Source organism: Eschscholzia californica, unplaced genomic scaffold (assembly GCF_041429995.1).
Source record: "Eschscholzia californica isolate CP2 unplaced genomic scaffold, dmEscCali1.0.p SCAF_2, whole genome shotgun sequence".
Lineage (NCBI taxonomy): Eukaryota > Viridiplantae > Streptophyta > Magnoliopsida > Ranunculales > Papaveraceae > Eschscholzia > Eschscholzia californica.
In genome coordinates, this window is record NW_028238309.1 from 43,641,971 (window position 1) to 43,693,759 (window position 51,789).

General features: G+C 37.3%; 3 protein-coding genes and 1 long non-coding RNA gene across 4 annotated transcripts; 2 read left to right on the plus strand and 2 right to left on the minus strand.

Annotated features, from left to right (window-relative positions):
* Nucleotides 1-14,425: 14,425 nt before the first annotated feature.
* Nucleotides 14,426-18,105, plus strand: LOC147558159 (subtilisin-like protease SBT4.4). Its single transcript, XM_086664541.1, has 10 exons — nucleotides 14,426-14,982; nucleotides 15,065-15,159; nucleotides 15,314-15,405; nucleotides 15,493-15,739; nucleotides 15,837-16,335; nucleotides 16,424-16,518; nucleotides 16,599-16,814; nucleotides 16,909-17,020; nucleotides 17,138-17,351; nucleotides 17,438-18,105. Exons 1-10 carry the CDS (start codon nucleotides 14,869-14,871, stop codon nucleotides 17,989-17,991), a joined length of 2,238 nt encoding a protein of 745 aa, XP_086520667.1. The 5' UTR covers nucleotides 14,426-14,868; the 3' UTR covers nucleotides 17,992-18,105.
* Nucleotides 18,106-18,822: 717 nt separating this feature from the next.
* LOC147558160 (uncharacterized) lies at nucleotides 18,823-22,812 on the plus strand. The gene is made up of 2 exons (XM_086664542.1): nucleotides 18,823-18,970; nucleotides 19,946-22,812. The coding sequence occupies exon 2, from the start codon at nucleotides 20,395-20,397 to the stop codon at nucleotides 22,603-22,605; it is 2,211 nt and encodes a 736-aa protein (XP_086520668.1). The 5' UTR covers nucleotides 18,823-18,970; nucleotides 19,946-20,394; the 3' UTR covers nucleotides 22,606-22,812.
* A 1,594-nt stretch (nucleotides 22,813-24,406) lies between these two features.
* Nucleotides 24,407-25,885, minus strand: LOC147558161 (uncharacterized). Its single transcript, XR_015235448.1, has 3 exons — nucleotides 25,676-25,885; nucleotides 25,436-25,578; nucleotides 24,407-24,732 (listed from the first exon to the last, which is right to left on the minus strand). It is a non-coding gene; the product is annotated as an uncharacterized LOC147558161 (long non-coding RNA).
* Nucleotides 25,886-26,584: 699 nt separating this feature from the next.
* LOC147558162 (uncharacterized) lies at nucleotides 26,585-28,390 on the minus strand. The gene is made up of 8 exons (XM_086664545.1): nucleotides 28,200-28,390; nucleotides 27,929-28,078; nucleotides 27,586-27,834; nucleotides 27,429-27,494; nucleotides 27,290-27,355; nucleotides 27,110-27,217; nucleotides 26,739-27,018; nucleotides 26,585-26,648 (listed from the first exon to the last, which is right to left on the minus strand). The coding sequence occupies exons 3-7, from the start codon at nucleotides 27,628-27,630 to the stop codon at nucleotides 26,884-26,886; spliced, it is 420 nt and encodes a 139-aa protein (XP_086520671.1). The 5' UTR covers nucleotides 27,631-27,834; nucleotides 27,929-28,078; nucleotides 28,200-28,390; the 3' UTR covers nucleotides 26,585-26,648; nucleotides 26,739-26,883.
* Between the last annotated feature and the right edge of the window lie 23,399 nt (nucleotides 28,391-51,789).

The following is a 51,789-nucleotide window of genomic DNA, read 5'->3' on the forward strand; positions in this document are numbered from 1 at the left end:
ACAGTGCTTCGCGGCGCATGAAAATGTGCTCGGCAGCAGCAGCATCCGTCGGATCAGAAGAAACGCGGGATCTTGAGGGACAGCAGAGCGACACGCGTCCTGGACTACTCCAATATGCTGCTTCGGGCGACATGGGATAATTAATAAAGGACGGGACGGTCATCAGCCGTTAGATCTTGGATACGCGGCAACGGACGTACAAGATTAAAACGTTGCTTCTGGGACTACGGGATTAAATTGCTTCGGATACACTGGATCAAGCTCTTTGGGCCACTTCGCTGCTTGGCGGAAACACGGGAATCGCGTATACCAGCCTCCGCTCGTCGACACGTGTCTGATGGTGTACCGCGCGCCAAATGTGTGCCCGCTATTGTCCCGCAAGTCAACCCTCTTTGACAAAACTTTGACCTTGATTTATTCCTTCGTCCGGACTCCGATTTGACTTCCGTTTTCTCCTACGGACTCGTCTCGACCTCTACTTTTCAACCACGCACTGACCTTGGCCAAATTACCAGAATGTCCTCGACTCCAAATGACCAAAATACCCTTTATGCATATTTGTCTCGTTTTTAACCATTTTCACACCTAACTCCACAAAACACACCTAATCAAGAAAACCAACCATTTTATTATAATAAAAACTTGAAACGGACTAACTTGGCTAAATTATACGACTCAGATGGGACATTTTCATGACCCATCAAGTTTTATTCGTTCTCTTCAATTTTATCCTTTTGAACACTCCAACTTGGATAGGTTAGAAGCGACGATCAACTTCTATTTTTGACTCAAGACCTTCTATCTTCTCAGTTCGATTCTTCGCTTTTCAAGCTTTCTTGGTTATGTTTGGAAACACTTTCCTCAACCCTTTGTCATTGGGATGATCCCGTTATATGAGTCACATTCTTATGTGTCTCTATTACAGATATAACCAAGTATAGAATCTTTTTGTATATGTCAGTTAATTTATCACTTTTAAGACATCTCAATTAAGAACTGAACTCTTTTACTGATTCTTAGTAATACTTTGTACAGAGATGATGTCTAACTAGAAAAACCCTAAAGAAGATTCCGATCCCTTTCAGCATCCTTAGCAGTCTTGACTTCTGCTCCCTCTTGGATCTCTTCTCTTTTAGCCAAATACTGAGTTTCTAGTTGCTCCTGTACATTCACAATGATAGGCCATTAGGTATCTCATACCAAGTTGGGAAATTTTCAGTAGCTGATAAATTAATTGCCAATACCTGAAGTGGAAGCTATTGTTCAATTCTTCGTGTCCTCCAAGAACTGAAGGCAGTTTCTTTTCCAATGGCCCTTGTCATCGCAGTAGAAACATCTAACATCAGAAAGCTAAGCTTTGTTTTTGGATTTAGCATCCTTGCCTTTTCCTTCGAACGCAGGTTTCGTCTTTTGTCTTTTGTTCTTTTGACCTACAAGAATCTCATTCTTTTGCTCCACTTTTGCTATAAACACCTCGGATGCCTGAAACATTGCATGAAGCTCCTCTAAGGGCTTGATCCATCCATTCATACTGTAGTACATCCAGAATAGATTGAACCCTTTATGAAGTAAATAAAGAATGATGTCATTAGCCTCACTTAGGCTAAGTGGAGAACCCGACCTTTCTAGTTTCGCAAAGAGTCCAATCATGCGCGAAACATGAGGGCCTACTGGTTTTCCTTCCGCGAGGCGCAGATCCAATAATTTCCCGATGGTTTCAAACCGTTCCATTCTCGACATCTTCGGGGATAAATACCTAGCTCGTCGACAAATGGCTTGGACTTCCATGTTAGAGGGTTTCTCAAGATGAGTTGCCTCCATGGCTGTCTGCATCTAGAAATTTATCGATTCCCTCTTTTGATCATCCTTTTGATGCTCTTCATCTTTAGCAGTCAAAATAGCATCCAATTCTAAAATTGGTTAGTCTGAGACATCTAGCTCATTTGTAAACCCGTGATCCGATATATGAAGTATCTCTCGATTCCTTCCTTCATGGATAGATTTATTCAGCTCTTCCCTTACGAATGATTCAAGGTTGAACTCGTCATCTTGTGGCATCTTAAACTACATGAAAGAATTGCAACGTTTTTAAAACTTATTATCGTATTGGAAGGGTTCAGTTTTCCCACATTATTCAATAAAATCGTCCCTAATTGAATAACGTGATTCCAAGATACTAGTAATCCGGAGTCAAACAGACTTGGGCCCTGCGCTCAACTCTGTTGTCCTACTTGAGCGAACTACTTTACTGATCATACTCTTATGCCTCTTGGTTGATAGATTGCATATATGAATGCCTAATCTATCCTTTTGCTTCAAGTATCCAAAACTCTTTTGCTGATCTCATTGAGAAAAACCATTTAGACGTGTAGACTCCTTCTTTGCGTATACCCATATTGTCCCAAGATAGAGAATGGTACTCTGCGAAGACCGACCCACCATCCACGATCAAGGGCGCAAAGGGTGTCTTAGTCTGGGTAGGCATTTTCTCAAAATTACTTTTAGGGACTTTTTACGCTAAGTCTGGTATGCGTTATAGTGAACTATTTAGCCTAGCTAACATCCACGACATAAAGCGTAAATAAATAAGTAAATGCGTGTGAGAAAGTAAATCAAGCACATATGGATCCTAGTATGGCCCCTAGTCCTAAAAGATCTAATCTTCTTTGGACTTCTTATTGTTTCACCTTTTGGTTCGCCAAGATCGCCATCTTTAAACTTCCATTGATTTCTCCCACTCGAATTAGGATCTCCATCCTTGAGTTTCTTCAATGGACTCATAGACCCTAAACTCTAATTACAAGACTCAAACGATAGCAGATCCGACAAACTTGAAGTTAAAATTATTACAAATTGCACCCATCCGTGTTTAAAAACAGAATGAAAGGAAAAACTTTCTATCGTCATACTAGTTCCCGCATTCACATCACATGCATTCATATAATATTCAAGGCTAACAATTATATATGCATGATAATCTGAGAGATACTTTTGTCGACATCTCTATGTCACATTACGAACCTTAAGTCTAAATTCGAAAAATTCGACTAATGGGGCACTCCGGTTTTATCTTTTATAATTTCTAAAATCAAGTTCAAGAAAAACTCCTCTTAGGCTTTTGAAGAGCCCGGGTCAATTTTGGAAAAATATGGTTCGACTCTGAATGATTTCCCAAGTCAATTTAAAAAAAACCCGTTTCGGGCCTTCGGGTGGCTCAAAACAATTTCGGTAATATTTAGGTGGGACCAGGAGAAAAGTTTATACTTTCATCGAAAAAACTCCCACTCAGGTCAAGACCCGAAAAACTTCGGTTCATGGACCTAAGTCAAATTCGGAATAGCCCGGAACACCCATAGGTCATGGCCTAATATGATGGTCCGGCCCATGCACGGTTCGGCTCAAGACCAAGTGCATTGGGTCGTGCCTAGCACGTTCTGGCTGAGACCAGACGCGTCTAGATGCATCTCGATCTCGGCCTAGGCGAAGGACGCGTCCTGACACTTGGTCAAGACACTGGCCCATGGCCCATGGCCCAGAGGCATCTGGCCTAAGGCCGAGCCTTAGGGATGTCTCGGACAAGGTCTGAGATTCCCTAGGTCGTCCCAGACGCATCCAAGATGCGTCTGGCCTATGGTCGAAGCCTCTAGGTCATCTCGGTCCTAGACCAGGATGCCTAGAGCAGCCAGACGCATCCTTATGCGTCTGGTGGAAGCTACCTGGTGTCTCGGACCGAGTCTGAGACTCACCCGGGTTACTAGGAGCACCCAGACGCGTCCTAGATGCGTTTGTCGGTTGCTCTGGACGCGTGCTCACCGTCTCAGATCAAGTACGAGACGGTCTCGATTGACCTGGTCGCATCCCAGACGGGACCAGGAACCACGTTTGCACATTCCAGACTCTAAGTCTCGAACGTTCTCTGCCAGCACGGCCAAGACATGCACGCGTCCGACCAGATTTAGCAACTTCTAAAAGTTGCTCCTCCATACAACTTCCAATTTTTTTTTCTTTTGCTTCTAAAGATGTTGTCCCCATGTATTTAGAAACTTCTAAAACTCCCCAAAACCTATTTCTCAACAATTTCTAAAATTCAATGAAGACCAATCTTTTGAAAACATTTTTCAATACCGAAATCAATCAAAATCGAATCTTTTGAAACTCTTTACAATCATCATCTTTGAAAATAAATTTGAAAACTTTTAAATCACATTCAAAATCATCAAATTGAAGTCTAAAAAACTTTTAGACATAGCTATCTATCTAATCAATGATGATTAGTTCGAAACTTAACAAAAGTTAGCTATTTGCAAGAGGTTCTGACGCCACTGTTGGGTTTTGGTGTCACCTAGTTTTCTAAGCGGAATCTCAGACATCTCATGTCTAACACTAGTATTCTCCCAAGATCATCATGCATAAGCTAATAATTAACTAAGATTTTAGGATTACGTTAATCGCTAGTTTTTCCTTCGAACCTTTCCAATCGAATGCGAAGACCAAGACCTCCACGTGTTGCTCCTCTACTAAAGACACCGAATGATCTACTTGATCTCCCACCTTGTAGCTATCTAGAACTCCAATGGTGGTTTGATACGAAGAACACCTTCTTCTTTATTGACTAGTTAGATAGCTTGAGAATTAGCTCACTTTCTCTTCTCTACTTGATTTGGTAGAGTAAGAAAGCTTATTGAGAAATTCCACACCTTATTCAAGTCCCAAAGAGACCTTATGTAGAGTTCTAATTTAGAGTCCGACCCTAATTGGATTCCTAAAAAGTCCCTTTTGAATAAGATTAAGGAAATAGTCGAAAATAGAAACTAGTTTTTATTTTTCCAATTCCCTCTATTGTGGCCACCCCATGCATACCATATTTTCCAGATCTGGCCGACCCCTTGTGGATACCCTAATTTACATGGTCGGTCCACCTATTGGGCCCAAAACACCATTTTGATGCTCCTGCTCAAAATCTCTCTTTTCGGGCCTTTTGTGCTATCTTTCCCTAAACTTCTTTTAGGCCTATGAGACATGTATATGAGACTCTCCCATGATTATATGTCTCATTCCCACTAGTCATATCATTCGATCAAATAGACACTCTTATGTGTAACTCAATGTAGGATCCAGTCGAAGTTAGCCGCGAATTACTTCGTAATTCGACGATCGTAGTTGGTTTCTAGCTAAACACTACGACCCCTAAATCAACCAGACTTGATGATCTTCTTCATCAATTGTCCTATCCGAGAAATTGCTCGCATTGCATCTTTGGTCGAAGGACATCTCATTCACAACTTGAGCTTTGTCTGCCACAAATTGTTCATCCTCTGGGAAAGTAGAAGAACAAGCCGATCAGTTCCAATACAAGTCTAAACAAAAAAAAATGAGAGGGAGGAAGAGAAGGAGAGAGAAAGAGAGAGGTGGCAATGGTAGTTGGAATGGTGGTGGTGGGAAGTTGTGGTGGTAAAGGTTATAAAGAAGATGAAGATTAAGAGTCAATGTTTGATCATTTTAGTTTTCAAACTAAAATAAAATATGCCTCCGAGAATGTAAGAAAAAATATGGATTCCATAACTAATTTAAGAAAAAAGTAAACCAAAGAAATTGTAAGGGTTTAAAAAAAGAAATTGAACCTCTATTTATATAATAAGGGAGGAGGAAATCTTTTTCCCTCCTCCAAATGGTCCAGATTTATCCCCAAGAATTTATCTCTAATGGTGGAGATTTAGTTTCAAAAAAAGACATTGAATCTCTATTTCTCAATAAAATAACTAATCTAAGAAAAAAGGTAACAAAAGAAAATAAACAGTAAGTAGAATAAAAAAAAAGTTCGAGTAGTGAGAATATAACAATAATAAATATGAAAAGTATGATGATATTTTGGGGAGAGGGGCTAGAGCTCCTTAAAAGTAGGCAGAATACTATTTGCTTATTTTGGAAGAATTTTAGGATTGCATGACGATCTTGTAAATAAATGAATTTTTATCCCCTTCTTATTTCCTTATTTTAAGAGCTCCTAAAATGTAGGCAGAATACTATATCAGGTAGGATAATCTTGGAGATCTACCGTCAATAGCTCAAGCTCACAAATCACCGTGTGAGCTTGAGCTCATTGAATCGGCATTCTTTATTTTATTTAATATTAAGATATATCTCGAGTTATATCTATCAAATTAGACGAAGTTTAACCTAGTGCTTTTAGAGGTGTCCCATATTATTACTCGAATGCCGATTCAATGAGCTCAAGCTCATACGGTGATTTGTGAGTTTGAGCTATTAACGGTAGATCTCCAAGATTACCTACCTGATATAGTATTGTGCCTACATTAAGGACATCTTTTTTTTTTGTTTTTTTGTTAAGAAATACAAATATTATTAAGCTAATAAAGTGTCATTACAATAGAAAGAAACCATAAAATAAGGAATTCTGCTCCAAGTCTTCGATTTATTCTTCTTTCTGGCCCATTTAGCAAGCTTATCCGCCGGAGAGTTGAATCTACGATTAGTGTAACTGAATTTCACCAGATGAATCTTGCGTTTTACCTCCTGAATTTTACGAAGATGGATTCTAGACTGCCATTGAACTTCATGCTTAGTATTCTGAATGTTATGTATGATATTTATATTATCACTTTCAATAATAATATTATTATAATCATGTTCTACCGCCCATACCAGGCCCTCGAGAATTGCAATTGCCTCTCCTTCTTCACTATTTCTGCCTCTCGTAATACTCGTATGAGCTTCTATGAATTTAGATTCAGAATCATGGATAATTAGGCTAATTCCTGTAATATCATGCACATTGATGAAAGAAGCATCAACATTAATTTTCAGCCAATTTGGTTCTGGAGGGTTCCACTTTCCTTGCAATTGTGTATTCATGCTAGGAAGAGTGATAATATTTTTTGGAAAAGCCTGAATCATATTAATAATCTGAGATAGAGAATTAATTTCATATTGAAAACAGTGATCACATCTGATTTTCCAAATGATCCACAGGATAGTAGCTAACATATTCTGGTATGTAGGTTCATTGAAAGGAGGTGTGTGCTCCCATGAAAAAATCCATTCTACAACATTCATAATATTCTCTGATATGATATTGAAATAGAACCAGATATTTCTAGCAAGAGGACAGTGAAGGAGTGCATGCTCAATAGATTCAATTTCATTACAGTTAGGGCAAACCAGGTTATTGTTAATATATTTACCAATTCTTTTCCTCACTGGAAGGGATTTAGTACATATTTTCCAAATGAAATTTTGTATTCTGGGTATAGTAGGGAGAGACCAAATAAATTTCCAGTTAGGGTTAAGTGGAGGGGGAGAATTCATAATAGTGCAAAGGTAGTTATACATGGATTTAACTGTAAACTTACCCGATTTAGTAAGCGTCCAAATTCTTTGATCCACCCCCGTTTCATCGATGGGGATGGATTTAATAAGGTTATAGGTATTATTATCAAAGTTACTAGTGAGGACCTCTTCATTCCACTTGTTATTACTGATTAATTGAGCAACCTTTGTCACCGTGGGCTCACTACTATGGATTTGAGGAGTATTGATGTCAGGAATCCAGCTATCAGTCCAAATATTGATGTTCTCTCCATTGTGGACCTCCCAAGTAGTGAAATCTTCAATCTGGTGTAATTGCTTTCTAATAGTCTTCCATATCCACGAGTGATGTGGCTTGACTGGACCAGGATTCTCTGTGTGAGGAAAATATTTAGCTTTTAGGAAACGGACCCACATAGCATTGGGCTCCGATTTAATCCTCCAAGCGAGCTTACTGAGCATAGCTTTATTATCTAGCTCAGGTAGATGTATACCAAGCCCTCCCATGAATTTGGGCATACAAATGGAAGACCACGATTTCGTACAAATGCCTCTAGACTTACCCCACCAGAACGACTTTTGAATAGTCGTAATGCTCTTGCATATGCCTTTAGGAATGGCAAAGCATTGCATTTGGTATCGGGGTACGGCCGCAACTATTGTTGAGATAACAACAGTGCGCCCAGCTTGAGAAATGAAAGAGTGATTCCATTTCTCTAATTTGGCTTTGATATGAAGAAGGATGTCATTGAAAGCTTTAGTCTTATTTGCTCCAATGAAAAGTTGCGCCCCTAAGTATTTATCCGAGGTGGACGCATTCTTAACTTTAAGGGAGCGCATTATAAGACGCTTGAATTTCGGATGAGAATTCTTGGAGTAGAAGATATTAGATTTCTTGTAATTGATCATTTGACCTGATGACACACTAAAAGTATTAAGAATGTCCTTAAGAATATGAATATTATCTAGAGAATTACGACCGAATATTATGCAATCATCAGCAAAGAGGAGATGCGAAATCTTGAGACTAGGATTATTAGTTGGGAATCCCGTAAACGTTTCAGATCCGCGTTCTGCTACAATCATTCTACTCAGTCCTTCCATGGCAAGAGTGAAAAGAAAGGGGGAGAGAGGATCTCCTTGCCTGATACCCCTAGTCGGATAGAACGTGGGTCCTGGATGACCATTGATCAGAACCGACATGGAAGATGTAGAAATACAAATGTGAATCATACGAATCCAGTGCTCAGCGTAGCCTAGCTTCTTCATGATATCTATAAGGAAATTCCATTCAATCCTATCAAAAGCTTTAGACATGTCCAGTTTTAATCCAAAGTACCCTGTCGCTCCCTTCATCTTTTTCATTGAATGAATAATCTCCTGTCCAATTATAATGTTGTCCGAAATCTGCCTTCCCGGGACATATGCAGCTTGGAAAGGATTAATGATAGCATTAAGGGTTTCTTTAAACCTATCCGCTAAGATCTTCGTGATAATCTTGTAAGTAGTATTAAGAAGGCTAATCGGTCTATAATCTTCTGGAGACTGGGGGGTAGATGTTTTGGGAATAAGACAAATGTGAGTATGATTTGATTCAGTAGGTAGTGTAGCAGTGAGAAAAAATTTTTGGACAAGCTGATTAATATCAGGCCTAACAGTGTCCCAGTTGGATTGGAAGAAGAAGGGAGGATAGCCATCCGGGCCTGGAGCCGCTTCTTTCTTAAGACCTTTGATGGCATTATTGATTTCCTCTTCATCCGGAATAGCGATTAGATTCTCATTCTGATGAGGGGTAATAGAGTGATTAAACAGGTTGAGGATGTCCGGAGCCGTAGTAGTATTATCCGTGGTGTTGATGCTAAGAAGGTGACTGGTAAAAACGGACTGGATGCTATTAAGTTCTTCATGCCAATCTCCATTGTTGTCTTTAATAGCCGTGATTTTATTGATATGGTTCCATTGTATGGCTAGAGAATGAAAGTACTTGGTGTTCTTATCTCCTACCGAAATAAAGTTATTTCTGGATTTCTCCTTCCACAGACTCTCTTGATATAAGTAAAGATTATGTAATTGTTCATTTAACCTAGCTAGCTCCTCTTTATTACTGATAACCTGTAAGCTATCAGTAATCATCTTAATGTTTCTATCAATGTTACCAAAAACACTTTTATTCCAAGTTGTGAGATGCTTGCTTAAGTTTTTGAGTTCCTTTTGTATATCTTGATTTGTGTTCCATTTACTAGCTATGAAATCATGGCATTCCGGGTGAGTCATCCAAGTACGAAGGAATTTGAACGGCTTTGACTTCTGATTACTATTAGTGCCATCCCCAAGAAGAATAGGGAGATGATCAGAGCCCACCATCTCAAGATGAGAAATACTAGAGTTTTTATATTTCGTCAACCAATGAATGTTAGCTAGCGCTCTATCTAATCTTTCTTGAATAAGGTATTCGCCATATTGCTTATTGCTCCAAGTATAAGGACTACCTTTATAACCCATATCCATGAGTTCAAGATTACTAATGATAGAGAGAATACTAGACATGTGGGAATTAGTAGCACAAGAACCCCCTTTCTTGTCTTGCATATCTAGAATATTGTTAAGGTCCCCAATGACTGTCCACGGGATATTATTATCAACTTTAAGATTTCTAAGCGTTTTCCAAGGTTTAAGTTTATTCTTATTGTAGGGACACCCATAGAAGCCCGTAATTAAATTATGACCGTTATTGCGAGTATCCAAGATTTTAGCATGTATAACGTTATTATCCGAGTAGAGAATATTTGTATCTAAATAATGTTTCCAATACATCACTAGACCACCAGCTTTATTCAGAGGTTCAACAAAATGACTATTATAATGCTTATGAATTTTTATGGTCTTATTAATAGTATGAGATTTATTTTTAGTTTCTGCTAGAAAGATAATATCGGGGTTATACTTATTTATAAGTCTAAAGAGATGTTTCTTGGTAAGGAAATTACCAAGTCCCCTTACATTCCAACTAAGGACCGTTGGGCAAGGGTTAGGGGGGTCCATAGCAAAGGGGAAAAAGGCACTGCCCCTAAGAAATATGAGCACTCTAATAAAGAAGAGCAGTTTGAGAGCACCCTACCCAGGAGGAGGCGCAACCCTGATCCGCCACTAAAGGCATCCACCCCAACAATCACTAATAATACAAGAAGGAAATTCAATAGAAATGCAAACATAAGCATAAACTATCTAAGAAGCAGTTGACCTTAAACACAGTACCTGTTACTATAATATCTAAAATAGGAATACAGAATTTAACAAAGCAGGAAACTAAAAAAACTAAGGAGGAGATTAATAAAAAGATTATAATTAAAATAAAAGCTAATATAAAACCAACCTATATAATCTAAGAAATACATATAAATAAAATTTAACAGTGAATATTCTTATGAGTTTACTATTTTTTTTTTTTTTTTTTTTTTTTATATATATATATACTAGAAACAGAAAACCTAAGAAACTATTTCAGAGAAATGGACTCTCAAACAGTTAAACCAACACAACTAGACTAATACATGAACTAATTCATACCAAACAAACTATGAACACAACACATCCAAGACAAAGATAGCTGATATATAACATCTGCTCCCTACCATGCAACAGGACAAAGATGAAGTCTAGGGTATATGAAATGTTTACTCTCATGCAAGAAGGAAGTCAACAGAGGCCAATAAGATATTAATATTGGTTCAGATCTTTTTTTAAGAATTTCAAAATTTAGTGTTATTGGTTCAGACCTTTATTTAAGAACTTTAAAAGAACGCGTTATTCATTTTTTTAGAAAAATCAAGAACTTTTAATCTAATGTCCGACCCAAGATCTTTTGGAGACAAATTTACTCACAATTTGTCAAACTCAAAGTTTCACCTATATAGGTGGATCTTTGGAGTTCTTACTGCCATGGGTGGATATTAAAAATAATGAGTTAAATAACTAAAAAAACACTTTTCTCTATTATAAATAAAAAAAAACCTACTAAAGTCTCAAAAAAACCCTGAAACAGGTAATCTTATCTTTCTCGGTTGGTAGCCGTTTTCTTCTTCTTCTCGGTTGGTAGTCGCTTTCCTCACCTTCTCGGTTTTGAGCTTCTATAAGTAATTTTTATTTTTGTAGCAAATAAGGTTACCGACTACTCTATGATACTATGTTTCATCATGATGTTTGTGTAGTCGAAGAACATTACCCACATGACTAGGTAGAATTCAGTAGTAGCCATCTCTATTACTCATTATTCTACAAACTCATAATAAGTAACCATTGTTTGTGAAACTCGGTAGTAACCCTAAAACATGTGTTTGTATGCTAAACCCAGTTTTGATTTCCCAAACAATAATGTCAAGAAAAAAGTGTGAAACTCGGTAGTAACCCCAAAAACAGGTAGAATTCAGTAGTAGCCACTTCTTTCAATCCATGCATAATCCTAGTAGTTGAGAATAATAAATTCTTTATTATGTAGTTGGGAATTCTTTGTTCTTAAAAGTTGGTTGTTGTTATTTATTTTGAGAATTCTTTGGTTACACAGAGATGGATAATCTATTTATTTTATTAGTACACTAGGCAACGATTGCATAACATATCATTAACATTAGTTCTTACTATCATAGTATATCATTAACATAAGTTCTTACTATCATAGTCTTCCAATTGTAATTTTAGGAAGATAAAGCCGAAATTTGTAAGTTTGTGTAATTTTATGATAAATTTGGAGATAAATTTTTATGTATTTAATTTGTTGTATTAAATGAATTCACAGACGACAAAAAAAAATACATGAAATAGTCTCAAATTGAAAATAAAGTGTTGCTTCAACTTATTGTTGAAGCCATGAATAACGGTAAATACGGCAAAGACAGTGCCACTTTCAAAAAGGTACCATGACCAAGTTATTATTCCGGCTCTAAATGAAAAATGTAACGATAATAAAACAATATAATATTTCACTTTTTTCTATGGCATCTCGCGTTTGTGCAAGAATAATGAGAGAGATAAATGAGATTTGATATTTTTTTCTATGCCGTCTCGTTTTTTACATAAGAGTGAGAGAGAGAATAAAAAAAATTATGTTGTCTTGTATTTACATAAGTGTGAGATAGAGAGAGAGGAACAGAGAATGAAAGAAACAACAAATATTTATATAACTTTTGTTTTGATCTTAACCATTTGTTTGAACGACTTAGATTTATACATTTCTAACAAAAAAGATCTAGAACTTCAAATTTTTAATAAGAATGGTCCAGAACTTAAAGATCTGGGATTTTTAATGTCTCGAAACATAAAAAGTTTTAACACCTAAACGATTCTGGACCTTCAAAATTTTAATAAAAAATGTCTCGGAACACAAAAAAAACTTTTGGATCTTTGAAGATCCGGACTTTGAAGATCTGTTAAAAAGACCTTAACGAATAACAGGCCCTAAGAATTATCAGAAGAGGTAGAGAGAATCAAAGTGTTAGGTTACTTCCCTGAATGGGTTGATCATGTTGAGATTCAGGTCTGTCGACCATACCCTTGCTTTCCTGCTTGATTCCACCTACCTCACAACTCTCTCGAATCCATGTGTTGTCAGCGATGGTGACTAGAATTTACCCCCAAATCTGAGCGAAATCTTCCCCTTGAATAATACTCACTTAACTTAGGGTGGGTTGTATTTAAAATCAGAGAGGAACCAAGCAATTGGTGTTGATAGATCAAGAGCTCGATTTAAGATATTGGTTGAAAAGGAGAGGAGAAATTCGCCCTAAACGAGAGTCTTTCTCCACCAAATACTTTAGGTTTAGTTCTTGTTACAGAAACTAAAATCAGTGGTTATTTGATTGTGGATTGAAGATTGGTGATCACTGTAATAGATTTTTGGGTGGATGGAGATTGGAAATTAGGGTTTCGGTAGAAAGGAAAGAGGGGAAAAAATCGCCCTTGATGACGTCACTCCGGATATTCTCTCCTCAAAAAACCTCAACCCCCCTAAGGACATCTTAAAATAAGCAAATAAAAAAGGGATAAAAATTCATCTATTTACAAGATCAATCTTAAAATTCTTCCAAACTTTGCCCTTCCTACTGTGGTACATATTTTTTGGTCTATTTTTTTTACACTTCCTCGTCCTGGTAACATCATTGAGAGTCTTGTCTCTAATATCTTTTTTTCTATTTGAATCTTTTCATTCAGCTAACATTAATACTCTTATTTTCTTAGTCTTAGCTAGTTAAATGGTGGTTTAAATTTGTCATTTAGCTGTAATTTGTGTAGTTTGGCAACTCGAAAGCCATGGTTGTAGAGAAAATAAGATGAATCTACATCTATTACTGTTTTTCTTATTGTATTGAATGATGTATTTGTGTTATGAAAAAGAAAAATGATAGAAGATGCTAGAAAAGTAAACCTACTCCAGACCTAAATAAGAATCAACCGCTTATTTAAGAGTAAAAAAAATCCATGGAGAAAAAGGGGGTTAACTTGAAAATAAATAGTTGATTTTGTTTAAGTTTGGAGTAGGCTTTGACTTGTAACGACTAACGAATATTGCAGTCGATTTCTCAAAAAAAATATCATTTCCCTTTACAATGTTCATGTCTTCGCAATCATACGGTTTCTGCAATTTCTAGATGTCCATACCAAATGCCGAGAAATAGATAGATAGAGAGTGAAAAAAATGAGATGATTTGAGTAAATGAGTTATTTATAGAGATGTCATATGAACATATTAAGAAAAAAGAAAAAACTATTTCTGAATACATTTTTAAGATTAGACCGACTAGTTGGTTGGAAACTTGTGGCCGTTAGGCCCAAAAGCAAATTAACCATGTAAAAGATACTAGACTACATACATCTCCAATGCAAGACTGAAGAAAAACTTTAAAAATCTTATGTATCAAGTGTGAAAAGTGGATCTCTAAATGGTCTCTTTTTAATGTGACACTCTAAAACTTAGAGTTTGAGTGTTGCATTTGAGATGCTCATATAATTAAATGCTCAGTAAAACCCGTTAATTGGTTTTGAATTGGGTACACCGAGAATCAATAGTTTGAAAGATTCACTGTTTTTATGATTTGATGGCAATCTTGTAAACAAATGAACTTAAATACCTTATTATATGTTCATTTCCACGGCTCCTTGAAAGACATTCTTATCGGTTTTTTAATCCTTGTTCCTTTTAATAGAAACTAAAAAGTGAAAGAATTCTCCTTCTCAGCCAAATAATATAACAAAAGAATCCATATTAACAGGATTTTTTTCTCATGGTACAATATCTTGAAGATCAAAGTTAGAACTAGCTTATTAGGGTTAAAAAGTAAAACAAATCACGAAAGAATATATTTTGTTCATGAAAATGATCCCGTTTAAGAATATTATCATCGGAAAAAATAAATTGTATAAATACATTCCTTGATTAAATCTCTAACAGAATCACTACTTCAATTTCTTTTAGGAATGTCAGAAAATAAATCTTTCTAAGTTGTATATAAAGAGAAATACCCCATTGTCATTTTCATAATAGAATCAAGAATGGGGTCTAACAGTTTAAGCCCATCTCTTTTCTTCTCTAAGATTTTCATTACTTTTTTAGTTGTGTCTATAACCCTTGTTTGTGATGCTGCTGTTACTGATGATGAAAGAAAGGTTTTCTCATTCTCTATGTCTCTCAAACTTAAACCACTCTATTTTATATTTTTTATTTATATAATCGCTATTTTGTTTGAAGGTATATATTGTGTACATGGGTGAGCTTCCAGCTACTAGCGAGTACTCTCCAGCATCTCACCACAATAATATTCTTGAAGAAGTTCTCGAGGGAAGGTACGTATTAGTTAAGGCTAGATATAATAGATGGTCTTTTCTGTCAGTTATATTATGAGACTTCTATTTTTTGTCCATACGAGACTTTCTATCAGAAAAATAATATAATAGTGGGATTCATATGATTGTTTTTTCGCTACTAATAATAATATAGCTTGGTGGAGGATGCTATTGTCCGAAGTTATAAAAGGAGTTTCAATGGATTCGCAGCGAAGCTCACAGAACGAGAAGTTCAGAAACTTAAGGGTAACCTCCTAATTAACCTAATATGTAACTAGAGAAGAAGATTAAATTTCATTTTTCGTTAGTAATAGTAAATATTTGTGTTTATAGGCAAGGAAGGCATTGTGTCTGTTTTTCCAAACCGAATGCTTCAACTTCACACAACAAGATCATGGGATTTTATGGGTTTCTCTGAGAAAGTGAAACGAGTTCCCACTGTTGAAAGCGACACAATTGTAGGTATACTAGATACTGGAATATGGCCAGAGTTGGAGAGTTTCAACGATGATGGATTTGGTCCCCCGCCTAAGAAATGGAAGGGTGTTTGTGAAGGTGGTCAAAATTTCACCTGCAACAAGTAATTATCTTTACACCCATATGACTATTGTTCTTTGATTGCTAGCTACTTTTAATAAGATTGTGAGACACTGATTGTGTGTTAAATTAACTTTCAGCAAGCTCATTGGTGCAAGATATTATGACAAATTGGCCTTGGATCCATCTGCAAGGGACTTAGAAGGACATGGTACACATACTGCATCAACTGCAGCAGGTGCTGTAGTAAAAGATGCAAGCTTCTTTGAGTTGGCCAAGGGAAATGCAAGAGGTGCAGTACCCTCGGCAAGAATTGCTGTTTACAAGATCTGTTCCCAAGCAGGTTGCGCAACCGCCGACATCTTAAGTGGGTTCGATGATGCAATTGCCGACGGTGTCGACATTATTTCAGCTTCGTTAGGGTCATCTAGCGCGAGTGACTTTGACGTGGACCCAATGGCCATTGGTTCTTTCCATGCCGTGAAAAGTGGCATTCTCACTTCACAAGCAGCTGGTAATAGTGGTCCACTACCACAAACTTCAAGCAGTGCTGCACCTTGGTTGCTAAGTGTAGCAGCAAGTAGTACAGATCGACGGATAATCGACAAGGTTGTGCTAGGAAATGGGAAGACAGTCGTGGTGAGCCTCAATTTTGTTTAGTTAATTCTATTCAAAATATTAGGTTTATAAAGGATGTTTAATTTGATTGCTCGTCTATGGTGGTTAGGGTACTGCGGTTAATTCCTTCACCTTGAACGGAACTAAATTTTCACTTGTATATGGGGGAGAAGCTTCGAGCACGTGTGGTGCCACAGATGTTCGGTAAATTTTTTTACTGAAGAATTTGGTTTTATTAATAAATCAGAATTTTATATTAATTTTAAATATTACTGAGAATCCAGGAGTTGTGAAGTCGGCTGTTTAGATAGAAATTTAGTGAAGGGGAAGATTGTTGTATGTGACCAGGAAAGCAAAGGTCAAGAAGCTTTCAGCAGCGAAGCTTTAGGAACCATCATGATTTCTAAGGGACGCGATTTTTCTTTCGTTTATCCTCTTCCCGCTACTCTTTTAGGCAACCGAAGTGGTGAAGATGTTCGGTCTTATATTCAATCCAACAAGTAAGTCCATTCGAGTTTGAAAAAGTGATTATGAATGCTTAATACAAATGAAGGCCATCTTACTGTGTTATTTCTTCTTCTATACGAATTGCAGAAACGCTGTAGGAACTATTTTGAAAAGTGAGTCTATAAAAGATTCTAAAGCTCCTGTAGTTGTTTCTTTCTCTTCTCGTGGGCCGAATGTCGTCCTACCTGATATTATCAAAGTAAGTATTTCATATTCTCTAGACCCCACACACACACACACACACACACATATATATATATAAAGTATCTTTGTGTCTGTTTTCTTTTGTTTAACCATTAAACTAATCTCACAACAGCCAGATATAACTGCCCCTGGTGTTGACATTTTGGCTGGGTTCTCACCTTTGGCGAATCCATCGAATGTTGAAGGAGATAAAAGATCTGTAAAGTACAGTATATTATCTGGGACATCAATGTCGTGTCCTCATGCAACTGGAGTAGCAGCTTATGTCAAAACTTTTCACCCTGAATGGTCTCCTTCTGCCATTAAATCTGCTCTAATGACTACTGGTATGTATAATCAATTAAACTCCTTCCTTTTTGCTTATGATTAGGGTAATTAAAGTCTAAATGTACTCACTATTGTTTGATTTTAGCTTGGCCAATGAATAGTACCAACAATGAAGAAGGTGAATTTGCTTATGGTGCTGGTCACATTGATCCTGTGAAGGCTGTTAATCCTGGTCTTGTTTACGAAACACTTCCCGAAGACTATGTTAAAATGCTATGTGATCTTGGCTATGACAGAGCCAAAGTTAAACTCATAACAAACAGTACTTGTCCGGAAAGTACTGGTGCCACAGGAACAGCAAGAGATCTCAACTATCCCTCATTGGGTGCTCATGTTGAAGCAACTGAGCCGATCAACTTGAAATTTACGAGGACTGTAACTAATGTTGGTTTAGCTAGTTCAACATATAATGCAACGATCAGATATTCGGATGAGAGGGTTAAGGTGACAGTGAATCCTAGTGTTTTGTCATTCAACTCCTTGAACGAGAAAAAGTCTTTTACTGTGACTGTCGTTGGAAAAGAGTTAGGCACAAATGTTACCTCCTCCTCGGTACTGGAATTGTCCGATGGGGTTCACAGTGTGAGAAGTCCTATTGTCATCTATTCACAGTTTATTTCTTCACCATCAAGCAATTAGCAAATTAGACTACCCCTGCTCAGCGTGGCAGAAGCTTGTCGTAGATGATTTCTGTTGAAAAATCTACAGTACAATTTTTTATATATTATGAATAAAACGCTTTTAATTACGATCTCATTAGTGTTGGCAAATATCTGCCTTGTTGAAATGAGTTTAGTATCATTACTTTGTCCTATTCGGTAGATTAATATTGTCGATGTTGACTTCAGCTCTTCGGTAGATTAGAGTTTTCACCCAACTCTCTGCGGGAATTTCAAAGTTCCTTGAATTGTAAGGCCTACATTTTAGAGAAATATACCATACTTCTAAGCAAAATTATGTCGCAGAGATGAGACGACATATCAACTTGTCTTGGTAAGGCATCCAAAGGATTGGGTTTGTTATACCTGTATAAAGGATTGGTTCTTCATAGAAACAATGATAGTGCAAGTAGTTTTCACTGGTACCAGTCAAACTAAGATGGACTATTCCCCATTGTTTGATTAGTTTTTAATCTTGTACATTTTCTTATGTCCTCAAATCACACTCGTGGAATTTACAGCGGCCGACGTCTGAAATCATTTGTTTAGAATGACCTAAAATTTACCAACCCCAATTCCAAATGGCCAAATCCCATCATATGTAGAATACTGATCATTGAAAAGGGTGACAATGAACCAACAATCCAGCTTGATGATATAAAAATGGGAATTTAGGTGGATTGACCTTTGACTGGGTCAAATTTGTTAAAATGACCCTCATTTAGAAGTATTGGTCAAATGACCTTATTCTAGCCTTAAACTTCCGTATTTGCCCTCGTTATAAAAGGATGCCTAGATAATCTAGACAACCGAAAAGAACAAGGATATCAGCCCGAGTAAAACTCTCTCTCTCTAGTAGAACGAAAATTCTCCCATAAACTTCTTCGTTTACTTCTCATTCTCGCGCCGTTTCTTTGGATCGATCACTATCTCTCACACACACTAATATTTTGATGCAGGTATGGCTATCTCTCTCTCTGGATGTTTTTTTTTTCGGTTCAACTATAGGGTTTAATGGAGCATAAGACACATCTCCTGTTTGATCATAGATCTCATTTCATGAAATCCATGATTTTATTAGTATTATATCAGTGGCATTATTTAAGTTTTATCTTCAAACTACTTCAATTAGGGTTTGATGGAGTCTAAATAGGGTTCTTACCCACATAATGAATATAGCACATCTACTGTTTGTCAAAATGCCATAGTGAAGATAAAACTGTCTCTCCACAAATTTCCTCCCAGATTGTTGCAGCTGTTATTGTTTTGTTACTTGTAATGGTTTCTTATCAATCTAGCTTCCATGATAGTTGGTTTAATTGATAAAGAAATACTAGGTCTTTCTTTTGTATACTAGTAATTAGATCCTGAGTTCCTAATTAACATGATTGTGTATATTTATGTTGTGATAAAAATATATCTTGGGAATGAATATTTATGTGTTTATAGAGGTGTATATTAATGTACATATTAGAAATTTAAGCATGTTTAATATTGATTTGGGATTTATTGGCTAATTTTGTGACTTAATCATTTGAGAAGATAGAAACGTCATCAAGGAAGGGAATTCAGTTCAGTTAGATAGTGAAAAGGAAGAAAAGTTAGAGAAGAAGAAGGATAGTTAAGTTGAAATGCTAACCCAAGGTAGAGTAGAATGAATGAATGAGAAACATGAGTGCCTAAAGTGTTGGTCCAATGAAGAGAAAAAGTTTGTATTTATTATGTTAATCTAATTAAGAAGATAAACTGAAAAATGTATAATATTACTTATGATATTATATGAAGTATGGGTTAAAAAGAAAAAGTGCAATCATATCGAATTCATCTTATGTGTTTTCAATTTACATGTTAAATTCATGTCATGTTTGTATGTATTTTAGAAGTTGGTATTAATTTTAGTACGTATACATAATGAACTTATCTTTGTTTTGTAGGGTAATTCGTAATGGAATCCGTGAGCATTTGGTTATTTCATGGTAGTAAATTAGAAAATGTGAATAACGAAATAAAGTATATTGGTGGTAAACAAGCCGGAATAGTTGTATCAGGCGGGACTACACTTAGAGAATTTCGTGAAGTTGTTAAAGAAATAGTATGTGAAGATAGCACGACAAGTTTGCCAAAATTGAGTTTTATGGTTCCGGGGACGATTCAGAGTCCTTCACCTATGGAAATTCAGGTTTACACTTGTCAAAGGTAATTTCCCTAAGTGTATTCCATTGTATGTTACTATGGAAGGTGGTTCACACTCTAAAAACGTAGAAAAGGAATACCTAATACCAGAGGAAGTTCCTCAAAGAGAACAAGTGTGCTCGATAGATTTGAACATTCCATTCACTAACTATCCGACCACCTCACCAACAGAACAGTTACAGAAGAACCTATGATCAGAAAAAGTGTTGAGGTAGGTGGAGAAGAAGAACCCGGAGATTTTAGACATGACCATTATTCTCTCGATGAAGAAGATTATGTGGTAGATTTGAGTTCTTCGGGTGTAAAGGAAGAACTCGCAGAAGAGTTAAAACCAGACATTTGTTCTAGAGAACAAGAAGACTATTTGTTTGATTTGAGTTGTTCTGAGATTTGGGAATATTCTGATGAAGTTAATTTTGATGTAGGGGGTGGATCATCTGATGATGTTGAAGTACTTAGTGAAAATCCATTTGGTAGAAGTGGTTGCGAGCAGGAAAAAGTTAAAGGTAAGGAGCCTTTAGAAGACTTAGGTACGGAAGATGTTGATGTGCCTATAATTGTTCCTCCTTTACATGATCTACCACCACTTCCGAGTAGTTTTGAATCTATGTGTAACATCTATGAAGATGAAGACGAAGGGTCAGGTTCAGGAAAGAAAGACTTGGGTGTGAAAGTGTATGAGGTATTTAAATGCAAGAGTTCATTAAAAGATAAGATGAGTTTATGGGCTCTCAGTGAAAAATTCGAGTTTCGAGTAAAGAAATCAACAAACTGTTTATGGTCAATAGCTTGTGCAGTTGAAGGTTGCAGGTGGAGTTTACGAGCAATTAAAATCGGCGAATCTAATTTCTTTAGGGTGTCTAAGTTTGACGACACTCATACTTGCAGCAAGATTGGCAACCTCCACCGTGTGCATAGACAAGCTACTTCTAGAGTTATTGGAGAGTTAATAAGGCACAAGTTTGTAGGAGTGAAACGAAAACACAAACTGCATGACATAATCCAGGACATACAAAATGATATTGGCATCACTATTAGTTACGATGTTGCTTGGAGGTCAAAAGAACGTGCGATTGATTTGGTGAGGGGGTCTCCTGATGAAGCGTATGCTGTATTGAGTAACTACTCAAATGAGTTGTGTCGGAGTAATCCAGATACCATATGCCACATTGAAAAAGGTAACTCAAATCACTTCAAATTTTATTTTATGGCACTTGGTTGTTGCATACGTGGGTTTAAGGAATGCATTCGACCAGTTATTGTGATTGATGGGACCTTTTTGAAAGCTAAGTATCTTGGTACTCTATTTGTTGCTACTGGTCTTGATGGAAACAATAACATATACCCAATTGCATTCGGCATTGGTGATTCGGAAAATGATGAGTCTTGGCCTTGGTTTCTATCTCATATACGTCGAGTTATTGGCGATGTTAACGACTTAGTCATTGTTTCAGATCGACATAGGAGTATTTTGAAAGGAGTTCGAACTGTATTTCCTAATGCAATGCACGGTACATGCATTTACCACCTTAGTAATAATTTGAAGGCAAAGTTTAAAAAAGATGATTTCCTTTCGTTATTTTTTAGAGCAAGCAAGAGTTACAAACTTTCAGAGTTTGAACGGATATTCCTTGAGTTGGATCTTGCTTTTCCAAACGTTGGTCGTTATTTGCGTGATGTTGGAGTTGAGAGATGGGCTCGTGCTTATGGGAGTAAGAGGCGGTATGATATCATGACATCAAACATAGCTGAAAGTTTTAATGGTTTGATGCGTGAAGCAAGGGAACTTCCTATCACACATGTCGTTGAATACATTAGAGCAACCATACAACAATGGTTTTTTGAATGTCGGCAACAATCTAGTACGAGGGAAACAATTCTAACCCAATGGGCAGCAGACAAGGTAACTTCACGGATGGAACAGGCAGCCCCATATTTCGTTATACCAATCAGTTCAACCGAGTTCCAGGTAAACTATGATCGTACAAGTGAAACAGTTGACATACTTAATAAAACTTGCAGTTGTAGGGTGTTTGATCTAGAGCAACTACCATGTATACATGCTATCGCGGTTATTAAACGCGAGGACTTACACATTTACGACTATTGCAACAAATATTACTATCTTGAAACAGTGCGCAAAGCTTATGCCGAATCTGTGTTCCCCGTCACATCTCAATCGGGTTGGTCATGTCCAGACCTTCGTGATGATTCATTTATTAGACCTCCAACTACCAGACGTCGAGGAGGTAGACCAAAGATAGCAAGAAGAGAATCGCGCGGGGAGTCTTTACCAAGACAAAGGAAGGCATGCAGTCGATGTCATCAATTGGGACATAATCGGAAGACTTGCCGTTCGAATGAAGCAGTTCCATCTTTTTGTCAGACCCTTCCTCTTTGATGCAATTGTAAAAACAAAATATCTTTGCTTATTAAGTTTTTTACTACCTTAGTTGTGTATTTGTAGGTGTATAACACGAGTTATTTGAACAAAAATATGCAGGTTCAACACTTAAAGGAACTTTGGTTAAATATTTTGGAGTGATTGTAGTACAATTTTGATGTATGCCACGATTTTTCGATACATGATGAATGAATTTGTATTTTTGATTTGCAATTATTATATACTTTGACTAGTTAAAATTTGTATACGAAAAGACTCCACGAAAAAACGTGAATCACAGTCTGAGTCTAGACTCCTGCAGTCTGAGTCTAGACTCCTGCAGTCTGAGTCTAGACTCCTGCAGTCTGAGTCTAGACTCCTGCAATCAATTTAGTTGGTGTTCTGTTAGTACATGTATCGGCATTCAAAAGTTACATGTATTCGAAGGGCATCCGTGTCCTGGAAGAAGATATTTAGCATGTCAATTTAGTTGGTGTGAAACATTCAAGTGGCTTGATCATGCCATACACGAGTCAAAAACAACGAGTGTTAAACAAATTATTCCAAAGACTTGTTACTACTGCGACGAGGATAACCACGACATAAAAGATTGTCCATGGGATGGTTATCCATGCACAAAGCCTAACTGCGGAGGTTGGATGCGTGTTCACTCATCAGAGGATCGTGGTAGTCGTGGTCGGAAATTCGTTAGGTGTTTCAAATGCAACCAGTTCGAATGGACCGAAGATGCATTGGCAAAACATGATGCTGTCATGAAGAAACGCGAAATTCTCAAAGACACCAAAAATAGGTTTGAGTACAACTTTTAGGTTTCATAAAAGTTATATTTTCTTTAAAAAAAAATATTCTAATTGTACACAAAAAAAATTAAATGATTTAGATTGTGACAAGAGAATATATTCTCTTCTATATATACCACAACAACTCCCTCTTTGTTGACACAAGATAGTTACCACAAAATCTTAGACTAGTTACCATGTCCATTACTACTCATTGTCAAATATGTAAGAGTTTAGACCATTCCGTTAACGAATGTGGTTGGAACTTTTGCTATTGTGAAATGGGTTGTTTCAGTTATATGTCGTTGATGTATGCTACTGATGCTAATAATAATGGGATAGGTTATTTCCTTCTCTGTAAGAACAAAAATTGCAATAGGTTTGAGTGGGTTTCTGACGCTAGAGAACGTTACAGAGAAGTAAGTATATGTCTATGTTTTGTTACCAGTTACTAGTTTAGTTTACAACATTCTAAAATGTGCATTTCGATTATCTTTTGTATCACACAGGAAGCTCAACATAAACCATGTCCTGCTTGGGACGGTGATTCACACGACAGTACAATATGTCCAGCTGTATTGAGTGCAGACCCAACCTCACATGTTCGACAACTATTTTAGTGCATTATGAAGTTTGCAATTAGTATTGCAATAATACTATTCAAGCGCTTTAAGAGTTCTGTTAGTAAGTAATGTAATAGTTATGAAGTATAATAAATGTAATTTGGTTTGTTTTAACGTAATAGGCAACATCGGTACAAAGTGGACATGTCTAAACATAGTCTCCATTAGTCTAGACTGAGTCTAGACAGAGTCTAGACAGAGTCTACATTTGTGTAGACAGAGTCTAGACTTACTTAAACGATTCATGAAATATTTGAATGCAGGAAGAAAAACTAATTGGAATATATGATTCATAACATATAAAAGACAAGAACCGAAATACAGACTTGTCCACAACAAAAGACTTGTCCACAAAAAGCACAAGAAACGAAATTCAAACAAAAAGGCCAACTGTCTAGTAATAGACTTTTTTAGTCATCGATAGCATATTTGCCAAAATCAAAGAAAAATATCAACAATATGTGATGAAGCTGACAAGGAGACAAAAGACCTCTCTATTCATGAGAGAAGGGAATCTTCTAGCGAAAACCCCCATCGAACGAAAATGGCAGAAAACATATGCCAAAGGGTAGGCGAAGTCCGATCAGTTGTAGTTACTCTTTGGTGTAGCAGAATTACACTTGCCTGACCTGGATATTGTGAGTAGACTGGAACCGCCAAATTGGTTGCTTCCCTCTCTGCACTAGAGCAACCTCTTCCCCTTTCTTTACCATCCCATGCTCCTGAAAAAAAAACACCACATGATTCAGACACACAAAATAATGAAATACTTCAACCTAAGAGATTTCACATTATATATGCAGAGAGAGAGAGATGCTACAAACTCTAATACTTCAAATTAAACTTCAACGATTTAAACATAAAAAGCAACTTGGCCTTTGTTGGAATCGACTCAAGCCACTCCAAAATGTAGCTCATCCACGTATCATTCAGGTGGATCGGCCAATCCCAACTCTTAGGACTTTGAGCTATAAGTATAATAGGTGAAATTCAAAAAGATCCAGCAGGTCCGAAGCAAGGGAATTTATAGAGACAAAGTTATCGAGTTTCTCTTCTGTTTATCGCACAGGAGATTTATTAGTTCAATACTAGGAGTCGTAGTCCACTACACAACTCGGTCAACAGGGGAACTTGCTTAAATCTCAAGAAGGTCATGTAGAGGATTAGTGCACCAAATTAGGGCTCAAACTCCTTCACTCCTGAAACTACACATATAAGCAACACAAACTATACAACATTCATCAAGGAGCTCGGGATTCGACAAAAAAATTTAACCAACATCGAGCAGTGAGTTACGACAAAAAGAGATGCATGATTATCATGGTTATGTACCTAGTTTTAGTAATTCATTTTTTTCATGATAATGTACCTAGTTTCAGTAATATATGAAGTAATATGCTAAGACACTAAGATTCCAACTCGTACCTCATCTAAGACTGTGGTAATTAAACAACTTTAAGCATAGGTTGCGTCGATATTCGGTTATATCATTCAATGACCAATCAGCTAATGGTTCTCCAGATGTTAGACAATCGAGTATCTTGAGTAAATAAAGTCCGCAGTCATCCCTGTGGTACAAATATGACATTCCTAATTAGTAATAATACAGTTGTTAAGTGGCCTAATATAATTTATAATAATATCAATTTGTGAGATAAACATTACGTGTTTTTTTGTTGCGGGACAAAATCAGCGTGTTCGACTGCCCATGGATTCTTCTTCACGGTTTTCCTTTCTTCTTCGTTGTCCTCCAACATTTTCATTAAAAATGGCAACATAGACTTTAAAAAACTCATACCCCTGGTCTGCCGTCGTCCCTCTCCACGATTTGAGTCGTACATTACGATCTTTCTTTCTTTAAGGTGAACAACACCTAGGACCCAATGAACACCTTTACAATTAACCGGGAAATATATTTGGTTCAGCATCTTCCATGATTTGCTTGCTAGTGGAAGTTCTCCATTCAAATATTTCAAACATCTGTCTTCTTCGCCCGACAATGGATCTTTCCGAAAACGGGGTTTCTCGTGACGAGTTTGTAGTAGTTGCTTCGACAAAAAGAGGAGAAAACACAATATTAGTCATGAATATTAGATCATGTTTATAACCAAACTACTAAGAGTAGCAATGAAGATAACCAAAACACGAAAGGGGCACACAAAGAACTATAAAGTTACCAGCAATACTGCTAAACTAAATAAAAAAGTTCTAAGCATTAACACTTAGTCCCTAACGAGACTGAAATCTAGGATACAAGAGATTGACAAAAGGAATGAAACAAAGGGTTATAAAAGATGACACACAAGATACAAACACTTCGTAATACATAATAATCACAAACTTACTGAAAAGAAGCAGTCGGTCGTTGTCCAATCCAACCCGAATCTTGAAGGGTCACAGTTTCTTCTTGTACGGTAGTAATGCAACCCAACATCGATTTGCTGCAACATATGAATGATAGTGATAATCAAGTCTTTCACTCTTTCATTAAATTAGACTACAAATTGTATAAATATAAACAAAAACATAACTCCAATAGTCCTATACCTCGCATGTCAACCAATGGTTCTCCATCCATAGCTCTTTAAACCATTTACCTTCTACGGTTGCAATGCCAACATTTATAAGTAGGTTTGTTCTGTCAAAGGTACTCATGAGTCAAATATATAGCTGTTATAATTATGAAGAGAAAATACATATTATAGTAAATTCTAAAATAGGTACTTACTGGTGCTTCTTCCATGCATTTACCCATGACATAAATCTAATAGTATCGTTGACGTCAAATGTTTCACGAACGTTACATTTTTTCCTTTTCATCCCTACGTAAGGTGATTTATTGGTTTGAATGCTATCTCTGGGAGGTCTTAGGACTACAGACGGATACTTTTTAATAAATCGTCTACTTCCTTCACTCGAGCATCGTTAACACCATTTGCATCTTCATGTACCTTAAACACCTCACTAAACACGCTATATATCGTGTCTAATGACCCTTCGGTCGTATCCTAAAATATAAATAAATTAGGTAGAGGAATAAAAAAACCAATTATAATAGTCTCAAAACATAAACTTTTAGAGTTGCATAAATTTTATTACCTCCATCAAATCTTCTTGCAATTGGGGGCCGGATTGACCTTCTCTCATCTCAGACAAAGGAAATTTCTTCACTCCATCAACATCATCTCCCACCACATCTGTCGCACCCTACAAATTTTGTTCACTAAATACCTTCTTTGTTCAAATGATTACAAATACTAATACACGCATATATATTACCTTTGTAAAACATTCATTTTCCATTTGATCAAGGCGATCATCTACATCATTATCGCCTAGAGTCTCCTGCAATAAACCGATATGCAAACTCCTCAATATAATGAAATAGTTATGCAACTACACTACCAAATAACGTTACCTCCAGAGACAAACGGTCATGGAACTCTGAGAGGTTCTCCTCTGCATTGGTGTCTTCTACATCATCCTACGGTAAGCAATTTTATTGTATAAATACCTTGTATGATGTAATCTAAATATAGTTCAAACAAAAAAGGAAACTACTACTAATTAAGTACCTTTCTATCCATTTCGGACATAAGCTTCTGTGATTTCTCTTCCATATCTTCTTTAGATCTCTGTAATCCACCACAAACACATATTTTTTTTTATTCCCAATTTTTTATTATCTCGTCACGTCGACGAAGATCTTCTCTAAGGTCAAAAATCTCTTTCTTAAGTAGCTCGGTTTCGCTTCGTGGCCTCTCTAACTCTGAAGTCTCTTCTCTATCTTCTCCACCTTCTCTACTATAAGGTGTCACTTCCACCTAAAATCATTGGAAGATGAACATGTTAGTATAAGTAATTATAGGGTTACAAAGAATACGTGAATTATAAGAGGATTTGAGACAAACATCTTACATTTGGATCTACAAATTTTTTCCTTAATGATTCAAAAGTGGCAGGTTTGCATTTGGAATTCCACTTAACGATGGGAGGATCGCCATTCCCTCCAGTTTTTCGGTTTGCGCATTCTTCTGCAACTGTGGGTAGGCATTCGTATGCCCAAACCTGCAATCAATTACAACAAAGACAGTTTCACAAAGTTATTCTTTAATTTTAAAAAGTTATTTGATTTGAACTCATTGTGTAAAACTAATAAAAGTTAGAAAATAAAATCAAATAACATTACCTGAAATCCAAATGGGCAGCCACTCAAATAATAAGTTATTCCATTTTCCTTCTTCTCTTTCTTTGATTCCATTGCACGAGGCAATGCCTTCTTCAGGCAAGATAAAGTGCGTTGGAAAACCTTAGGACCCCATGGAAATTTATTGAATTTCTCTATATTATCCACCAACTCTATATGTTCTGTATCCACACTCGTCCTATGAGCATCTTTACCTAACAAAAAATAGTCTAGACACAACAATAAACAAAGCTTAACCTTATCTACATCAACTTCACAGTCTTCAATACATCTCTTTAAGACTTCCTTGTTGATGCTTGACTCTTCTGAAAAGTATTTCTCTCTCAATGATACCTCGTCAAGATCTTCCTCCATGTCTTCTACAAGCGTGTCTTTTTCATCTACTTTCTCATATTTCAACCCCATAATCTCAGAGAAGTCAAAACTGAAAACTTCAATTCCTTCTTACCCACAAAAAACTTCATCGAACCATCATCCATATCCGATGATTTAGTTTCACGCAGCAACATGTTATGCACAAGTACATAACAAAACTTAAGGTCATTTACATCTAAAAGATGTCCAAAACAACTTTCTTTGAACATTTGCTTTTGTCTATCATTTTTCAAGTTATCTTTAACATAAATCATATCCTCGATCCTTGAAATGCATGTCACTTTCGCACGAGGTGCTTCTTTAGTCTTTAATGGTAGGTTACGTGTCATCCTGCATAACAAATAAGAAATCATATTGTCAACCTCCAATTTTAGTACTAAATATAACTTACCCAAACAAAATTAAAATAAACACCATTTTGCAATCAGATATTGATGTGCATTCAAACACAATAGATTCCTATGAAGAAACATGTCTAAGTGAACAATATAATAAACATGTGAAGAAGCATATATAACACAATTTCATAATTCAGCAATCTCAATGGGAGTTATCCACACTTTTCTTAAGAACAACTATGAACATTATACACACTTTGCTTAAGATCAGACCATATAGCTTTATGTATTTATATGAGTTACTTAAGATAATACAATAACAACAATATATAATGAATGTTTGTATCCAGCTATCCAGATAAAGACGAGTCTGATTTGAAGAATGCAAGTCAAACATACAACACCCAAGTCTCTTTCAGAATACCTCCCTTTTCTAAACCGAGTAAACCCCATAGCTAACAAGTGATTTTCAGTCTATTTCAGATCTATATGGAGATAAATTAATCCTTAGCCTATGATATTATGCACTTGCCCGAAATAGGTCTGATGATTTATTTCTTAAACTGTGCAATGTTTGGGTTGATATAGTTTACCTGTTTTCTTAGTTGGGGTGCTTGATTGACTCTGAGTTGCACATTCGTAGTTCATTGACTCTGAGATACAGAACAGTAGGATTTTCCCTTCATGGTTAGAAATCAAAGTTTCCGTTCTTTCGATTCAAAGTTTCAAAAAGAAGTCCGTCTTTAACAAAGAAAATAATTTATATTAATGAACTACGAATGTGCAACTCAGAGTCAATCAAGCACCCCAACTAAGAAAACAGGCAAACTATATCAACCCAAACATAGCACAGTTTAAGAAATAAATCATCAGACCTATTTAGACAGTGACAGGACGGACAATATTTAGTGTAGAAACATACAAGAAATACAAGATAAATCTTGCATTTCAGCCGTCTCTAACTCTCTTTTTCTTTTTCATAATTCTGTTAATTAAAGTCAATGACAATGCAGAGTTTAGGCTAGTATCTACACTCTCTGTATGAAGTTAAAACTCTTACGAAGGATGAGAGTACAGAGCACACTGAAGCTTAAGGATTTGACATCCTCGTAATTCACTTCCATTTCTAATCAAGTTGTCTTTCTTTCTAGTATTGACATTGAGGGAAAAAATCATATTCTCTAACTCTCTTTTTCTTTTTCATCCTTGTTATGTTCAGAAATGTTACACACCCAAAAGTGTTTTTCCCGGTTCGACAGTGATCCTTTCACATTCCTACTTTGTACTCAGTTCTTTTCTCTCAAGGGTCTTAAGATGTCATACTAAATTTATAAATCATGTAAAATGATATTTATCTTGCGATCTAACCTTGCAAAGCCGAAATCTGCTATTTTCAGTACGTAGTGATTGTCGTTTGACGAAAGGAGGAGATTTTGTGCAGAAAATGTTAAATATCAGAATCATATTTTGTCACCATGTCAAATAGCAGTGTTTACAAACTACAAAGAGAGTCCCTTGAGAGAAATGAGAACAAACCTGTGGCTTTAGATCCCGATGTATAAGATTGTTTTGTCGGAGGATTTGTAGTCTAGTAGCTGTTGAAAAAAGAGACCATATACAATCTCAATACATAGAAATCATTTAAGATTTAAGACAAACCTATAAGATAAGAAATAAGTCAATGACAACAAAAAGAAGAAACCAAATAGGCATCTCCTGATGCATTGGCACATCGTTAACATACCTAGTTGTTGCATAAATTGCTTGGCAGTTGCTTCTGGAACTCTTTCGTGACGTTGAATATACTTAGAAAGATCTCCACCTTTACAATACTCCAATACTATATTTAATCTTCGTGGAACCTATATGACAACAATAACACACTTAACAAACACCTAATAAAACCAAACTCATCAATCAAATATAAAGCACATAGTCAGACTCTTATAATAGAGGTTTAACACCAAAAGAGCAAGCAAAATCGAGGAAGTTTAATTAGAGAACCTAATTTAGTTCTTGGGTAAATGTTGTGAAATAGCGAAACTCATAACCCAAACTAAAGAATCCCATCACAGTGATTTGTATATCCTCTAAGTCTAAACTATACTGATTCATGTGTTTATGGTTTTGCCCTAGAAACGGTATAAAAGTAGTGATACATACAAACAATTCAAATTTTGCCCTAGAAGCCTCCATTAACACCCTATTAGAGCTTGCTCCAAAAAAATCTAGGGTTTTAGGATTTAAATTTGGGGGTTAGGGTTCCCAATTTTTAAGAGAGATAGAGGAATACCTGAATCAAAGAGAGTGATCGATTGAGAGTGTTGCGTGAGAAAGATTGTTCGATTCAAAGAGATTTCCCGAGAATGAGAAAGATGAGAGAGTCCCGTTGCTTCCCTTTTTCGGTCGACTAGAGAGAGAGAGTAAACTCTGATTTTGGCCAAATTAGGTAGTCTAGATTATTTAGACAATCTTTTATAGTGAGGGGCAAATACGGAAGTTTAAGGCTAAAATAAGGTCATTTGACCAATACTTCAAAAGGAGGGTCATTTTAACAAATTTGACCCAGTCAAAGGTCAATCCACCTAAATTCCCTATAAAAATGCATAATGAAGCACAGTGAACATTTTAAGTGTGAGATTCATCCAAACCATTTTTCATGTCAGAAAAGAAACTGCAAAAAATAAGACACATTTTTACCATGTCTTTAGATTTCTAATGTCTTACCTATTGTCATTCTTACTTTATAATAATAATTCCGTCAAGTATATCAACAAGAGCAAAACAGATAAATTTATAAGGATTTTCATCCTATGATCATTTTATTTTCTCCATGGAAGTTAAGCGAGATATAGCTTGACATGATAACCTCAAATAATCAAATGCAGATGGTGAGAAGGTCTTTCACACTTCAAATAATCAAATGCAGATGTCATCATTCATCAATACAACATTGGAGCCCCTTTATGAAATAGTCGAGTGAGATAGGGAGAGAGACCGAGAGGTCAAAGAGATGGAGAGGGAGATGAATGCAAAAGAGAGGGAAAGTGAGATTTGAATATTTCTCTATATTAATATCAAGGAGGTTACAATCACATATGTAGTATAGTTGTTGATAAGATACAAAAATGAAATACAATCTAATCTAACTAAGGTTGTTATTGACTTGGTAAACGGGTCAGACAACCGGGTCGAGTACACACCCGAGAGGGTCCGGGTGTGTATACTGTAATACTCCCCCTCAAGTTGGAGCAGTTAATGCACTGATGCCCAACTTGCCAATTATCTTCTGAAAAGTATCTGCACCTAGTGGCTTCATAAATATATCAGCAAGATGCTCAGTTGTTGGAGTAAATCGAGGGGCGATCAAATTATTCTTTATCTTCTCGCGGACAAGGTGACAATCAATCTTTATGTGCTTTGTCCTTTCGTGGAAAACTGGGTTGTCGGCGATGTGAAGGGCAGCGCGATTGTCACAGTAAACTGACCTTGGTCCAGAGTGATCAATGCCCAAATCTTGTAGTAAAAATTTTAACCATTGGAGTTCACAAGAAAGAGAAGCCAAGGCTCTATATTCGGCCTCAGTCGAAGATCTGGCAATCGTAGATTGCTTTTTAGATTTCCAGGAAAGTGGACTGGAACCAAGCATGGTAAGATAACTAGTGGTAGACTTTCGAGGTGCGAAGATATCGCAGAACTCTATGAGCCGCATCAAGGTGTGAAGATCGCGGCGATTGCATGCATTGGCTTATTCTATTTACTGCAAAGGCAATATTAGGTCGTATGACCGTGAGATAAATGAGACGACCAATAAGACGTCGATAAATGGTTGGATCAGGAAGAAGAGAGTCATCGTCCCGTGCCAGTCGAAGTTTCTGTTCTATTGGAAAAGAAGAGGACCGAGAGGCAGTAAGCGCTGAATCTTCCAAGATATCTAAGGTATATCATCGTCGACATAAAAAATTCCTTTAGAAGATCGAGAAACTTAAATGCCAAGGAAATACTAGAGGCGACCAAGATCTTTAAGTGAAAAAGTGCGATCCAAAAATGTTTTGAGAGAGGAGATAACAGTATCGCTTGTCCTAGTGATGATAAAATCATGAATATAAACGAGGACGTAAAGAGAGATGGAGTCTTTAGTATATGTATGTGAATGCATAGAATGGTATTGCCTTTACATAAGTTATCGATTCTTGTTTCTAAGCACAAGTGAGTATGTGCCCGAATAATACTTAGAGTATAGGGTCATAGAATCCATTGATGAAACGAATGATGAGATCATGGTTTAAGTGGGAGTAGTCAATGGAGGCGAACAAGAAGTAACTTAAAAGATTAGATCTTTTAGGGGCTATACTAGGAACTAATTAATTCCTTACGCAAACTCACATATTTTACGTATTAAGTCAGGAATGGTTATGCTAGAGTTCATAATAATGCAACTTGATAAAATATGTAATAATTCCTAAAAATAATTTTGAGTATAAGCCTACCCAGCATAGGACACCTGTTGAGCCCTTGTTCACCGATGGTGGGTCTGCCTCCGCAGGGTGTCATCTTTTACCTCGGGACAATACAGGTAGATCTATGAAGAGGTCTACGAGTCTAACATGTTATTCTCAACGAGTCATAGGAGTATAATCAGTAAAGATATTACTCACCCAAGACGACGGAGTTAAGGTCAGTGGCCTAGTACGCTTAACTTCAAAGAATTGAGATCTTGGGATCATGTTATTCAAATAGGGAAAAGACTCTTGAATAATATGGCAAAACTGAAGTTTATGTTCTATTGGAAAAGAAGAGGGCCGAGAGGCAGTAAGTGCTGAATCTTCCAAGATATCTAAGGTATATCGTCGTCGACATAAAAAAATTCCTTTAGAAGATCGAGAAACTTAAATGCCAAGGAAATACTGGAGGCGACCAAGATCTTTAAGTGAAAAGGTGCGATCCAAAAATTCTTTGAGAGAGGAGATAACAGTATCGCTTGTCCTAGTGATGATAAAATCATGAATATAAACGAGGACGTAAAGCGAGATGGAGTCTTCAGTATATGTAAATAAGGAGTAATCGGCCAAAGACTGAACAAAACCTTTATTCAATAGGACAGAAGAAAATTTTGAGAACCATTGTCGTGAGGCCTGTTTCAGACCATAAAGAGACTTGTTTAACTTACATACACGAGTCCCCCCTTACTTGAAAGGCCAGGTGGAAGTATCACGTAGACTTCTTCTTCAAAATCATCTTGAAGAAAAGCATTATTGACATCAAGTTGATAGAGAGACCATCACTTTATAGCCGCAATGAAGAAAAGAGCACGAACGGTTACTAGTTTGGCAACCGGTGCGAAAGTGTCGGGGTAACCCAGACCTTTAACTTGGGTGTAACCCTTGGCATCCAAACGGGCTTTATAACGTTCGATTGAACCGTCTGATCGGTGTTTGATTTTGTAGACCCATTTACAACCAATGGGGTCGTTTTCCCGGAGGTAAATGAACTAGTGACCATGTATCATTAGATTCGAGTGCCGAAATCTCTTTATCCATGGCATCACACCAATGAGAAGATGTCATGGATTGATAGTAGGAACGAGGTTCATTATGAGAGATGACCAAGGTGAGAAAGACTCGGCGAGAAGGGGAAAAAGAATCAAGGTGTACATAATCAGTGAGGGGATAGGGAACATCCTGTTCCAAAGATCACCATGTGATCCTGGGAATACTAGCGGAAATAAGACATCTAATGTCTACACTAGTATTCCCAGGATCACATGCATAAGCCCATAATAATACCAAGTAAAACTAGAAAGATAAATACCTTATTCGCTTGTTTTCCCTCGAACCTTTCCAATTGCTAAAGAGAAGACCAAGAGCTTCAAGCGTAGCTCCTCTACTTGGGACACGAGCAATCAACTTGATCTCCCACCTTGTTGTTTAGCTAGCACACCAATGGTGGTTGGAAGAAGAACTCCTTTCTTCTTGACTAGATAGATAGTTAATGGGAATTAGCTCACTTTTTCCTCTCTACTTGATATGGTAGAGTAAGAAATCTTAGAGAGAAATTCCACACCTTATTCTCTGCCCCAAGAGTGTTTATATAGAACCCTAATGAGAATACACCTCCTCAAAGGTTTCCTAAAACCCCTTAGAATAAGACTTAGGGAAATAGTCAAAATAGAAATTATTGATATTTTCTCGATTCCCTAATGAGGAGGTTTCCAAACACCACTAAATTTTTCATAAATACTACTGTATATATCAGAAATCTCTCTTCCAAATTTCAGCCCAATCCGAGCTCTAGAAGTGCTCGAATCGGCCAAGGCCCAAAAACCCTGTTTTTGGCCTTTTTGTACTATCTTTGCCTAATTCCTTTTTAGGCCTATGAGATATGTTTATGGGACATTCTCAATGTTATATCTCACTCCCACTAGTCATATCCTAGATCAATTTCACACTCTTGTGTGTGACCCGTAGTAGGATCCGATCGAAGTTAGCTGCGAATTAATTCGTAATTCGACGATCGTAGTTGGTCTCTAGCTACAACTCTACGATCCCTAAATCAATCGGACTTGATGATCTTCTACATCAATTGTCCTATCCGAAAAATTATTCGCATTGTCACCTTGGTCGAAGGACATCTCCTTCAACACCTTCAGACTCCCACTTGGACTTAGAACAAGTACAATGCTCGATTCCCATGTCACTTAGTATCCCATCTGATAGGTCACGTCATTCAGACTTTCTTGATCTCGAGTACAACTGTCAAAACATATGATTAACTTTTAATCCATTTGAGCATGGCCATGCATTTTCATTTGTTGCTCGTCAAGTGGCCCGAGGACACTTTATCATAACATAGTTAGGAGGTCATAATCCATTCTTGCGCTCCCACTCAACTTCATGTCTATCCCGTCCTTTTCAGTATCCGTTTTTATAACCTCCTTTTACGGCGCGGCGTTTAACGGAACCAAAGTCGGACATTCCTTACATTAGATGAGCTGAACACTCATGTTTTGAGGAATCTCTCCAATCTTGTCTTTTGAGAAGTATTTGACGTTCATCAAGAGTGATGTACTTCTCATTAGAGGGTTATCCAGTGTGTAAACCTTTTACACACCCACGTAGTCGAATTGAATACACTATTCCTATAGCCCATGAAACTGCGCTATCCCATCGACTCCCATGCTAGTCTTCGTGGGTCATTGTTGTCCAAGCAATGACCTGGACTAGGGATTTGACAATAAATATTCCAAGTTCACTTAATAGGGTTTCATTCATCAGATCACGTATCTGACAAACCTGTTCGAAATGTTTTAATGTCTATGGACTGTCGTTTAAATACTAAACCAAATTCAGACGATTTGCGAAATAACTCGATTATTTCTGATAACGAGAGTTGTAAATCTGAGCCTCTTCCGTAAAACTCTTTTACCCACTCAGTTTTACTTGTCGAGGTTTATTCCAAATTTACCTCATGCCTTAGACTGTGTATGAATCACATACTATGTCTTAGGTGACAGTTTAGTTTGACTATCGTGGTAGTCGGTTTTAAACTTTGCTAATTATCAATTAATTTGAAGATTTCTATCTTCAACCTTGATAATTTTTAGTAATCTTTACTAGATTTAAGGCTTTTAATTTCTTATGTAGAATTTGCAACAGCTACGGCTTAAACACTTTTAGCCTACTTTCCTTCCATGTCTGGAAGTTCGCTATGATGACTTGTTTCAGCTCTTGTACTACTTTATCCTTTAGCCTTTTAGGATGTATAAAGTAGTGTTTCGGGTTTCCAATCCGAATTTGGATGTCTAAATGCTAATCATGTTCAACATGACTTGTCTTTATGTTTTCGAACATAAATGTCTTTCTCATGCGTGCTTGCTAATCGGTTTCTCTTAGATTCTAAATTTTGCAACGCTCTTTGTCATGAGTTTTTGGGTCGAAATTCTTTTAGACTTTTTTGAGTCTTAGATTTTCGGTTTCGGATCTCAAGCGTCTCAGCGTACTGAGTCTCTCTAATCATATCATCCTTTTGATATATGCTTATAGATCTTTGGGTGCCCAAAATGGCATTTTATCCTTGTGTTTGGTCCTTTTATTGAGTCAGTTTGTTACTCTTATACAACATCTTTTGTCGTACTCAATCTTTTGTATGTACTCTGCATACGGACCTGGAAGGTTTGTCGCTCCCACTTACCTTCTTGAAATTTGTGATTCAAGAATTTCTTCATTCCTCAGGAATCAAAACCATTTTGATTGCCTCTATGAATCGAAGATTCTGACTCGTGCGTGCTTTAACCTGTCGATGGATTCTTTAAGCATGCGTATGGACATAACTGGACTGGGAAAATCCAATTCCTTTTGTCTAGTTTCGGGAAACTCGAATGTTTCCATCCTTCTCAGTTTTCTATTCTAGAAAACTAATTTAGGTCTTCCGTTGACTTAAATTATCAGGCTACATATCTTGATGAGATATGGATTCCATGATGATTTTTGGCTTCTAGCCAAAATTCAGAATCAGTTTCTGTCTCTGCGCAGGTCTTTTATCTCTTCAGAAATAACCTTTATCTTCCGAATCTTTGAGATTTTACTTTTTGACCTTTTAGGGCTTTTGAACAACAATTTGGAATATTCTCAACTATTTTGAGATTTTTCCTTTAGAGACACTTTCAACTACTTTGAAAGTTCTCCTGTGAATTACATTCGCTTTTGTGTGGTAGGTTTTAAGATCCAATCTTCACCTTTTCCTTTTCCCGAGGAACCGCGGTTTTACTGTCTTTCAACAGTTTTGTTGCTCTTGGTCGAACTTAATCCGCCAGTACATTTTTCATGATTGTTCTTCATGACTCTTCATGATTTTTCCCATGATCGAATTAATTCGACTTGTACTTTTCTCCCACTTATTCTTGTAATAATGAGTACTTTTCTCCCAGATTACTAGGTATGCTAATTATTATAAGAATACTATCATGAGCAACAAACACTTTGTTCTCTTGATTGTTTGTGGAGGAAGCCCAAATTTCTTCCAAAGAAATTGCGTCAGACTTTAGCTAGTTTTTGTATCCTCGTAAAACACTTTTACACAAGATTTAGCTTTTAGACGGATTTTGGTAAGTGTGAAAGTAATCGTTTCTAGAATATAGCCCAACTTATTCGGAAAACTTGGCTTAAACCCATCATTGATCGAATGATGCATAGCAGTGTTCGATTACTCCCACTGAGTCCACCATCCGTCGGATGTGTTCCATGAAGCAGAGTTGGAAAATTGTTTATCAACTCCTTTGATGGTTATCAAGTGTTTGACTCAAGTTTTCACCACTCCAATCGGATGGCTTAAACTCTCTTGTCAAAGTGATTCTTTACTTCGGTTTGTACTTTGTTTGAACCTTTCAAACATTCCGACTCACACTTTATGATTTATACGTTTCCATACTACATGAAGTTTGTCGGAGCATATTGAAGTATCTCTCCTTAGCTTCTGCAAGTTAACTTATAGGTCTGCATAACACCGTATGAGTCTTAATAGATTACTAGTCTCTATGCCCTTTTAAAAGGGGTGACTTTGTCAATTATTCCTTAAGACTTAATCGACAATGTTGAAGTTAATGAGTTTGAATCTCTTGATATTCGTCATTATCAATGTTAACCTTTAGTTAATTTACCACTGGTTTAAAACATCAGATGTTTCTAGAAGAACAAAATAATCGCTATTAAGTTCTAAGCTAGATCAGTGTTTAAAGGAAGACTTTGATCCCTTTCAGCATCCCTAGCATTACTGCTTCTGCTCCCTCTTGGATCTTTACTTCTTTTAGTCAAGTATGTAATTCCCTTAAGCTCCCACTGAGCCGCTCATCTGGTCTTAAATACCTGATGAAGGAATTCTATGATACTTGTTTAACTTTGTTAACAAGGATACGAAATCGGAATTTCATGATCCATTCCTTTTGTCCTCCAGGTGTTAAAGGTAGTTTCCCTTTTGAATGGCCTAACCATTATTTGGAAGCATTTACAGTAATGAGGAATACTCTTGATCATGTACTCGGCAACTACTTTTCTTTGATCAAATGTTTGTCTCACTTGACTGACCTTTTGCCCTTTTGAATCTCAAGAAACACTTTCTTAGATTCCTTTTATCAAATCTCAAGAACCTTTCTAAGATTTGGTATTCCTGTGTGTTCTGCTCAGTTGTTCGTAACAAACTGAGTGACTCATCTAAGGTCTTATCTATCTTTGTTCAATCGAGATATTGAATTAGGTGATAGATTAATTCTGTTGCCTTCCTTTAGGATGACTTTCAGATTGCCTTGGAAGTCTCGTACCTCTCTATTTATGACTTCTGTAGAAACCTCTTCCTCAGTTTGTGTTAATGGTTACGCTAGCATCTATTACTCTTTCAAAGAGAATGTTATACGATTGCTTGCAAAAAGGCTTTTGACCTTCTCCGGTATGAGTCAACACTGGGATTGGGTATTCTAGTAAGCTTTCCTTTTGAATCTGAGAACTATTCTCGGATTCATTCTTCCATTTTAGGAAGTTGATCAACACCTCCCTTAGGCGTGATTCAAGGCTGAACCTGTTTCCTTGTGTCATCTTAACTCTACATAAAGAAATGGCAAAGTTTTAAAACTCGTTATCGTTTTTGAAAAACATTAGTTTTCCCACATTATTCAATATAAAATCGTCTCCGATTGAATAAGTGATTCCAAGATCCCAGTTCTTCGGAGTAAAGCGGACGAAGGCCCTACCCTTTGACTCCGTTGTTCCGGGTGAGCGAACTACTTCACTGATCATACCTTATGCCTCTTGGTTGATAGGTTTCATTGATGAATGACTAATCTATCCTTTTGCTTCAAGTATCCAAGACTCTTTTGCTGATCTCGTTGAGTAGAACCATTTAGACATGTAGGCCTAGACAAGTCTCCGACCCAAGCCCACAAAAGGGCTCGGATAAGGTTCGGGCATGGCACGGCCCATTGGGCCGGCATGTCCTGGCCGAGGCCTACCAAGGCCTGGTCTCGTCTTGGCCGGAGCCAGGACGCGTCTGGTGCTGGACCGGACCAGCACTAGGTGTCTCGGACCTAGTCAGAGACATCCAGAACCTCCCAGACGCGTCTCCAAGACGCGTCTGGTCGAGTGCTCTGGACGCGTCCAGGAAGCTCCCTTGCAGCTGCTGATAACGTCCTAGACGCGACCTGGACGCATCTCCAAGACGCGTCCCAGCAGCTGCTCTGGACGCGTCTCCAAGACGCGTCCAGAAGCTTCTATTGCAGCTGCTGGTCGCGTCCAGGAGCTTCCTGGCCGGACACTAGGGTTTTCCAAAAACCCTAGTTTCTAAAAAAAAAAAAAAAATTCTTTTGCAACTCTAAGTTACTAAATTTCCAATTTTAACACTCTTTCTAAATTTTTGAAATCTTTTTAGAACACTTCTAAAAATTTTCAAAACTTTTAGAAACTTCTAAAATTTTCCAAATTTTGTTTTTGGGAGTTTCCTAAACTCAAAAAAATTCCTTTTAGAACACTTCAAAAATTCCAAATTTTTGTTTTTGGGAGTTTCTTAAACTCAAAACAACTCCTTCTAGAATACTTCTAAATTTCCAAATTTTGATTTTCAAAAGTTTCCAAAAACTTAAAACAACTCTTTTAATCAAACCAATTTGGATCAAAATTTTAGGTTTGGAAACTCTTTTCAAAAGCAAATTTTGAAATCTTTTGACAAATACTTGAATCCTATTCAAAATTAATCAAAATTTTGTGTTCAAATCACTTTTAAACACAATAATCTATCTAGAAAAGAATGGAATTGGTCCAAAACTTAGATAAGATAGGCTAATTGCAAGAGGCTCCGATACCACTGTTGGGTTTTACACCCTTCTACTAGTGTTTATAACGGAAATAAGACATCTAATGTCTACACTAGTATTCCCAGGATCACATGCATAAGCCCATAATAATATTAAGTAAAACTAGAAAGATAAATACCTTATTCGCTAGTCTTCCCTCGAACCCTTTCCAATTGCTCATGAGAAGACCAAGAGCTTCAAGCGTAGCTCCTCTACTTGGACACGAGCAATCAACTTGATCTCCCACCTTGTTGTTTAGCTAGCACACCAATGGTGGTTGGAAGAAGAACTCCTTTCTTCTTGACTAGATAGATAGTTAATGGGAATTAGCTCACTTTCTCCTCTCTACTTGATATGGTAGAGTAAGAAAGCTTAGAGAGAAATTCCACACCTTATTCTCTGCCCCAAGAGTGTTTATATAGAACCCTAATGAGAATACACATCCTCAAAGATTTCCTAAAACACCCTTTAGAATAAGATTTAGGGAAATAGTCGAAAATAGTAATTATTGATATTTTCTCAATTCCCTATTGAGGAGGTGTCCAAATACCACGAAATTTTGCATAAATACTACTGTATATATCTGAAATTTTGATCTTGCATGCCTTTTTGTACTAGAAGTGCCCGAATCGGCCAAGGCCAAAAAACCCTGTTTTTGGCCTTTTTGTACTATCTTTGCCTAATCCCTTTTTGGGCCTATGAGATATGTTTATGGGACATTCTCATTGTTATATCTCACTTCCACTAGTCATATCCTAGATCAATTTGACACTCTTGTGTGTAACCCGTTGTAGGATCCGATCGAAGTTAGCCGCGAATTACTTCGTAATTCGACGATAGTAGTTGGTCTCTAGCTACAACTCTACGATCCCTAAATCAATCGGACTTGATGATCTTCTACATCAATTGCCCTATCCGACAAATTGTTCGCATTGTCACCTTGGTCGAAGGACATCTCCTTCAACACCTTCAATTGCAATTGTTGGTGAGGTGCCTTCAGAAAAAGACGGCAGCAGTTCTCTGTGGCTACCCGCAGGAGATGGAGGGTATATGGACGATAAGTCTGGGGCGCCCTCAAGCGAAATTGGAGAAGCGGAAGAATGTGGTGAAGCAAGTTGCTGGACGGGCGTGTTATCAAATGATCCATTGTTCGAAATAGTGATGTTAGGACGATCCAATAATTGATCGGGAGAGGGTGAACCCAATGTAGACATTGGGAAACGATGTTCATAAAAAATGACGTCGTGAGAAATTAAAAATCTTTTGGTAGAAAGACAATAAACTTTGTAACCTTTTTTACCATGTGGGTATCCTAAAAAAATGCCCGGAATGGAGCGTGGGTCGAGTTTAGTTTTAGGATGCGGATGGCGAGCAAAGCATAAACAACCAAATACGCGAAGATGATTGAGAGATGGTTGGGAGCCAAGTAATTTCTCATGAGGAGACCTACCATCAAGTAAAGGAGTCAGCAACTTATTGATTAAGTAAACCGCGGTTAAAATGCATTCGGCCCAAAAATTAAACGGAAGATGTGCTTGTAAAAGTGGGGATTGAGCCACTTCTATTATGTGACGGCATTTTCTTTCAACAACCCCATTTTGTTGGGGAGTGTATGGGCAAGAACGTTGATGTATTATTCCATTATTGTTGAGCCACGATTGAAAGTTAGTGTTAACAAATTTCGTACTATTGTCGGAACGAATGGTTTGGACTTGGGGAAAAGTGACCCCCCCCCCCCCCCCCCCTCCAGATTTAAGAGATAAAAGAGAGAAGTAAAATTGAGTTTTCACATAATTAGAAAACCTTTTAAGATGTGTCAAAGTACCCGATTTCGAAGAAAGTAGAAAAACCCATGTACAACGGGAGAAGTCATCGACAATAGTGAGGAAATAACGACTTTCGGATAAAGAAGGAAGTGAAATGGCCCCCATAAGTCGGTGTGAATAAGTTCAAAAGGTTTCGAAGAAGTTGATATGCTAATTGGAAAGCATAAACGAGTTTGTTTCGATAATGGGCAAACATCACACGGAATTTTATTCATCAAACTAAAAGAAAGACAAGGAAATTTACTTGCTAAAAATTTGAAACGAGAAAGACTCGGATGACCTAAACGATAATGCCATAAATTGAAAATGGAAGAACAACTAGAAATTGCAGAAAATAAAATCCTAGGTTCCGTGTGGAGAAAATAAAGGCCGTCTCTTGGATCACCATGTCCAATCTTCTTTCCCGTCGCTAGGTCCTGAAAGACACACGAAAAAGAGTTGAAAGTTACTTCACAATCAAGTGAGCAAGAGATTTCCGAGACCGAAATCAAATTAAATTTGTAACATGGAATATGCAATACATTACGTAAGAAAAAAGACTTCGAAAAAAATAAGGTTCCAATGTGGGATATATGTCCTTAAGGTCGGAAGGTATGTCTTTCCGAAGGAGTTTCCTTCGACCAAGATGACAATGCGTACGATTTGGCTCATAGGATAATGATGACCTTATTTGGAAGATCAATCAATCTGGTTCAATTAGGAGTCGTAATGCTTAGCTAGAAGCCGCTTACGACTGTCGGATCACTTCGGTTATCCACGCCTAACATAGACCGCATCCTATAACGGGTTACATATAAGAATGGTAACTCGAACAGCGAGAATAGACTGATGGGGACTAACATATAGATAGGTATGATCCAGTCTGATAGTGCTTAAAAGATAGAAAAGAACCGGGCTCGAAAGGGAAACTTGGAAAAGTGTAAAACTCACATTTAGGCCAACCAAGGAAATCCCGTTTAAGGGATATCCCTGGCCGACCATAATAGGGTAATGGGCCGGACAAGACTAAGCCCATAGAGGGTTAGTCTGGCCGGCCAAAGCTAAGGGAAACCCTAATAGGACTTCTGTCCTAATAGGAATTCCCAGTTAGATGGGACTCTAACTAAAGCTTATCTTTTCTGAGGGAATTCTAGGAATCCTTATTTGAGTGAGACTCTACTAAGATATTGCCTACTATATAAGGACCAACTTAGAGTTCCGAAAAGGTGTGGAATTTTCTCGGAAGAAAATCATTTCTCTCATACATCTCAGAGAGAGAAGAAGATTTTAGAGAAAAGTTCTCATTCTATCTATCAAGTCTAAAAGAAGGAGTACTTCATCTCAACCTTCAAGAAGGTCCTAGTTGACTGAAAGAAGGGAGCTCAAGTTATACATTCGGCGTCTCAAGTAGAGGAGCTACACTTGAAGCTCTTTATCTTTCGAATACTGATCGGGATTTAGTTCTTGGGAAAGCGAATAGAGGTATTCTTCTTCCCTTCTAGTTCATAGTTAGTTCATGTATATGATCCTGGATAACTTAGTGTTAAACATTAGATGTTTGAGATTCCGCTACCAACACCAATTAGATGATTAGGGTAGTCTTAGAGACATATAATTCCTAACACCGGAGGCATCTCGGACTTAGAGTCCAAGATGGCCTAGGTCTATCCGATAGACCAGACGCTTCTAGGACGCGTCTGGGGTGTACTTAGGAGCTCAGACTTAGAGCCCGAACCAGTCTAAGCACCGTCCCAGACCAGACGCATCTGGCACATCCAAACACCTCTCGGACTTAGCATTAGAGAGGATATATGTCTGACTCGATGGTCTGGACGCATCAAGATGGGTCCAGTACGCATCCTAGGCATCCCTTCCGAGATGCCTAAGGTTTGTTTCTAGGTCAGAAGCGTCTAGGACGCATCTGACCCGGCTAGGACGCGTCTCACCGAATGACAGAGCACGTTTGAAACATGATGTGCCTAGGGTTGGTCTTTGAATAGGCTTAGCCGAGGCATGTCTTGGGTTGACCCCAGACCAGTCAAAGGACTTTGACCAAGGTTGACTTGGGTTTTTTCGAGCTTGACTCGAGGTCTTTTAGGCCTTGACCCGATTGGGAGTTTTTCAAACCTTTTCTCCCGGTTCCAAGCATGTGTTTTCCGACATTGACCCGGGCCATCCGATGGCCCAAACGAAGTTTTTCCTTGAATTGAATTTGGAAATCATTGAGGAAGAAACATAACGTGATATTAGTTCATATTTTACGAAAATAGACTTAGAAGCCCGTTAGACATAAAGATGTCACAATTTCCCACAAATAGCTATATGGAACATAGCGAACTTAGAAACGAATCTAGGGTACATACTTTATCTTATTATGAATGTCATTTTTCTGTATGTATGTATATATGTATGTATATGTATGTGAATGCATAGAATGGTATTGCCTTTAGATAAGTTATCGATTCTTGTTTCTAAGCACAAGTGAGTATGTGCCCGAATAATACTTAGAGTATAGGGTCATAGAATCTATTGATGAACCGAATGATGAGATCATGGTTTAAGTGGGAGTAGTCAATGGAGGTTCAAGAATGGAAATCCAAACGATTCATAGGCGAACAAGAAGTAACCTAAAAGATTAGATCTTTTAGGGGCTATACTAGGAACTAATTAATTCCTTACGCAAACTCACATATTTTACGTATTAAGTCATGAATGGTTATGCTAGAGTTCACAATAATGCAACTTGATAAAATATGTAATAATTTTGAGTATAAGCCTACCCAGCATAGGACACCTGTTGAGCCCTTGTTCATCGATGGTGGGTCTGCCTCCGCAGGGTGTCATCTTTTACCTCGGGACAATGCAGGTAGATCTATGAAGAGGTCTATGAATCTAACATGTTATTCTCAACGAGTCATAGGAGTATAATCAGTAAAGATATTACTCACCCAGTACGACGGAGTTAAGGCTAGTGGCCTAGTAAGCTTAACTTCGAAGAATTGAGATCTTGGGATCATGTTATTCAAATAGGGAAAAGACTCTTGAATAATATGGCAAAACTGAGATTTTGCTAGGATAACAAGTTTAAGTCACTTTTCCTTTCTTTACATGTAGTTTAGTTATGACATTCGACAATATCTTCAACCTTTACACCGTGATTGAAAAGATGAATGGGACAAACTACATTCAATAGGAAAGAAATTTGAGAAAGCTTCTCGGAACAAGAGCATAACTATTAGACGCGCCAATCCCGATACTTACAGAAACCTCTTCTGAAGAGGAACGTAAGAAAGCAGACTTAATCCGGAAAGGGTCAAGGCCGGTGACATGATTAATGTTAATGTCCATGGAAAAGGAATACCAAGACAATTTCATTGACATGGATGCATACATTATCTTTCGATGACTAAGAGATATGTTCAGCTCACAGTGTCGAATGGAAAAGTATAGGATCACTGCATTTATGCTAGAAAAATGACAAGAAGAAAGGAAACCAGTCCATCTCCATGTATTAGAAATGATAGATCATTTCAATGACTTGAAGTGGTTGGGAACTCCTATGGAAGTCAAAATGCAGTTGACATGATCTTACTATCCCTACATGATGAATTTAGAGAAGTAAGATGCGAATTTGACCAAAAGTTTGGTTTAGTGTCACTGGAAAGACTGCTTGCAATTCTGGAAGTTACTAAACGTAGATTCAGTGTACCGGAAACTACAGAAGAAATTCTTAGTATTCATGAGGGTACTGATCCGGGAATGGAGACGTTAGGAGAAAGAGACGCTCTAGCAGAAGAGGAGGCATGCGAGTGCCAAAGCCCAGAACTATCCTTCCTAACAACAGCTGCTTATTTTGTGGAAACACATCTTATATCTAAATAAGAGATTGCCCACGATACTTGGAAGAGCTGAACAACGGAGCTGGAAGTTCCAGCTTAGGTAAAAATGTTAAAAGTTGAGTCAACTAAATACACCCCCTGAGACGAACTTATCAAGAGCAAAGGAAGCAAAAGTTGCTGAAAGGGCTTAAGAAGGATTTTAGTCTCCAATAGGCCTTACTTTAATTAGATATTAGTATTTTCCTTTTGAACATCACCTCTGTAAACAGATTTATGGAGAGAATTAAGTATTTTGGTTCAATATTTTATGATGTTCTTAAAGGTGTGTATTCAACTTAGGAACATTAATACCAATCGATTCAATTAGTTATTCCAATCTAGTCAGACAACTACGATGAACATGAAATTCGAAAGAATAGTCATGGTTCAAATTGACCAGTCTGACAAGATCTCTTATGACAAAATAGAGGTCAATTAATCACTAACTCTTATGTTAGACATAAGATTATGGTTAATGTGACTAGAATAAACTAAATACTTGAATTTAGAACAAGTTTTAGAAACTAAAACTAAATCGAGTAAAGAATCTAACATGACTGAAGATTTTGATGAGATTAAAAGTCTTAGTCATAACAAGTCTTCCGAAACAATAGTGTCCAATACAAGCTGCCTACCCACTAAAACCTATATCTGCTCTAGAAAATAAAAGAGTTCCGTACAAGTATGGATTTTAGAAAGAGTTCTAAAATAGTCTTTTATTTAAGTCTAAAACTTTAAACGTAGTTTCTTCGCGAGAAGAAAATGGGGTCTTTCCGTCAGAACATCGAAACACAATTGGATTGTTGCTCTCGATGGTGTCTTCCTTGAAAGGAGTCGTTCAAGAAGACATGTGGGATAAATATTCGAATCCAATTCGAACCGAGCAACAAATGGGAGTAAGAGAAAAACTTACCAGGAAACTTCTTAAAGAGTTAAGAAGGGTTCACGAAATTGTTCAAACCCCGAGTGAGTCTTCAAAAGACCCACAAAACTATAGCAGCACCAAACTCTGAAATGTGGCTAAGCGTCAGAAGGATCAAAAGTAAGAGTTGGTATCTAACGTTCGTAAAGAAAGCCGAGGGTTGATTTTCTTAAAAGAATTGTTAGAATCTTGTTCGACAAGAGGGTAAGTGGGAGTGAAACAAGTTAGTTTTACATCCTTTGTGTGACATACTGAGATTGAGAAACAGTTAGGAAACTGACTCGATAAGGACACCGGACGAGGGTAAATTAATTGCGCATCGAAATCTATAAGAGATAGATCAAAAGGTGATAGGACTCGTTCAAAAGAAGTTTTGAAGAGGCCTAATTATAAATAATCTTAGAGAGAAATTCTACCATCTCTCATGGATCACTATTGAGCAAGACTAAGAATTTGGAAGTTATGATGAGCAAAAGCACACATGAGGGAGGCACTTATGTCATAAGACATAGGATCAATCATGGAGATGATCAATGTTTACCCGCACATCTAGAAATAAAAGTATTAGATGCCGTCACCTATAAATAGCAGAGAGTGCCTTAGGATGCTTGGAGCATCTATGAGAAAGTCTCTGAAAGCAAAGGTTGAAGAAAAAAATCATAAAAGCAATCTTCCGAAAATAAAGATATGAATATTTTAGGAAGGACAAACAGATGAAAAGGTTTCATGCTGGGAGTCGTTGCCAACTCTACTAGAAAAGAAAGTACAATTAAAACTTAGAAAGTTTTAGTTTCAGTTTAAGAAAACTGATATTATCGTAAAGGCTAACGAAGGTGTTCTTCCGCAAGATAATAATGTGCAAACTGAAAAGAAACATGGATTGAATCCATGACTAAACTGTCACCTTAGATTGAATAGGGAATATGTAGGAATCCAAGGCATCAGGGTCATGAAAGACTGCCCTAAAAGACTTGTAAAATTGGGCACGTAAGGGAGTTTACGTGAGGAACTCACTTTTACGAAACTCTTGTTGTCCGAAATAAATTAGTTAATTCGTCATCTAAATTGTGGTTTAGAATTTAGACGACAGTCCAAAATAATGGAAAGCTCCAGGTAGGTTTATTAGATACGTGATCTAATGAAAGAAACCCTACTTAGTGAACATGGAAGCAATCCATTATATTACCCCTACTCCAGGTCATCGGTTGGACAACAATGAATGAAGAAGACTAGCATGAGAGATTGACAAGATAGGGTTGTTTCTTGGGCTACGGGAATAGGAGTATTCATATCAACTTCATCGGTGTATAAGTTGATACACTGGAAACCCACCAAGTGAGAGTGCTTCAAGAGTTGAAGATATGAACGTCATAACTCCCATTTAGCAAATTGGAGAGATTCCTCAAAGCATGAGTATTCACTCATCTCGTGTAAGGAATGTTGAACCTTGGTCGCGTCAAACGTCGTGCCGTGAAAGGAGGTTATAAAAACGGAGGTCGGGTGAAACATGATAGACATGAAACTGAGTGGGGGTACGTACAATAAAGGAATATGTCTTCCTAAAGAAAGTTAGGACAAAGTATCTCTAGGCCACTTGAGGAGTGACAACTGGAAAATTCACGGTCGTGCTTAAATGGATTAAAAGTTAATCATTTGTTTTGATAGTTTGTCCTCTCGATCAAGAAATCTGATAAGTATGATGTATCAGATGAGATATGACAAGACATGGGAATCGAGCATTGCACTTGTTCTAAGTACAAGTCAGAGACTGAAGGATATATCCTTGCGGTCTGAAGGAATGTCCTTCCGAAGGAGTGTCCTTCGACCAAGATGGAAATGCGTACAATTTGGCTCATAAGACCAAGAAGACCTTTTTCGGAAAATCATCCAGTCCGGTTCAATTAGGAGTCGTAATGCTTACTAGAAGCCGCTTACGACTATCGGATTACTTCGGTTATCCGCGGCTAACATAGACCGGATCCTACAACGGATTAGACATAAGAATGGTAACTTGGATAGAGAGAATAAACTTGAGGGAACTGGCCTATAGATGGATATGATCTAGTCTGATAGTGCTTAAAAGGATAGAAATGAATTGGGCTAAGAAGGGAACCCCGGAAAGGTGCAAACGCCACTTTTGGGCCAACTAGGTCAAGCCCACTAAAGGGTTGACCATAGCCAGCCATAAGAAGGTATTGGGTCGGGCAAACTAAGCCCATTAAGGGGCTAATCTGGCTGACCATACACTGGGGAAACCCTAATAGGAATTTGTTCCTAAAAGGGGTTCCTAGTCAGAAATAGTTTCTGACAAGTTTATGTTTTCTGTGGGACTTAAGGAATCCTAGTTTGAGTGAAACTATTATTAGGATTGCCTATATAAAGACCAGTTAGAGAACAGAAAATGTGTGGAATGTTCTTTAGAGAAAATCATCTCTCTCAGACATCTTAGAGAGAGAGAAAAAGATTTTAGAGAAAAGGTTCCCATTCTATCTATCAAGTCTAGAAGAAGGAGTTCTTCATCTCAACCTTCAAGAAGGTCCTAGCTGACTGAAAGAAGGGAGTTCAAGTTACACATTCGGTGTTTCAAGTAGAGGAGCTACACTTGAAGCTCTTATCTTTCGAATACTAGTCGGGATTTAGTTCGTGGGAAAGCGAATAAGGTATTCTTCTTTCCTTCTAGTTCATCTTTAGTTCATGCATATGATCCTGGATAATCTAGTGATGATGTTTGAGATTCTGCTACCAACACTAGTTAGATGATTAGGGTAGTCTTAGAGACATGTAATTCCCAACACTAAGCTTCTTTGTCATTCAAACCTTGCAAGAAGGAAGAAGTGGAGGTGGTAAAATGCTCATTGCGCATCAACCATCTACCCACCATCGCCACGCGACAATGGAAAACCACGGGGGTTAGCACAACTTGATTGATCGGGCATCCCATTTGATCCTATCCAAAAGTGATGATATAGGGAACAAATGGATTCAAAATTAAATTCAAATAAGGGTCTCATTATGAACTTGAATGGGTTTCATCTTTCCCCATCCCAGTTGAAGATCCAAAAAATGGTCATTAGATAACTACGGTGAGTAAGTCAATGAACGACTAAAAGCCCAACGGGTGAACCCCTATCAAGTCAACAGGGAGGTTGAAACTGAAAGAGGTATGTCACTCAAGCCCGGAACTTGGAGGACGACCGACACGATTGTCCTAGGCGCCTAAGTCCTGCCTTGATTCAAACACAACCAGGTCTGCTCTGGGATTTTAGAGTTTCTATAGTCCCACTTTGAAGCTTCACCTTTTAAGGCAATTTGTATGCGTCATAAATAGTCCATATTGTAGCCAGCCCAACTTTTTCTCTGAAACTAAATTTTTATCCATTTAAAATCGATCTATTAGAACATTATTAAATTTTATAAAGTTTTCCATACTGTTTATTTGAGCCTACATTGACAACTCCTCATAGTACTCACCCACTGAACGCAACCCTTGTATACAGTTTTGGTATATCTAGAACAAGTGTTGTTGATCACTTGGAGGTAAGGACCTCTCCCTTAGGTTCTCTTTCATAGACGGCCAACTATGGATTGGTGGCTTCTTTTCTCTCATCCTTAGATGTTGTAATTGATTCCACCAATCCACAACACTACCCTTAAGCCAACAAGCAATGATTTTGACTATATGTTCTGGAATATTAGATAACATATTGACTTGTCGTTCGACCTTATCAAGCCAATCAGAACTCTTCTATAGGTAAATATCCATCAAAGAATGGTATCTCTACATTGATCGTGCACTCATCATAATCTCTACGTTGGTGCACTTAAAATAAAAAATTGTTACCATGATAGTATCTCTCCATATTGATTGATAATAATAATATAGGGAAAAAATAGTGTGAGTATTTCTTTTCTTTCTTTTGTTTTTTCACACAAACTTTATATGCATCTTTGGCAAATCGTTTTAAAGTGATGTTCAGGTAGATGATATCGAACAAGGCGAATCCTTGCTCTAGATGCCAATTGACGTGGAAAACTCCGAAAAGAATTATATCTTCGTCTAAAACTTTTTAAACTCGGAAAAAGTCTTTAGGTCTCTGTCTTAAGACTTGTAGAACCAAAACTAACAAAGATTAAACTTAACACTTAATTTTATTGATCAAACTTGATGAACTAAACAACTACTGAATCCCTTTTGTATAGCATTAGGGGTTTCCGATCCTAAACCTAAACAAACTCTAGTTAACAACTTCTACTAAATAAAATACTAGTTTCCCAAACCTAATCAAATTTTAATAACAACTTCTAGATAAATAAAATACTAGAATCTAAAACTTAGAAAGTTTACAAAAATATAAATCTTCTAAAACAAATAATTTTCTACTAAAAAATAGAAAACTACTAAAATAACTTGATTTGATGAT

Coding starts and splice junctions, on each gene's coding strand:
- LOC147558159 (XM_086664541.1), top strand. CDS start 14,869: ATGGGGTCTAACAGTTTAAGCCCATCTCTTTTCTTCTCTAAGATTTTC. Junction 15,740..15,836: donor CAAAATTTCACCTGCAACAA/GTAATTATCTTT, acceptor ATTAACTTTCAG/CAAGCTCATTGGTGCAAGAT. Junction 16,519..16,598: donor TGTGGTGCCACAGATGTTCG/GTAAATTTTTTT, acceptor CTGAGAATCCAG/GAGTTGTGAAGTCGGCTGTT.
- LOC147558160 (XM_086664542.1), top strand. CDS start 20,395: ATGATCAGAAAAAGTGTTGAGGTAGGTGGAGAAGAAGAACCCGGAGAT.
- LOC147558162 (XM_086664545.1), bottom strand. CDS start 27,630: ATGGAAGAGAAATCACAGAAGCTTATGTCCGAAATGGATAGAAAG. Junction 27,495..27,585: donor TGTCCGAAATGGATAGAAAG/GTACTTAATTAG, acceptor TGCTTACCGTAG/GATGATGTAGAAGACACCAA. Junction 27,218..27,289: donor AAAATGAATGTTTTACAAAG/GTAATATATATG, acceptor CAAAATTTGTAG/GGTGCGACAGATGTGGTGGG.